This window comes from Cibotium barometz, chromosome 24 (assembly GCF_041138505.1).
Source record: "Cibotium barometz isolate CiBa-2024 chromosome 24, ASM4113850v1, whole genome shotgun sequence".
NCBI lineage: Eukaryota > Viridiplantae > Streptophyta > Polypodiopsida > Cyatheales > Cibotiaceae > Cibotium > Cibotium barometz.
In genome coordinates this window covers 591,873-663,961 of record NC_141069.1, presented here as the reverse complement: position 1 = coordinate 663,961, position 72,089 = coordinate 591,873, and positions in this window count along the sequence as shown.

Below are 72,089 nucleotides of genomic sequence, written 5' to 3'. Positions count from 1 at the left end.
TAACTGGTGCCGACATTAAAGCTTGCAAACTCCCTATGTCTCGTTCCTGATGAGGTGGTCGTGTCATTGATGGTACTCGCATGATTTGGCTATGTCCTTCGTACAGTCCTAAATATGAGGGCAGTGACTTGCAAGTGAGCTTGTTGCTCCGAGCTGAGACAACAGTCTGAGCATCATCTGGTAGAGATAAAGCATCTAATTCTAGAACCCTTTGATTCGAGAATTCTACTATAGAAAACGGTGGTGACTTGTCAGAAGATGCTAGATCCTCAACTTGTTTTTGCACCGCTTTCCACATCTCCCTTGCTACTGCTTCTTCTATTTCAGGAATTTCATCTCCAAAATCCGTGGGGTAGTCAATGGTTTTGACTCGTCTCTGCATTGGTATGAGGTAAATCATCTCCTTCAGGCATTTCTGGGAAATATAGAGATACAACTTCACTTCCCTTTTCCATGCTTGGCGTGGCTTCTGGTATCGTCTCTAAGTTAGGCTTTAGAGAAGCAGGTACTCTTGCGTACATAGGTGGTGGGCCGTCTATTAGAGTCTGAGTATCCCTAATCAACTGCTTATGGATAGCCAAGTTGATTGTCTCTTCACGAGGGTTGGGATATTCTTGCAGTCGGACAGAGCTGTGATCCTACTATTATACGCTTGAAGCGCTGCATCTAAAGCTCGTACACCTTGTCCACAAGGACTGATCCTCCTAAGCTTTCCTCAGACTCGGATGCCTTTCCCTTTTGCTCATTTTGAGTTTTCTCTCCAATTTGTTTCGTTTTCAACATTCCTTCTAGCTCTTTTGGGATAGAGTTTCCTCCATCAGAGCTCTTCTGCTCCTTCGACTTCTTCCTCCCCTTGCTGCGTGGTTTACATCGAGTTGATTTCTTTCTCTCTTTTCCATCTTTGGATAGAACCTTAATCTCATAGGGTTTCTCAACAACCTCTTTTACATTCTTTTGCGCTTGGGCTCTAGTCACTACTCTTAGTGACACTAGTTCGTTCTCGTCCTCAAATGTCGTGGGTGATGGAATCACTTCAACATAGTTGAGGGGCGCTTTAGCTTTTTGTGCTGCCGGATCCGCAGGCTTCAACAAGCAATCCTTTGGTAGATGGTCAATGCTACACCCTTGGCAAAACCTCTCTATAGGTGGAAACGTAGATGTTGTGCCTATGTTAGCTAAGAGGGGTCGTTTCTTGTTTGGACATTCTCTCGCCCAATGTGGCCCACCACAATAGTAGCATGGTCCTGTTTGTTGCGTGGGGGACTTAATTATCCTACTCCTAGTATTGTTTAGATTGTAATGGCTGCCAAGGGTCCTCAACCAACCGTAGGTCGTTTCCCTGCGGCAGCAGCGCCAATGGAAAGACGGTCGTCTCCCTACGTATGTAATATGGGCAAGTAGACTACGCTCCTAGCTCACCAATGGAATGATAAACACTCCTTTCATCGTGCTAGGGGATTCAACCCGGTTAGGTGCATGGAAGCTTATCCCTTTTTGGGAGAGAATGCTATGAACACCACTACCTTGACATAGACTTTACACACACAAGCTCAATCTTGCCATAGCTCATTCACTCATCATCCCACTCATTCATGCATCCAATACAAGAAGAAAGCTAAGTTAATGCACTCACAAGCTCACTCATCATAAGCACACAAGCTCAAAGCACACTTCTCAAGCACTTACTTCCCTAGCATGCACACAAACCTTGAAGCTTAATGGAACTTGAAATAAACATGCATTCTCATTCACTACTCAAGCAATGCCTTGCCCATGGATAAACTACAAGCTATGGAGAAGCTTAAGCTTGAATCCACTACCACACAAAGCCTAATAGAGAATCCACAAGCATCAACAAAGAAGCATGCACACTAGAGAATAGAAATGAGAAGAGAGAAAAACATCATCTCATTGCATTGAATTAGAAGAGCATTGCTCATACAATAGTGTAGATGGGGAGAGAGAAGAGCTTGCACCTCTATGAACAAGAGGGAGAGCTAGTCTCAAGAGAGCTCAAGCATGAGTTCAGCCCAAAGTGTGTGAGCTCTCAAATGAGCCACTATTTATACTAAAACTCCTAAAACTCCCAAAACTTCCCATGTGGGATTATTCTCAAGCCCACTCCCACACTCACCCACAACTTGGAACTCTCTACAAGAGCCCTAAATAAGAATGTCAAGTCTCTTGTTTTCCTGCTTCCATCTTTGTGTTGCATCCTTGCATTGATCACCACTCGTCACACGCATTGATCACCACTCGTCACGCAACACTTGCTGAGGACGTGAGGCAAGGGCAGTGTCTAATCCCTAAGAAGAGAGATCTTTGTAGTTTGATATTTTCAAGAGGAGATAATAAAAAAAATTTAGAACTAAGATTTTTAATTTTCAAGAGATAGAAAGTAGACTAAAAATACTTCTTAGTTGGAGTATGCCTTGACCTGCTGCTGCTGTAGAGGTTGCTGGAGTAGAAGATGGAGACATAGAAGCGGCTAGAGTCGAAGATGGAGACGTGGAAGTTGGAGTGGAGGCTGGAGGAGAAGATGATGGGGGCTTCGTAGGCAACAGATGAAACGGCAGCTTTAGGCGAGCTTGCTGGATGTCGTGGCTCCATGAACAGGCCGGTAAGCTCAAGTAGAGAGGTGGCAGCACCATGATGAACCCCCGTAGTAGCAGCAAGAAGGAGAAGACAGGCAGTTATTAGCATAGATCTGGAGTTGCAAGCTGCAGCAGAATCAATAGGCCGAGCAGAGGCAAACGGGGCAGGTTGGTATGGCGAGCAGAAAAAAACACAGCTATGGCTGCACAGCAGACTAAGGATAGGGACAGCACAGGCAGCAGCAGCTGGAGAGGTAGGCTGAGGGGAGAAGTGGGCAGATCCAACAGAAAATGGCGAGGCAGATGCAGGAGAAGATGGCACAGAGAATGGCAAGGCAAAGGTAGAGGTGCGGCCAGATCTAGAGGGGGCAGCTGCTAGAGCATGGCTCTGATACCATGTTAGAAATCTAGCATGGTATCACACTAAGCTAGAACATGGAGAAGAGTGCAAGAGGAATGAAGCAAAACTGAGAGATATTTCCATTGATGTGCCTGAATAAAGAGGGCCAAGTACAAGACATTGAGCAAGAGTGCTTATGGGATAAATGTAGAGGTGCCACATGGCACACACTCAAGACTCAAGACAAAAACTGAGACTAGACAAATGTAGACTAGAGAGATAGTACACCTTATTTCCAACATAGCCAATGCAGATTTCTCGCTGTATGTGAGACACAGTGATAGAGGGGTTGTGCTTGTTGTCATCTATGTACATTTATCCCATAAGCAAGAGTGCTTATGGGATAAATGTAGAGGTGCCACATGGCACACACTCAAGACTCAAGACAAAAACTGAGACTAGACAAATGTAGACTAGAGAAATAGTACACCTTATTTCCAACATAGCCAATGCAGATTTCTCGCTGTATGTGAGACACAGTGATAGAGGGGTTGTGCTTGTTGTCATCTATGTAGATGACCTGATCATTACGGGAGACCATGATGCAGCGATCTTTGATGTAAAGATCTTGCTTAGACAGAAGTTTGAGATGAAGGATCTGGGGGAGCTCAGATATTTCTTGGGAATTGAGGTGATTAGGTCACCACATGGTATTGGATTACTGAGCCGAGATAGTATGGCTTGGATATGTTATCCAAGTATGGTATGACAGGCTGTAAGCCTATCTCAGTGCCATTGGATCAGAATGGCAAGTTGAGTGCAGATTCAAGAGAGATTTTGGAGGATCCTACTATGTATAGGCGCATAGTAGGAAGCTTGATCTACATGACGATCACCAGGCCAGATTTGAGCTATGCTGTTGGGTTGGTGAGTCAATTTATGTAGGTTCCTCGAAAGCCACATTTGGATGCATTGAGATGCATACTCAGGTATGTGAGGTCTACTTTGCATTGTGGACTATTTTATGAAACTGGGACAGAGACATGTGTACATGGGTACACAGATGCTGATTGGGCTGGTAGTATCTCATCTAGAAGATCTACTAGTGGCTTCATGTTTTCTTTGGGGAGTGCTGCTGTGACTTGGAGCAACAAGAAGCAGCCTATGGTTGCTCTATCCAGTACTATACAGAGGCCGAGTATAGAGGTCCTGCTATGGCAGCATGTGAGGTAGCTTGGTTGAGAAAGCTACTTGCAGATTTGGGTCTATCAGTGGATAGACAAGCTGTCATTTTTTGTTACAACATTAGCAGTATACAGTTGGCCAGGAACCCAGTTTCTCATGCTCGCATGAAGCATATAGAGGTCCACTACCATTTTGTCAGAGAGAAGGTTTTGGCAAGAGACGTTGACCTTGTTTATGTCAGCACACAGGATCAGGTCATTGACATCTTCACCAAAGCATTGGGTACAAAGAAGCTCCGCAGATTCAGGGCTTCGTTTGGTGTACATGAGATGGAGTTGAGCTCGAGGGAGAGTGTTGATATATCGAGCTCATCTAGTGAGGCGGTGGACATTGATGACCTGCCTGGGGGATAGGCCCCACACTTACACCACTGGCATGGTCGGTGAGGTCATGGGTGATATGCGGCCAGTGGGATGACAGGTTGTGTGACAGCCATTCTAGAGACTGGCATAGTTATAGCGCCAGCTCATTTAGTTGGGTTCACACTATACAGAACCCTAATATGTATTTGGTTGAGTAACTTTTCATATTGTGTGTACTCTTATCTTTGTATATGGGTGTTGAGTGTTATGTGAAGAAGAAGAAGATTTTCAGCCTCTCACCTTATGTGTTCTCTTTTAGGGGTATTGTAAATCACCCTTGCAATGGGTTGTTATGCCATTTGATCCACATTGGCTTGAGAGGTTGCTGTAGGAATTATGGCTCATGGTTGTGATGGAGCCGATAAAGCGAATTGCTGAGGCCTATAAGCATTAGCAAGGGTTTTCAAACATGTACAACACTATGAAACGTCATGACTAACATCCACAAAAGGTACACTTACCATTATAGCATGCTCTTAGGATTGGACACTCACTGGTCGAATGTCCTTGTTGTTGGCAAATTGAGCACCATTGAAGCTCTCACCTTGGGTACATATGTACATTTTCAGGGGCTTGATTGGCTTTTATTCCCTCTTGGAGTGCTTTCATGAAATCCGTGAAATTCATCTCTGCTAAAGTGTCACCTTTAGCAAGGGGTTTAATTTTAGAAGTGCTCTGTCCCGTGACTCCGGAGGCAATAGATTTAGAATTTGATGCTTTAGCTCCTTTAACCATAAGATTATATGGAATTTTTTGTGACTTCATCCCATGTAGTGTCCTCTAATGACTAAGCCATTATAGATCGCTTCATGGTTAATTCCGTGGATGAACCTATCCAACAATTGATTATTCGAATAGCGTTCATGCGGAAGGCAACGAGAGTTCAAATGCTTGAGATGGCTAATAAAATCTCTAACCGACTCCTCTTTCTCTCTCTTGGCTTTGTTTAGCTGCTCTCGGAAGCTACACCCTATAAGACTCCTTCATGCATAAATTTCTTCAAGAATAATCTCCTAAGAGCGATGAAGTTCAAGCGTTCCTCGAACCCTGAGAGCTCTATACCAATGCCTAGCCTTCTCGTCTAATGTTAGACTAAAGGCATTGGTCTTGGAAACCTCATTTAGTTCTCCTAGGACCTCACACACGATTAAAAACTTCCAAATGTCTCCTAGGAGGATCACCATCACCAATGAACTTGTGGGTTAGCTTGGCCATCTAAGCAGCCTTCCCATAGCTCTGTTGACCACCATCTCTCACAAAATAGGTGTTATGCTTTTCCGCTACCGCTCTTCCTAGGGCCTATGCAAAAGTAACTGGGTTTATGGCTAGATCTGGGTGTTGGCATATCTGGAGCAATGATAGGAGCAGGTGAGGTGCAACATGTGGCACTGCATGAGGATGCATTGATCTAAACCCTAGATGGGGTATATGTGCGACATAAGGCATCTGCCCTACTGGTGCCCCAATAGGTTCTCTAGCCATGTGGGCATTAGGTGCAGCCACAGGAGTTGGTAGCACACTCACTCCAGAAAGGGGATGTTTCATGGGTGCACTAGAATAAGATGTGACCCCTCTAGGAATGGTCATACTAGATATGCCATGCACGCAGAGGGCTCCATATGTGGTGGTGTTGGCTACAGTAGTAACCGTGGGCATGTGGCTCTGAGGCAATTCTGTATATCAGTCCTAGGTGCCATAGTTGATGCAATGCCATCCACTGAAGGAGGTAGTGTACCAGTTTTATCTTGGGCGGGGACAGCTCTAGGATCTAAGAAAGTGAAGCTCATTCTAGTCTGCCCTTTGAGTCCCTATAGCATGGCCTTGTGGGTTAGAGGATGTGGTTTGGTCCATGGCATAGCCAGGTGATACTACAAAAGTAGGATTACAAAAGTAGGATACACTTGGGCTCATAGGATGTGTTACCATTTCTCTCATTGTGGGCATTCTTGCTTTGGACTTCCCAACTTGTGCCATGGGTCTTTGGATCCTTTCATGTTCAATGACCCTATATATATAATCACAAATACCCCTGTAATAATTCCTCATCTGTTGTGGCCTCAAACATGGATTGGAAAATCCCTTCCCAACTAACACACCATATGCTTGGCCTGTGGCAAAATCCACAAGAGTCTCTACGGCGGATGCATCATACTCCCAATCATTTGTGAGAAGACGTTGATCCATGATTTGCAAGCCTAGATCTTTTCCAGAGGTAGATGCAAGGTTCTTACGTGTATCAAGACTATCGGGCACTACTTGCGCAATCTTGGCATGGGACTCATCTTGGGTGTATTGGGTTGTTTGGACTGCTCGTTTTGTTGAGCTAATTGCAAGGTCTCTTCTTTCTTTTCTCTAGCAGCTTCGATCAATGCCTCAGCCGCCTGTACTTCTTCTAATGTCCTACCATCGAGGGCATAAGCAATTGTGCAGGGGGTTGTTTAATGGTCACAGCTGCAGTAGGTGCAACATGAGTTGTATGGACAAGGATATCAACATGAATGCTCCCTGCTTGCAACATTGAGAGTACACCAGGTGTCTCTCTAGAGTTAACCTTAACTTCTTCATCATATGGCCTATAGGTCCTAAGGTTTGGCTGGTAGCGGTTGTTTGAGGCCGGACCTTTGAGGTAGCTAGCTACATGGCCAAAAATACTGGTAGCTAGCTTGGTTGTTGAGACCTAGTTAGGGTTCTCACTTCTTGGGGCTGGGGATCCTAGTACACGTCCTTGTAAAATGCTAAAGTGGGTTTTGACTGAAGGTTCTGAGCCCAGTGTATGCTAGTATACGTACCTAGTTCGATAGATGCACTATCATCCTTTTTTGTATCTAATACATGCCCAGATCATAGGTGCATGTGATTATAGGGTGCAAGAAGGTCCTATAGATGCACTCAACAAGTTTGGGAATTTTTAATTTTTATTTTGTTAAACAAAATATTTTTAAATTTTTGGATTGGCCAAAGTTTTTTCGAAACACGTGTTTTGTATTTCTTAACCCATTTGGCACAAGAAATAGTGTACTTTTACCAGGTGAGTCAAGCATTACAAGCGCTAGCTCCCATAGTTAAGCTCCTTAACTATGTATTTTTTTTGGGTGTCACACAAGTTGCGTCAATGTGATTCACACTATCCTAAAACATTTAATAGGTAAGTTTGTGCGAACACTTTCGAAAAAATTTCTATACTCTTTTTTCCCCCGACCTTTTACCTTTTCACTTTCACTTTTTATTTTTATTTTTTATTTTCTACATTTTACTTTTTTTGTTTACGGTTTACAGTTTCACTTTTCAATTTCACTTTCGATTTCACCAAAAAGGGGATTTTCCTAGAATCTTTGACTTGGGGCTTGCATGCATTAAATATGTCCACAACCACACAAAACAGACTTTCGAAAATTTGTGGCTAGTGGCCTAAAAGCTTGTATGCATTAAATGTAGCCAGCCAATCAAGATGCCCCAAATTAAGGAGAGGATTAATTGTATTTAATCCGTGTTAGATATGCTAATCCAAAATTGCAAAAAATGCAAAAAAACACAAAAATTCTTGTGTGTGCCAAATCCTCCCCTAATTTCTGTTAGCATCCCAATTTCTCTGCATCATAAGGAGTCAAAATGGGATAAACCCTATGCTAAGAAACCGGTTCTGTCTCTTTTACCCAATTCTTTCAATTTTATGCCCAAATGACTATTTTTAGATTTTGAAATTGAAAAAACATGTAAAAACTAGAAAATGCAGAAATAAAAAATTGGACTTGCAATTGATATGTGAAAGAGGAATTAATCTAAATGAACTAATTCAACACTCACAAGAAATGAAAAACAAGCAAAATTTGAACAATACACAGGAAATTGTAAAAAATGTAAAAAACAACTAGAATGCAAACATCCCTTCTTCAAGTAAATTTACCATGGGGAATGCTTTCTCTTCCATTTGGACCTCCATTCATATAATAGAAATACTACCTTGGTAGATATTTCCTCCCTAAAAATAGGAGAAGTGTACATATAAAATATAGGTGGACTCAACATGGTCCAAGACTTACAAATATTTGGAATGGAATTCATCATTTTGGATCCAAGTAAGTGATGGAGGTACTTGTTGTAAATGAAGAATAATAATTGACAAAATCCAAAACAACCATGAATAACATTATCATTTTGGATATCACAATAAGTGATGGAGATTTCTACAAATGAAGAATAATTGCTAAAATCCAAAGATCCCATAAAAAATAATATCCAAAATATTAATGAATAACTCTAAACTATAAACAAATCACCTCAAAGAATTAGGCGGATCAACTTGCTTCATGGGAGGAGTAGCAAACTATCATTTGAAAATAAAGTATCTCAACATCACATAGCCACACAAAACGAAGATCACTAACTCGAAGAATCTTGGATCCTATTCACTTGCTTTTGATTTTGCATGATCTTTGCCATCCCTTTCTTCTTTTGGCATGGAATTCAGCAATTTTAGACACATATTATCAAAGTCTTCTTTATAACTCCCCTAATATAAGACCCAAAAAACAATAAACTTTCATATATTTTAAATTAAAATGAAAGTTTACATAATGGATAATCTAAGTACTCACAGATTCGACCATTCATTTCAATAATTGTTGTCAATGGGGTACCAAACCCTCTTTCCTTGGATTACCTCTCATGTATGCTCTTCTTCTCCTCTTTAGTGAAGCTATCTACAAAGGATTGAGCATCACATGCACACAATGTGCTAGTGTGATAAAGAAATTCTCTGAGATCAGTTACCACAATACCATTCTCATTGAGCTTGCATAGTACGAGCTTGAAAAGAACCAACTCATAAGCATCTTTAGAATAGTATAGTTTCAATCCATGTGACATAAGCATTGAGTTAACTTACAAGTTGAATCTCTGCAATTTTGCAAAATAAGTATTGAGTTAACTTACAAGTTGAATCTCTACAATGTTACAATAAGTTAACTTACAAGTTGAATCTCTACAATGTTGCAATAAGTTTCATCCCATCCTTGGGAAGAGGATGATGAACTAGGTTGGAACCCTCATATGGCATGACTTATTTGTTGAAAAGAACTCATTAATACTTTCCATCCAAGAGGGCATTCTATGGTCTCTTTCCCATACAAAAACCATCTTGTTAGTTAGAAGGGCCCAATCCACTTCTTTCTTTATCTCATTTTCAAACTCCTTCATAGCATGCCAATTATTATCCCACTTTTCCTTCACATCCTCATCCACCTCTTTGGTGCTTCCATTTGGTAAATTAATTGAGAAAATGAAGGACCCCTTTGTAGTAACATAGCCCTCAATATCAAAGGCCCTTTTTAATGTAGAAAAATTTGCCCCATGTTTCCAAGATGTTTCCCTTATGTAGTTGATAACCCACCTATGTAAGGAACCCTAGGGTAATAGCTTCTTAAAGTGGATAGTCATGTCATCCAAGATATTTCCAGTGGACTCTTAATGGAATATTGTGTTATCTCTTTCAACTCTTTATCTTCCTAGTTATTCTCACTTGTTTCCTTCTCTCCATCCTTGTTCTCTGTCGTCATGAAGGTTACTGTAGGCCCTTCCTTGTTTAGATCACCTTGCTCATTTTGAGGATCCTCATTCCCAAGCTCTTTGCTCTCAAAAAAATTCTTATTAACCCTATGATTTCCTCTAGTATTAGCTTCTGTCAATATTCTCCTTTTTAAAACTTCATATAGTGAAAGGAAAAAGCATCTACTAATAACACCAACATAAACTAAGGCATGATATTTTGAAGGCATTAAATTACAAGAGGCACTCTCAACACTTGCATTTTAACTCTCCAATACATCTAGCATTGATGAAAAAACATGCAACATTAGATGATGTCAATCCTTATAATCATATGCAAGGCTAAGCTTGGCATTTTTTAATAGCATGGCTACTAATATTTCTATTGGCATAATATAGAGATGCTTATTACTTGATAATTTAAAATGGCATGGCCATTGAGATCAATACATTGAACTCTAAGCCAAATCTTGCATTGATGAAAAAGACATGCACATTAGAAGTTAGTCCTTATAATCATATGCAGGGCCAAGCTTGGCATTTCTTAATGTATTGCCATTAAAATTTCTAATATCACAATTTAAAATGGCATGGCCATTGAGATCAATACATTGAGGAGCAATTTGAACTCTCCTTAAGGTTAGGAGATAAATTAAAATGGTAACTTTTAGGGACCCCTCATCTGTATCTTCTTCTTTTCTTGCACTCACATTTGGGCAATTACATGCAGTCCATATGGTCAAAGGGCTAGGATATTTTTGATGGAAACCCAAGATTCATAAGAACAATAATTGCAAAACCATAGAACTTCAAAAACCTTATTGGGTGGCAAGAAACTACATATGACAAGAGAAGCACGTAGGCATCAAGGTCATGGCCATGAAGGCTACACAAGGAGGATATCAAAGGCAAGATATAGAGAAGTCCATTGGTCAAGTCCCCATTGGCTTCACTATCAAGTCCCCCCACATGGTCATCCTCTAGCCAATTGTCCCTATTTCTGAAGTTCTAGGCCTTAACTAGCTTTAAATTATTTATCAAAATCTTATTCTAACATTAAACCTTAGTCTAATCTCCAAGAAACTTAAAAATCATATTTTCTTTGATATTTGAGTACTTAGGGGTGCAAGGTGTTACCCATTCAAGCTTTCAACCCCATAAAGCTCATACACATCCCTAATGAACTCTAAAGTCTCTTAATTATTATTTTTTCCTAATCTCTTCTAAAACTAAATCATAATTCATTGAATAAAACTAGGATTGAAGTCTACTTCAAAACTATGGGTCAATCAAAGATGTTCATCATAACTGCATGGTCAATTTGGGATTGGCCCTGAATTAGGCCATGAAAATATGCAGGGGAGAAAAGAGCTTGAGCTTTCTTGCATTGAAATGGAAATCAAGAGCTATCAGAGTACATTGACACTTCTTGGAGCTAGGTTGATGGACCTCGCTGCCACCATTTTTAATAGGTTTCTTACTAAAATCTCTGGTTTTTTCCATGGCTAGGTTGGAGAATTATCAGATGCATAAACTATTTGCATATGTTCTATAGGGCTTGAAGGACTCCTTGCAAAAAGAGTGTTGATATATAGGCTAGACCTCTTGAATTTAGCAAGGAAGCTCTTCATCAACAATTGGAGAGAAACTCCAATTTCTCTCTCTCACCATCATGCATGCATGCCCCCTGTCTGTGTATACAATGCCTATCATTATAGGCAAAGAGTTTTGTGCATGTAGTCTCAGCTTTGAGACCAATATAGTTGGTGTTTGCATGCTCCCATGTAGACTACGTTTTGTAGCCCTAACCGTCAGACATGCATCCATAGTGGGCTGTGAGTAAGACATTCTAGAAGGAGCATATGCAATGGGGTGATAGGCTACCCATGTTCACATATTACAAAGAGATTATCACTTTGTAAGTATTTGTTTTTATTATCGTACAATAAGCTTTCACTTAGTAGACTTGCATAAAGCCAACAAAGGAGATGCTACTATGAAGCACCTAGTAGCAGCTTTCACTTACTGGACTTATTCTTTGAAGCAATCTTTGGGTGCTTTAAATCACCTAAAGGAAGTGTATGGGTGCTTACAAGCCCCTAATAGCAATTTTGAGCACCCATTAGCAATCTTTGTTGGGTGTATTAACAACATCTGGGTGCTTTTAAGCACCCATTAGCAGTGCTCTAAAGCACCCAATAGGAGTCTTTGGATGCTTTAAAGCACACTTTTCAATGGAGTAATCTTTGGGTGCTTTAATGCATCCATTATCAATCTCTGGGTGCTTTTAAGTCCCATTAGCAGTATTAGGTGCCATAAAGCAGCCATTAGCATTATGTGGGGTGCTTTCAAGCACCTGTTAATAGTCTTTGGGTGCTTTCAAGCACCTGTTAACAGTCTTTGGGTGCTTTCAAGCACCCATTAATAGTATTTGGGTGCTTTCAAGCACCCATTAATCGTGGGTGCCTTTAAGAACCAAATAGCTTAAAACCGAATGAAAGATGCTTTTTAGATGCTATAAGGCATGTAAGTAAGTACTTTTCTCACTAGAAAACATGCAAGTGGGTGCTTTAAAGCACACCTAAAGTAGTTTAGGGAGCTTCATGATAAACTCATTGACCAAGTCACATTTGACCTGAAGGCAATGGCCCAGAGTCCTTGTGCTAGCCAAAGTGTTAAGGTTAAGGTTAAGCTTAACACATGTATCATTGAAGGAATAAGCCTTGAGATAGTGACATGACTAGCAAAGATGAGTTCAGCCCACATATTATTGGTTTAACTGAAGAGTCTAGCCCTAGAAGATGATGTGACTCTTGAAGGGCTACGTAAATGTGTTGGCATGAAGAAGCACAAGGCTGCCTATATGGACAAGGATTTTGAAAATGGTATATATAGTCATCTTCATTACCACATATGTGTATATCTTTTTTTGTTCATTCATTGATATACCTTCATATGATGTGTGTAGTCCCATGGTCTAAGAAGTTGATGCTATAGAGAGTCATCCACAAGAGGAACTGAGAAGACTATGGAGCATAGGAGACTAATTCATCACTTGCACGCAAGAAAGGGAAGTAGGGTGATGCTAGAGAGAGTCATCCACAAGGAATTGAGAAGATTGAGCATCACCCACACATAAGAAAGGCAAGTTTATGGATACTTCTGGCATGCCTACAAAATCTAAGCCACATGCACGCATGAAGCTACAAACGAAGGCTTAAGGTTTAGGTTTGGCTATTCATGCACTAGGTGTATGTGTACTTTTCTCCAATGATATTGCGAGCAATATTTTGTACTCTATTTCAATTATAATGAAAAATATTTTCTTTCATCATTGACATTTTGAGTTCTTTGCATTTACTTTGCAATATGTGATGTCTATGGTAAACTGTGTTGCGTTATCGATGTATTGTTGGTGGCCCAACAAAGGGTCACAAGCCACATTTGAAGAGGAAATTGCTCCATAGTCCATATTATATTTCATCTCTTTATAAGAATGTAGCAACTAAGTAAAATGTCAAATTGTATACTAGACCGGTGATTATACTCCTTAATGGTGAATGGCATATATCAGAGTGCTTGAAAGCAGTGGGTAAAGTGCTTTAAAGCATTTCTTGAGTGCTTTAAAGAATTTTGTAGGAGCTTTAAAGTACTATGTTGGTGCATTTGTAGTTGTCCTTAAGTATTGCACAGGTGCCTTCCTCTTATTAAGTACTTTGAAGCACACTCTACTTGTGCCTTCAAGCTTGTATCATCAGAGTGCTTGAAAACAGTGTGCAAAGTACTTTCAAGCAGTTATTGAGTGCTTTAAAGCACTTTGTTTACTAGTTTAAAGCAGCTTGTAGGAGCTTTAAAGCACTCTATTATGGTGCATCTACAATTCTCCTCAAGTATTATACATGTGCTTTTAGGCTATTTTTGAGCATTCATGTGGTCACCCTAAGTGGTCACTTAAAGCTTGTATAGACTGCTTGAAAGAATTATGTAGACTGCTTTAAAACTCCTCCAAGCATCCTGGAGGAGCTTTAAAGCATTCTATAAGTTTCCCAAATGAATAGGTTTTGAAGTTAAAAAAGAGCACTCTCTTTCTCTCATACATAAAAAAAACATCATGCACTGAGATTGATTCAATAAAAGGGGCCATCAATACAAAACATTATCTCTTATAGTAGTAAGAGAAGTTACATCTAGATCAGACTTTAGGCTATTGCACCTCTTCTTGAGTATACAACTTGAGTTATAGATCAAATGGCCTGCTATTATAAATTCTCATAGACTTCTAATGAAAGGGTGTATATATTGTGGGCACCCTCATAGGGAATTTGATAGCTCTCGCCAGATGTGAGTAAATAAAAATAGCAGGCTATATGTCAAGGAGAGTGAGCCTCCAGCAATAGTGTTTCCCCATTTATCAAGCATTGGTCTTCTATGGAAATCTCCTTAGCCATTGTGCATTTAAGCATATAAAAGTCTACATCATCTTGATTTTCCACTTTGGAATTGACTACAAAGTTGTCTCACATTAAGCGCATCACTCAACATCTCATGATGGCCTAAATAGGTGGGTACTTCATTGTCCTCTTCACTGCAACTAAATCATAAGTATAGGGACTACAAGGTGATAGTCCCAACTCCTGACATGTCTGTGGTTAATGTCTGTGGTTGATACATCTTCTCCAGCTTCCTTGCATACATCAAGTAAAGTAGCATGAAAACCTCCTGGACCGAAGTGCTTGGCTTCGAGTTTGTTCACCTAAATGAACATTCACCTTGCATGAGGGGATAAGGAGAGAAGAGAAGATGCAAGGGTTAGTTCAGGAGCATGCACTTAGTCAACCCCATGAGGGTTAACTCCTTGATCTAGTAGGGGGTCACTCCACCACCACTTGTGTCACCCAAGTGGAGCTTCCATGTGCTAGGTAGAGAGCAATGAGAGAAGGAGCTATCGAAAGCTCAACTCCTATCTCAATTCCTTCATGTGTGTAAGGAGAGAGAGATAGAGAAGAAGACAATGGAGAGAAGATAGAGAGCATCACCTATAAGCACACACTCACAATCAAGCAAGAAAGCATGCATCAACACACAAGCTCGCCACCATAACCACACAAGAGATCAGGAGGGAAGAAGAAGATAATGGGATTATATCCTTTTCATATTTCTTTAAGTCACTCATATATAAAAGCTCATTTTTTATAATGGCCTACTGTCCATTAACAATTGGGGGCCCAAAACTGGTTCTCTAGCTCTATGTACACCTAGGCCTTCTAGCACATGGATAGAGATGTTGGCGCTGCATATAATCAGTCATAGATGTGAGGAGTTCCCTAGCTAGATTGGAGAAGCCTACAAACAAAATTCGAGTTTGTGTCTTTGAAAGTACAGATGACTTCAAAGAAAGCCTATTGTGCCTGAAAACACTCAGCTTGCACCCAACATAGTGTGTCCTTGGTATGATGGTTAGTTTTGCAGAGGGTGAGGTGGAGGGGCCTTTGTCGGACGATCAGGAGAACACAAGGGGAGTTTCTTAGCCACCATGGTGTTCTAGGTGAGGAGTGCAGCAAGGATTCCTCTAGGAATCGGGAGGTCTTTCAAAGCTCCTCCTCTGCTCTACAGATTGGTACCTTGCATCTTCTTCCTATGTCTCAAGATGTTGGCGCTTGGAGGGGGAGTGGTGGGAGAAGGTTGAGGCTCAGGGATTGGGTGAGATTTGGTGGTATCCCCCTATAAGACATCTCTGTCATCTCCACCAGATCCTAGATAAAATTTTAGTCTGGTGGGCCTTCAAATGGTATGCTTTCAATCAATCTTCAATATTAGGTGAAATATGGCTTATTTTTGCCCCTTAAGGATTTCCTAGAAAAGTTGGCGGAGATTGCACATTTGGAATCTACTCATTGAGACCTTTCCAATGATATACAGCATGATGGAAAATTTTGGTGATGATGTGGCATGTAACACTTCTTGAATAATGTGGCATGTAACACTTTTTGAATAATCAAAATTTCCCATCATGCTGTATATCATTGGAAAGGTCTCAAACAGTAGATTCCAAATAAGCAATCTCCGCCAACTTTTGATTTGATTTGCAAAAATTCCACTATGAGCCCATTTTTCTAGAGAGAGGAGGTGTGGAAATCCTTAAGGGAAAAAAATGAGAGTCCATATTCCGCCTAATGGCAATAGCAAGTGTGGTGGGCCTTCACATCTTATGAAATGAATTTCATGCAAGTATACGCTACTATAATGTGTTTTGTTTCTAATCTTCTTTATAACATGGCATCTTATTTTATATGCCTCCAAAGTGATCATAGCAATCTCATTAAGATCAATGCTTAATCTAATGTCTTCATGTCATGTCGAGATCTGGTGTGAGCTTGCATGTTATGTAGTAAGAGGTGGCATGTAATGAAAATGCCATGTCTTAAGAGGTGGCATGAACTTGCATGTCATATGTTAAGAGGTGGCATGAGCTTCATGTAATGAAAATGCCAATGGGAGAAGTACTCTAGAATTAAATCTATTGTTTAAGTGGAGGAGATATAACAAATTTCAAATGCCTCCACTTATCACGATGGTGGTTGTACATACCTTTAATCAACTCTCATCCAGCTCTACAAAGATTGATTTTGGGAGTGTGCAATGATACTAGTAAGGAGCCAATCTGCAATTGCCAACCACCTCCAATCTTTTCTCCAAAGAGATTTCATTCTATTTGTGGGCAAAGTTAGCATTTTGTTGGGCTACAACAAGCTTGTTTATGGTTTTGGTGGTGCTTCGATAATTCTAGTTTTTTAATTCTTTTTTCGATAATCATGACTGTACTAATGGTTTAACACTAGTCTTGTAGTAAGAAAATCCACTTTTGTGGCTTTTAGATGACTTTTTCCTTTCCTTTTCAATACATTGTTCCAAAAAAAAATCATACTAGGGAAATACTCTTAGCACAAGATATCATTTGAAAAAATATTTATTTAATTAAAAAAACATAGGGTTCCATGGCCTTAATCTAGGAACTTTTTGTTTTAAAAAATCTAAAATTTAAAATTTATATCAAAAATACCTTAACTATTTTTTAAAGCACGGTACCAATGCAACACAAAATTCCTATAATGTATTTATGCCATTTGCATAGATCTTTTACTAAAGACACACTTTTGTTTATACATGTTTGCTTGAAGATAAGGAGATTACAACATTTATATGATTTTTTAGTAATTAAAAAATACATAAATTTACTAGTAGGTACATGACTTTTTTCCAAAAATTTACCGTAGGTATGCTATCCAAGCATTCTCAAGTAATTTCATGGAATTTGAAGCTGATTCACCTTTTCGATTATTCAAAATTCATAAATCAACATTGAGCCACTTTTGTCAACTCTATAAGTGAAAATTTTGCTATGGTATAAGAGGTCCCCCAAGACTATAAAGTCGTGAGCAAGAAAGTACTTGGATGGAAAGCTTTGGAAGTCTATTTTTCTTTGAAGTCTCCTCCTATATCGATCTAAAAGTATATTTTGAATCGAAATTCTCTACAGTTGGCATCCTTAGACTTGGGTTTACATTGTGTTTAGGGTTGTTTTTCCTTTGAAGTCTCAACATGTTGTATTTCCTTTTGGTGGCAATTATGTATTTTTTATTGGTTGAAATTGAGAAATCCTGGTTGAAATATGTCCTTGTCTTTATTTCGGATAGTTTTTAAGATACCACAGTTATAATCTAAGCAAATAGTAGCTTTCTGGTTATTTTTTAAGTATACATTGAAGGAAAAAACAAGTTGCCTCACCATTTTATGAATATCTAGACTGATCACATAACGGTTGCCCTTTTTTTTATGTACAAAGAAAGGGTGACCTAGCATTAACGAGAATTTTTTAGGGTGGGATAAAAGGGTAGCCCTCCGTGGAAAAAAGGGTTGATCCAAAAGGGTGATAATGAGATTTTCTTTAAAGTAGGTCAAAAATGTGATTTCTAGCCACCCTTATTGTACCTTTTTCTTGTGGTGAAATGTACTATAGCAAGGTATTTATAGAGATGTTGATTAGCCACCCTTATTGTACCTTTTTCTTGTAGTGAAATGTACTATAGCAAGGTATTTATAGAGATGTTGATCATGTCGTTTTCTATAGCAAGGCAGCTATAAAAGGGATGTGCCTATAATAGCAAGGCAGGTATAAAGGTAGAGGATTGAATCAAATCTATTATAGAAACGCATCATCAATAGAGACGATGACTGTGGCAATTACTATAGAAAGGCAACTTGTAGAGATCTTGATCACGGCACTTACTGTAGAAAGGTGATGGACATACTATACCAAGATAGCCTTAGAGAAGAAAGTGGGCAACCATAGAGACTTACTATGGGACAAGGCATATCCATAGAAGTTCGGCCTACTATCCATCCAAAGTGTATATGGACTTGTTTCAATTGAGGATGGCTTTTTTAAGAATGTCGCGAGCTTAATCTCTTAATTGGAAGTTTGACTTGGTGTACAAGCTTTAGATTTTCCTTGACATTTGTCTATGCATTCATACTCTCCGCGTATTTTGACTGAATAGAGAATAATGACCTATGCACATGAAACTATTTTTTGGTGTGGACATTACCTAGATTATTCCTTGTTAAATGTCCACAAGGCTTCATTGAAAGTGCATTGGATTTCCGAGGATTCTATACATGCTTGATCGTGTTTGGGACTAACATGATGTTTCACATGGTGTTTGCAAGTGGTGAGTGTTAGCCCAAACCTTTATATTTACTAGTGGGCAGACCCCTGCTTCACATGTCTTTTTTGAGACCTCCAAATTAAAAACCTCCTTCCTTCCTTTCCCGTACCTCTAAATTCTTTCCAGATGGCAGTTTTGTTTGTGTGGCATGTCAGCAAAAGAGAGAGAGAGAGAGAGAGAGAGAGAGGACATCTGTTTTCTAGCTCTAGAGAAACGCAAGACGCCAAGGGGTAATCCAAACTCATGGTAGTGACAGGGGTCAGGTATTTTAATGGCCTGGCAGCGTGGAGCTCCCCTTTTACACAAAGATTCATTGCACGGCATTGACACAGTGGTGGCATGGTCAACGACATTGTCAAAGATTCTCTGCTGGCATTGAAGAATATACGAGCAACACAGTGTCCTTGGATGCGCCACAGTACACATCATGGTGAACCATGGGAAGTTGAAAAGAATCTTTGTTGGGTGCTTTCAAGCACTACTTATTAACAACGTCTGCGTGCTTTCAAGCACACATTAGCAGTGCTCTGAAGCACCCAATAGGAGTCTTTGGATGGAGTAATCTTTGGGTGCTTTAATGCATCCATTATCAATCGCGGCGTGCTTTTAAGTCCCATTTGCAGTATTAGGTGCTGTAAAACACCCATTAGCAGTATTTGGGGTGCTTTCAAGCACCCGTTTTAACAGTCTTTGGGTGCTTCCAAGCAACCATTAATAGTGGGTGCCTTTAGGACATTGCCAAAGATTCTCTGCTGGCATTGAAGAATACGGGCAACAGAGTGTCTTTGGATGCTCCACAGTATACATCATGGTGAGTTGAGGAGTTGAGGAGGAAATTAAAGTAACATGGAAATCAAAGGGCGTGCTTGCAAGTAACACTAAAGAGGAGCAAACAACATGACTTTTTCACTAGTAAACATACAAATGTTGGAAATTGGTTCCTATCTGAAGTAAGTACGCATTGAGCATGGCACATGCCAAGTAGGTGATATTTTTGTCCGGAAGCCATCTTCCCGGGATAGGAAGCAAGGACGAAACGGCGTTTTTGTCCGCCAGGAGGGAGAGAGGGGATGTTGAGGCTGGCCAAAAAAAGGGGTTGAGGCCCGAGTTGACACAGTAAATCAGGCAGCCAAGATACACTTGCAGGCAAACTAGGGGTAGAGGATGCCTCCGCACTGTGGGACCCCTAAGGAAGTTGGGGGATCTTGTGTGGGAGGAAAGGGATTAGGGCTAGGGGTACACAACTCTTATTTCGTCAAGGCTCAATGAACAAGGCACCAAGACCAAATTAATGACCTGACACAAGCAATTTCGCTGCTTCTCTGAACAAACTGAAGGTCAAATCTCAAACTTTGTGCATTATAAGTCCATCACTGCTGCATTGTTAATTGCTAAACCCTGCTAGTGTGAGGACAAGCAACGCTGAGATTGACTAAACTTTACTCGTGCGAGAACAAGAAATGCCAGATGACCCATGGATTACACAATTCTAAGATTTACAGTTTCGATCAAAATGCTGGACAATCAAGACAAAAATCCGAACTATAAAACAAAAGCTGTCTTCTAAGCAAAATTACAGCAAAGACAAATAAATCATTTCCCAATCCAAAAGATCCAAGGCCATCTTCTAGCAGACATGATATGTTCAGCTATTTTCCCACCTTCGAAACAAAACTATCTACCTAGTAGCTTTCACATCACCATGACTTCACTTCACACAATAGCATTTCTTATCTGGTGACAGCAATCATGAGATGGTGTTTCCTTTCACATCACCATGACTTCACTTCACACAATAGCGTTTCTTATCTGGTGACAGCAATCATGAGATGGCGTTTCCTTTCACAAAACCAGTTTCTTAAGCATCAAAGTGTAAACACATCCTTATTAAGAACTCCTAGAACAAGATTAACTCCCTTGTAGAAGGTAACACTCATGCCCTAGAAGGCATACACATTCCACAGCGAGCTACATGTATAAAAAGTAACTCGCCTGAATTATCACTCTACTTGCTTCATTAATCCAGTTCCTGCTGGACAGCACAAATTATGAAAGTTGTATCAAAATGCTTAAGACAAACAGCTCTTGACATGCACTTCCTGCCCATCTTCTATGCGCAGTAGAGAACAAACTTGGCCGGGTACACAAGGTCTTATACTTCTGGGGGTAGAGCTAACACCCCATTCCTCCAAAACTTACATAAGAGGGTTGCCTTTCTGTGGCCTCCGCTTTACCTTGATGTGCAGTACACCAAAGTGAGATGAACAACATGAGCTACCACTTTGGAAGGAAAATTGATGGGAGAACTGGCAACAGACATACTCTCAACATGTAAGAGGTGATATCAAAAAAAGCTGACCTTGCCACCATTTGTCCCATCTCCAACAGTAGCTTGAGTATGAATGGAGTCCAGAGTGTTAGAAGGCATTCCATTGGCTGAAAAGTATGGTGTCATCCACAGCAGTAATGACCAACCCATAATGGAATTTAATGTTCCATGTTTATGTAGGTGCTTCAGATAAAGCAGTGGGCAGCACACTGATGCAGGAAAAATAAAAAGGGTATATGCAGCCCTTCCATTATGCCAGCAAAGCTCTCACAAGGGCGAAAAGGAACTACAACATGACAGAACGAGAAGTCCTTTCAATGATCTATGCTAATGAACAAGTTTTGGCACTATCTCTTGGGAAATAAATTTATTTTCAATGTGGACGATTAAGCTCTCATTTATCTAGTGAACAAAGCTTTTTTGGTGGGAAAAATGGCAAGATGGATGCTCCTACTGCAAGAATTTGAGTTCACCATCTGAAACACACCCGAAAAAGAAAATGTAGTGGCAGATTTTTTATCCAAACTAGATTTCGGAGAACCTGATTTGGGAGGTGTAGAAGATCAATTCCCAGACACCAACTTATTCACAGTAGTAGTAGATAAAGTGGAAGAGAACTAGTATTATGACATGATGCAGTTTCTGGAAGATGGGACATTTTCAGAAGGGTACACCACTAACAGGAAAAAGAGAATTGCCTTAAGGAGGAGAAATTTCATCATAATCACTAGGCAGCTCTATAAAAGAGGCATAGACTAGATCTCATGTAGATGTGTTCCGGATCATGAGCAGCAAGCCGTGTTAAGAGAAGCACACTATGGATCATTGGAGAACACATGGGCGAAGAAATAACAGCCTAGAAAATTTTGCAAGCAAGCTTGTGGTGGCCAACTGTCATAAAGGATGCCGACAATGAAGCAAAGAACTGTGATGTCTGTTATAGCGAATGGGTCAACCAAGAGATTCCAATAGATTGCCTCAACCTTGAGGAACCATTGGACAGCCAACCTGAGGCTAAGGTTGAGGCCCACACTCAACACCATGAACAAGATGTGGTGGGTTCTACCTTTGACCCCATACTTGGTCTCCTCGCTCCAGAATATGACTAAATCATCATGAGCGGGAATCCCCTACCTAAGTGTCATCAAATGCGTAAGCTCTCTTATAGATCACTCCATTCAACCCCACCACTCCAATCCATATGACACCAGCTACTACTGTACCATACCCTTTAGTGGGTGACATGCCAAACCAAGAGAGTTGGGAAAAATGGAACACCCAAAAATGTTGTGGTCCAATGTAGCAAAAGGATAAAGGCTTACTAACCCGTGGTGGTTGGTTGACTTGCTCAAGATACGAATAGTCACATTATGATTGCCCATGCCTATAAGCGATGGATAAGCAGCATTTGGTCGAGTCATGGTGGTGGGGAGGGTATGAAGAAATATTTGATGATATTGATGGCCAAGTTATAATCGACAACTTTGGTATCCAGTCTGGATATTGCCCTTCCTCACCATCAAAGAATATTTGCTGATATTGATGGCCAAGTTATAATCGACAACTTTGGTATTCAGCCGACGTGGGACAACTTTGGTATCCAGTCGCCCGTCCTCACCAAGAATATGCTGATATTTAAAGGGTATTAAAGGGCATCTCCAAAACACCTTTTTGTTGACCCATTGTTTTTTACGCCTATAACAAAGGTTCATTGCTAGAGAGTTCTCACTTAATTACTATTTTCCTTACTTCGAGCATAGCCTCTTCGATACTTTGAACCAAAACCGATTCCCACTGATCCTACCAATAGTAGCTACTGTCAGCTTCAAGCTAATCATTCTTTTGATTGATATTCAAGATGATTATATCCACAGCTACAATCAGGAAGGCATGTGCTTTGACCTCAACAAAGGGCCCTCTTATAGGGGAATCAAGTACTACTATCATCAGATGTGTTGCTAGCCATTGGAATGAAGTGAATCATAAAGCTCAGATTAGAGATAAATCATCATGGATTAATACAAGATTAAGGATAATCTCATACAATATGATGCCTAAGTAAGTTAACCTCCCACCAAGAGGATGCCATAGGCCTAGGTTGAAAGCCATGAGGCTCCAAGAGTCATGAGATGACCAATATCCAAAGATATCAAAAAGTATAATGATAAAAATGTACAATGTCCATCATCCCTATGCCTCATATAGGGTCCCCTAAAGGTACACATGTGAATTTCCCCAAGCCCAAGTTTCTAGGCCCCACTATCCCATGTGCATGTGCACCCGAACCTACTACTTCATTACAAACCATCCCCTCCTACAATGATTTTATCCTCCAAATCGAAGGGTGGTCGTGCCCAAAGAAAAACATATACAAGTGGCTATGTACAAAAGCAAAAAAAAATCACATCCATGATGACTGAATGTAGAGCGGAAGACCTGTGCATGAATCATATGACACCCCTTGGATCAAATGGAAAGGATAGAGGACTTCCGTCTCTCGATGATGAGGCTATATATGCAACCTCCTGGATCAAAAGCAAATCCAAGGCATGAAAAATCCGAGGCATGAAAAATCGAAGGCAGTGGCTCCATGATAATATGGTGCAAGTGGAGTAGGTAAGGAACCACTGTCGATGACGAATCTAGTTGAGTATTCTTCAAGATCAAAGGGATATGTATGGTATATACCCTGAACCATTGAAGCTGAAGTAATAGTAGCTCCTGGATCAAAAGTAGGGCTCGACTCCAAAGAGATAAAAGTACCAGGATCAAAAGGAAAACTCATAAGCTCCTCCTCATGACCACACTGTGAATCTGGCATGAAAGGTATCCACCGAAGAAGCTCAAAACTCCTGGCCAAAATGTTAAGTGGTCGTGGCACAAAAGAATCATCATGTCTGCCAAGACTAGAATATGCCGTAGATGCACCTGAATGTCGAGCCACATATCCACAAACTATGCTCCTCAAATGACAAAGAATGCATCCAAAGAAAAATGTCCTAACTCCAAAGAACACAAGATTGAGCCAACATCCGAATGAGCCAAATGAACATAAGTCAAGGTCGGCCTCAAGTAGAGTAAAATGCGAACTCATGCCTCCGTTATATGTAGCACCACTCAAGATGTCAAAAGCATGATCCACCATATCGATGTATGTATGAGTATGATTCGACCCATGCACAATATCTCCATGTGTATGACACTCTATATGTATGTGACCCTCTAAAACAAAAGCTGGATCATCATAAAGATCGTCATTACTAAACACTGACCAAGTGTCTACACAAGAGGTAAAAGTGGTATCAACCAACTCACTATCAATGGAATCTCCAAGGTCACTAAGGTCATCCTCAATATAGACCAACTCCATCACTGATGTCCCTATATGACCTAAATCCCATGATAGATCAATCTCCAATAGTACTGGATCTAAGGAAATACCTAGATCAACTGTAAAACTCTCAAAGTCAATGTCATAGGATATGCTAAAAATATGACCAATATGCATACTCCTACGATGTCTCACCTCTATGAAATCATCACTACTCTCATGCACTATCCCTAACTGCTCAATCACCACAACTCGATCCACTCGAATGCTGCCAGGAATGCTATGAAAACTAGAAGTAGTGGTCACATCTGAAATCTCTCCACATGTAACAAATCTAGAGGAGTAGCCCAACACATCTAATACTAGAACCTCGGGTCTATGCTCCTCATGGTCTATGATGTGCTCAACGACATGTGAAGTGTCAATCCCATATGTGACTAAAGATGTATGACTAGCCGAATGATCATTGACTAGTCAAATGCTCATCAAGATCATGGAATGAATCACTATGGTCATCTAATGTATCCCTATGATCACTAGGAATAGAGATAGGTAGCTCTATGATGCTCGTAATGCTCGATGTGCTCGCTGCCATCTCTCCCATCAAGATTATGCCCACATGATCTGACTCACACACATCACTCTCACTATCACTATCACATACATCATCATCATGTACATATGTGTCAATGGCATCATGTGCACGTGTATCACTATCATCATGTGTATGTGTGCATGTGCACGATACATCATCATAGGTATGTGGGTGTGATACATCAATGTCATCACATGTATGTGTATGACCATGTGTACAAGTATCAACATCAATATCATCATCACTATCCTCCTCATCATCCAGTGAATGCATGTCATAATGATACCCATCCTCAGGTATATAATCATCTCTGCTCACAACTGTAGGGAACTCAATCAAATCCCCATATACATCCTCCCATGCAATCAATGCTGAACCATCCATGTAAAGGTATCCACATAGATTCTCAACAAAATCACCATGTGTAGAATGTCTAGACCATCTAGCACAAACATCCTCATCATCAAATAAATGTCTACACTGGCTAGGCAATAACATCTGAAGCTCAAATATCCATATGTGACATGAATATGCTGTGTCATCATAGTATGATGTCGGTGAAGAAAGATCGAGAGGTCGAAGCCACGATGTACCAAATGCATGTATGAACTCAGCAAATGATATGTATCTCCTCACCTGAAGTGGCAAATCAAGATAACGGCTATGAAGTCGAGCTGCTGCAACAGTGTAATAAGCCACAGCAGCAGCGCCTTCGCAACAAGTAGTGTAATATTAAGCAGCAGCGCCTTCTGTGAGCTCTCGCCTGTTGTCACGCCTTCAGTTGGAGTCGAAGAGAACGCTCAGCCGCAGCAACGTGCCTTCAGTTGGAGTCGAAGAGAACGCTCAGCAGCGTTGTCTGTCTGTGCGCTCTCGGTTGCACTGTAGAGAACAAACGTCGTAGAGAACAAAAACACTCTGTAGCAAACAAAACGGTGTGCGCTTGTATTCAACGCCTGCTGCACCTGTAATTCAGCCGCAATGGTGTTGTCTAGTGCGCTGACTGATAATAAGGAGAGAGTATGCTAAGATTGATAAAGGACCATATAGAGCTAACCCCCACTGCCTGCCTGCCTGCCTGCCTGCAAAAGGTCATGTGCGAAAATGCAGCAGTGCAAGCCGGCCTACTTTGAAGTTTCCTCAGTCTTTACCTCAAGATCTTTGCCCGACTTGCCACCAAAGCCTGATAATTCACTCTTCACTGACTAAGAAATCTTCCCTGTAACAGACTGAATAAGACCCTTGCCTTGCTGCTGTGGTTTCCCAACAGGATCAGCATTCTCATGCACAAAAGCAGTAGGCACATCTACGTTCTTTACTTCCATCTTGATATTTTCTCAATGCATCAGATATGCCCTTTGCTTCTTTCTTTAAGAGTGGTTGCTAGTGCTAATTTTTTCATCAAATTTGCTCAACTCTTTCTTTCATTTCTGATGTCGCTCTTTGTTTTGCCAAGATTTGCTGCTTTTTTGCACCAGATTAGTACACTTATCAAACTTAAGCAAGATTAAAGACAGATTTTCTTGAAGCTTTCTTGAATAGACTTTGTAGAGTTCTGCACAACTTCCAAAATTTGTACTCTCTGTTGCTTTTTGTTGATGTCGGTCAATGATACACTAGCTTACATCCAATAGCTGGTTTGCAAACTGTCTGTGTAGATGCATTTCTCTGGTTTCTTCATGCATGCATTCAAACTGTCTGCAAATTTGTCAATCTTGGACTGATTCAGACCATTCTTGCGAAGCATTCATCAAGATTTGTTTGCAACTATCTTGATTGTAGAAAGATATATAACTGTTTGACTTGTTTGTTGGATATCTAGTAAGATTCGTCAATTCTTGTATAGTAGTAGAATCCTTTGGTGTAAATGGTAACACATTGGTTTGTCAATGATCTCAGTTCAATGTGCATGTGCACTAAAGCACACTTGGCCGGATTTAACTTCAGCCTTGTATCTCTGTACCTCTGCAAACATAGCCTTAAATGATAGATGTGCTTTGCTTTATCTCCAGACATGCTGAAATCATCCACAAAAGCTTTCATGAAGTCTGTTAGATACTCATAAAAAATCTCATGTACCATTCTCTGGAAGGTGGCAGGTGCATTTTTTAAACCAAACATCAAAATAGTTTCCACAAAGACACCCCATTCAGTGATGAATGCAGTATTTTCCATGTCTTTCGAAGCCATCTTCACTTGGTTGTACGTCTCCTTTCCATAGCTACCTCATCCATCTAAGAAGGAGTACGTCTCCTTTCCACAGCTACCTCATCCATCTAAGAAGGAGTATGTCTCCTTTCCACAGCTATCTCATCCAGCAAGGAGTCTATGAATGGGAGTGGAAAGGGATCTAAGTTAGTTGCAGCATTCAGCTTGCGGTAGTCTACATAGATTCTGATTTTCATATTCTTTTTGGGAACTACCATAATCGGGGATATCCAGGTAGGTTTTTCCATTGGCACTATGAAACCCACTCTCAATAATCTGTCAATATCTTCTTTGACTTGTTTTGTATAATTTGGGTTCATTCTATACCTCTGATGTCTGACAGGTATAGCTCCTTCTTTCAAGTTGATGCTGTGCTGGAAGAATTTAGGGTCAATGCCCTCCATGTCTTCGTATGACCAAGCGAAGACATCTTGGTATTCCTTTAGCAAGGATGCCAACTCCTGTTTGAATTCATCTTCTAGTTCGAGGCTGATCTTCACATGCTTTTCTTCTTTTCCATCCCCTAAATTTACCTCCTGTAATTTGTCCAAGCTTACTTTTGTGGCATTGTTTGTCCCGGATCTCCTGAATCTCTTCTTCTTGCTCCACATTCCGGGCCCATTTGATTTCTTCCAAGGCTTTTTCTTGCAAGGTTTTGCTGAATTTTGAGCCCTTTGGCTCTTCAGAATCTATAGCTTTCTTCATTTAATCATTCGATGCCTCCTTCTTTTCACCCTCTGCTTCTACATAATGCCTTATTTTTTCACCCACATTCAACATGTACAAGGGCACCAGGTCCGGGTGTTCACAAAGGATTATGTTCTCTTCGTCATTATCAAAGCCTTTTGGCATGTAAAATTTTTCAACATGGACTGGTCTCTGATTAGGCTTCACTGATCCCCTTGCATCCGAGGGATCAACATGCACTTTCTGCTTTCCTTTTCTAATGATGATTCTGTTCCTACCCCAATCCTACTTTGCCTTGACGTGTCTCAACCAAGGCCTTCCCAACAACACCTGGTAGGTGTGGTTTTCTGTGTTAATAACCGCTAAGTTGACCTTGAAGTCAACTTGTTTAATTTTCATTAGGACATTTTTGATGATTCCTTTAGGTACTATTACCATGTTATCTGCCATTCTTATGTTGAACGGAATGGGCTCCCACTTGAGACCCAATCCCAATGCAATTTCCTCAATGATGACATTCACTTTGGATCCTCCATCCAACACTGCATCATTGATGAGTACATTGCTCAGTTGGATTGTGACTTTGGCCACTTCATCATCTCTGGATACTGGGGGTTCTCCGGCTTACACATTATTGCATTCCAGGGTTTCTTCCTCTAGTGAGTTCTTCAATTCCTTGCTCAATCCTTCAATGCCTACCATCAAGATTGAGTTCTTCAATTCCTTGCTCAGTCCTTCAATGCCTACCATCAAGATTGAGTTCTTCAATTTCCACTCAGCATTCTTCTGGTTTTCTTCCAAGCATTTCTTATTGAGGTGCTCTGCATGCTTGCTTCCACTTGTTTTTGGTAATTCCATGATGATTTCGCGTGAGCTATCTTCCTTTTTCTTACCTTGCCTTTTCTCTATTTTCTTTTAGTGGTTTGAATTCTCACCTTTTCCTACTGATCCCAATCCACAACTGCCTTCTTATGGGCTTGGGGTGTGTTTTGATTATGCAGCGGGGTTATTACCATGCCAAATTCATTAGCTTTAGTCCTTGGTGACTGCCACGATGTCATTCACCTCCTTCTGTATGTCATCTTCCTACATCATGTTGGCGCTTGGTGGATTTTCTTTGAGCTACATCAATTCTGCTTGTCTTTCTTCATCATGCTTTTTCTTCATAGCACATTCTTCTTTGGTGTGTCCACGCTGTTGATAATAATAACACATGAAGGTTGTAGAACCACAAGCTCTTCCTTGGTTTCTTCTTCCTGAATTATTTTCGTGGCCTCTATTCCCATACCTTCCCATTCCTGGGGGTCTTCTTTCTACTCCTTCCAAGATATTCACCATGGGAGCTCTATTGTTCATGTTGTACCTGCAGTTCCAGGTACTATGATTATACATATTACAAATGGTGCAAGTTGGTGGCACAGTGCATTCCTCCTTGAGGTGACGAGTCCTGCTTGCATTAGGAACAAAACACATTCTTATAGAAATCTGACCCCTTTCTCTTTTTGATTTCTTGCATATCAGTTGCTTTACCTACAACATCAAATCTTTGGGCCTTCCTTGCGCCTTCTCGGTTTTCTTCTTTTTCACTGCCACCACTGGTGTGTCCTGCTGAAGAGTCGCTTTAATCATCCTCCGCAGTGGTGACACTCTTTCTGGGCTTTTTCTCTTTTTTTGACATTTTGGCCAGCTCCACCAGTTCCTTGAACTCTTCTTCAGTTTCTGCTTGTTTTGTGCTGAGTTCTGTGTGGATATCTAGCTTAAGCCCTTGGACAAACCAATCAGCAACAATTTGCATAGACGGTTGGGTTTGTTCCGCCACTCTTTGCCTCAAGCTTAGTAGCTTTGGTGCATAAGCTTCCACATCTATATCCTCTTGCGGAGCTCTCTCATTTGATCAGAGAGTTGAGTTGCCGACATTATTTTGCGAAATCTTTCTAGAAAAGCAGTCACGACCTCTTCATAGGTCTGAAAAGGGCTGTCTTGGTATCTTGACACCCCCTCCATGGCTCTGTCTTTGAAGGTATTCATGAAAGCATCTCTACGAATTTCACTTAGCTCTGGCTCTTCCACATCCCGAGGTCTGGCGCCACCTTCTAGTATTTCTCAAAGCTCCTCACATGCAGATCTGCATCTTCCCCTTTCTCGCTGAGTACATTAGGAAATTTTTAGTTGATGACGCCATGGCTTCCTTGAACCTTTTCCGAGGATTTTGTTGTGGTTATTCTTCTCAGTTTCGTTGCTCCACCCTTCTTGGGCTTTCTGAACCTAGACTGTGCCGCCTGACTTCTTGCTCTTGGCAGTCCTTTTCTTGGTCCAAGTCGTTGCCCGAACTCTAACACTACTTCTTGCTCGTACGGGGTTACAGAAGTTTTAGCACTACCTTCTTGATTGTGACAGTACGAGGTTACTTTTCATCATCCTTAGATCCCTGAACATGCGTGAAGCATGCTTGAAGGTGGTTTAATTTGTGTTAGGAAGCTCTTTGTATTGACTTCTCTAAAAAATTCCTTACATGCTATGGTTTCTCCTCAGACTTGTTCTAAGTGGTCCTACACTTTCCTTTGGCGGCTGATGGTGCGCTGATGGTGCGAGATGCTATTTAATGGCGGTTTTCCCTAGCAGCATGCTTATTGTTCTCCACCAGGATCACCAAGTGTTTCTCACTAATTTTCCTTTCAGCGGAATGCCAAGATAGCACTCTATGGTAATAGACCCATTAGGCAATGCCGTGGAAGACGTATAGTCACCCACCAGAGTTTTCGAGTACAAACACCAGCTCACATATGGTCACAAGGACACACAGGACATCAATCCACTGAGCAACCCATCACTCTCACTCTCTCAGTCATCACTCCTCAGCACTCCATTAACTATCTCACTCACTTACTCATACATGGACAACATATTCAGTAGAACAGAGACACTACAGACTTAATTGTGGAGAACAACTCAAAACAACAATGGAATAGCAAGCTTGATCTTAGTTATATTCCATGACAGACCAATACAGAGCAATTGTCCAATAACACTAATATTCCATGACAGATCAATACAGAGCAATTGTCCCGCCGATAACACTAATATTCCATGACAAACCAATACAGAGCAATTGTCCAATAACACTAATATTCCCTGAGTACGATTACTATGTCAAGCTTCATGACAACTGTCAACTAGCAGTTGAGAGCATACAACAATGGCACTCTCCATAGATTTCTTCTATCGGAGCATATATCTCTATCCTGCCTAATACTGTATTATCTCTTTCTCCATTACTATTTGTAGTGACTGGTTGCCCTTTTACACTGTCTTCTTGTTCTTGACAACGGCTCTTAGGTCGTTACAGTTCACCACCTCCACACATGTGATACCGAGGTGGTGCTCACGACGTGGGGAGTGGGTTGTCGATGCCTTCTGCCACGACTGAGCTACTGGGCGCAACAAAGGGACTTAGAGGAGGGGACAGAGGAGGGGTTAGAGGAAGAGCCAGAGGAGGGGAGTCAGAGGAGTGAGAGGAGGGGAGGAGTAGTTAGAGGGGTCAGAGAGGAGGAGTCAGAGGAGGGGAGGAGAAGTCAGAGCATGGTTTAAATGAGGGGACTAAGAGGATGGGATAGAGGAGGATTCAGTGGGGTAAGAGGAGTTAGAGGATGGGGTAGAGGGCTTAGAGGAGGGATAAGATGAGGGGAGGGCTTAGAGGAGGGATAAGATGAGGGGACTCAAAGGAGAAGAAGAAGAGAAGGGGAGTTAGAGGAGGGGAGGAGAAGTCCAAGGGGTGAGAGGAGGATTCATAGGAGGGGAGGAGCAGTCAAAGGAGGGTTCAGGGGTGAGAGGAGGATTCATAGGAGGAGACTAAGAGGAGGGGATAGAGGATGAGTTAGAGGAGAAGAAGAAGAGAAGGGGAGTTAGAGGAGGGGAGGAGAAGTCCAAGGGGTGAGAGGAGGGGAGGAGCAGTCAAAGGAGGGTTCAGGGGTGAGAGGAGGATTCATAGGAGGGGACTAAGAGGAGGGGATAGAGGATGAGTTAGAGGGGTCAGAGGAGGGGAGTACTCAGAGGATGGGGCAGAGGGGTCAGAGGAGGGGAGGAATCAGAGAAGGGGGGAGAGGAGGGGTCTAAGGAGGGGACTTAGAGGAGGGGGCAGAGGGGACTCAGTGGAGGGGTTAGGGGAAAAGACTTAGAAGGGGGGAGAGGAGGGGTCTAAGGAGGGGACTTAGAGGAGGGGGCAGAGGGGACTCAGTGGAGGGGTTAGGGGAAAAGACTTAGAGGGGGAAAGGGGGTGACAAGAGCAATCAGAGGAAAGGAGGGGTAAGATGAGAGGAGTTAGAGGAGTCAAAGGAGGGGTCAAAGGAGGGCTCAAAGGAGGGGACTCTGAGGGGGTAAAGGAGTCAGAGGAGGGGAGGAGTCAAAGGAGGGAAAGAGTCAAAGTCAAAGGAGGGGAAGAGTCAGAGTCAAAGGAGGGGAGGAGGAGGCAGAGTAGGGTTCAAAGGAGGGGAGGACTCAGAGGAGAGGTTAGAGGAGGAGGGGTCAGGGGAGGGGACTTGGAGGAGGGGACATAGAAGGAGGTAAGAGGAGGTAAGAGGACTCATAGGGGTCAGAGGCGGGGACTCACAGCAGGGAGCAGAGTGGTCAGAGGAGGGGACTTAGAGGAAGGGTCAAAGAGAAGGAGTCAGAGGAGGGGACTTAGAGGAAGGGTCAGAGGAGGAGTCCCGAGCTCACAGCCCGCAGGGAGCAGAGTGGTCAGAGGAGGGGACTAAGAGGAAGGGTCAGAGGAGGAGTCCCGAGCTCACAAAGGATCCTATGCGCATAGAATGAACCTCTGTGGCATCACTAGTAGCACCCCGTAGGAAAGAGGAGGAGTCAGAGGAGGGGTCAGAGGAGGGGAGAAGCAGTAAGAGGGGAGAAGCGTAAGAGGGGTCAAAAGAGGAGGTAGAGTGTAAGATTTCTCCTTCCAGCTTTTGAGGTGTATAGGTGTAAGAACCTCCCCTTCTGATCTTGTAATTATTCCCCCCTCTGAAATAAAAGAAAGATCCTGTTTTACCCTGTTTTGACCTAGAGAAAGAAAATGTCTAGAGGGAGGTAGTCCAAAATTGAGATATTTTTGGATATAAAAATCCTCCTAGTGTCTAAAATGGTTTCCCCTGAAATAGAAATTCAAAAAGAACTTTCCAATGTGCAATTGGAATTAATTTAAAATAGGTAAAAAGGACCTTAGCCTAAGGGTCTAGATTTTCAAAAATTTTTGGATTATGCTCCAATTAAGGTTCCTATGGACCAATAAGATTAATCCAAATGTATGGAGGAGATAAATTGAAGAATAAAAGAAAAATCCCCAAAAATGAGTAAATGCTCACACTGTTGCCATATATATATAGGCAATGATGTGTGTGAACACACTTAGGACCGCTGGAGCACTTTTTCCCTCTTTAGGAGGTTTTTCCCCCAGTTTGTATATACGCCCATCCTTCTAGGGCTAACTTATCTTTTGTACATTGACACAATCTAATACACTTTGTGTTGTGTGCATTCTTGCTTCTTCTTCTCCAAGCTTTGTGTGCTTTCCTGCAACCCTAATTCCAACAATTGGTATCAGAGCAGGCATCGGCTCCCAAGGCTACGCCGCCAGCACCCTCCGACTAACATTCTCCGATTTAGGTGAGTTTTCACGAGCGCTTGTGCAGGTCCCTATACTCTGCAAATTAGCCCGTAGGGCTTTGCGTTCTCAGAATTTGCATCTGAGGTCGTTTCGGGCTCCGTTTTTGCATTTCAAGTTCTGCACATGTGTTTTCGTCATTTTCTGCAAAAATTTCAACAGTGCAATTTTTTGCAAAACAAGCATACGTATTCTATTGTGGACCGTGCTACATAGCACGAGTTGTTTTCTGTTTAGTCTTTGCTTCATTACAGGTAACTTTTACATCAGTTTCAGTCAGTGGCCATGGCTAATAACAGCAATGATGTATTTCGCATGTTGTCTGCTGAAGACAAACTGGATGGAGACAGCAACTACCCACTTTGGGCATACATGATGCAGCATGTTTTGGTTGCAAAAGGAGTGTGAAACATTGTGCAGGGTATGGATGTACGTCCAGGCTCTGTGGATGTATGATCTGTTGAGGATGTTGCAGGTTCTAGCAGCTCTACTATTGCTACTGTTTTACCTGCTGAACAAGCTCGTTGTTGGGATGGTAAAGATGAGCAGGCTCATGCCTTGATTGCACTTTCTGTCAAACGTAACATCACCCCACATATTCGTTCAGCTAAAATAGCAAAACAGGCTTGGGATATTCTAGCTGGTTTGTATGTAGGTCGTTAAAACGAGGCAAAAATCGCTTACCTGCGTAAAGAGAGCTAGAATTGAAGATTATGCAGGAAGATGATGACATGAATGTCTTTCTTGCTGAGATTAAAGATCTCAAAGAACAGTTGATTTCTGCAGGTGAGATTATTCCTGATCATTCTCTTGTGCAGACTGTTCTTGATGCTTTACCTGAGACATATCAGACTTTTGCTTCCACGTGGAGACTTCTTAATGAGGACAGACCTGATGCTGTCAAGTATCATACTTTAGTCAACAAGCTCTTGCAAGAAGCGCAGTTCAGGCAAAACAGGGCCAGGCAGCGTGCAGTTTATCAAGCATTTATTGCTGCCCAACAGCAGAGAAGAAGTGGTAAGGCAGCCCCTTCCACTGTTTCTTCTCCTATTAGTAGGTCTACAACTTCTTCTCCTTCCACAGGTAGCAACAATAAGTCTAAGAAGGCTCTTGAGGAAGGCAAGAAAAAGACCAGGTGCAACTATTGTAAGGCAAATGATCATGTCATTAAGAATTGCCCTAAGCTAAAGGCTAAAGAGGCAAAGAAGAAAGAGTCAAATGCAGCCACAATAGCGGATGCTTCTACAAATGCAGATTCTGCAAATGTTGTGCAGGATACAGAATGGGCGTTTAGTGTGTATTGCCAGTATGACCCATCTATACATGATGTATGTTTGGCAGTTTCTGTTGACTCTCATGTATGGTATTTTGACAGTGGTGCTACAAAGCACATTACCTCGCATCGTGACATGTTCACTTGTCTTGAGGCTGTTCCTAATGGGAATACTGTCACATGTGCCAATAATGCTTCTGGACCCAGTGAAGGGCGTTGGTAAAATTATGCTTACGGCTGCAAATGGCAGCGCTTTCACACTTTCAGATGCTTTGTATGTGCCAGGATAAAGAAGAATCTATTGTCTGTCTCTGTGCTTGCTAGACTTGGACTTGTAGTCAAATTTGTGGATGACAGATGTACTGTTCATGATTTGACTTCTGGTGATACGATTATTGTATCTGGCATCTTGTTTCATGGGCTATATAGGCTCAATTCTTATGACAAGTGTGTGGAAGATTCAGCAAATGCAGTTTCTGATGAAAAGGCAGTTTCAGATGCAAAACTATGGCATACTCGTTTTGATCATCTGAACTTTGCTAGTTTGCTGCGTTTGCAGAAATTTGATATGGTTGCTTCATTGCCCCCTCTTGAGGCACCACTGAAACATGTTTGTGAAGGCTATATTTTGGGCAAAATGCAGCGTTCTGCGTTTCCAAAGGATGGTTCTGTGCGGGCCAATCGCAAATTGCAACTTGTACATAGTGATGTATGTGGGCCTATGCATACTCCATCATTTGGTAAACACTTGTACTTCGTGACTTTCATTGATGATTACTCAAGGCATGCATGGGTATATCCACTGAAGGTAAAGTCCGAAGTGTTTTTGTGCTTCAAACAGTTTTTTCTTATGGTTGAAAATGTATCCAATTGTAATGTGGGCACCCTCCGTTCTGATCGAGGGGGGGAGTACATGTCTAAAGAGTTTGATGCATTTCTGGCTAGTCGTGGGATAAAACACCAATGTACAGTGCCATATACCCCTTAACAAAATGGTGTTGCTGAGAGGAAAAACAGGTCACTTATGGAGATGGCACGATGTATGGTCAAGAGCCAAGCTTTGCCACATGCGTTTTGGCTTAAGGCTGTCATGTGTGCTGCATATGTACTCAACAGGTGTCCCACTAAGGCCTTGCAGTCTATTACTCCATACGAAGCTTGGCATGGCAGGAAGCCTTCTATTGGTCACTTGCGTGTCTTTGGTTGCTTGGCCTATGCTTTAGTACCTGTGCAACAACGCAGAAAATTGGATGATAAGGCTGTCAAATGCATTTTTGTTGGCTACAGTGCTGAGAGCAAGGGTTACAGATTGTATCATCCGCAGTCAAAGCGTATCTTGATTAGTCGAGATGTTGTTTTTGTGGAAGATGTTGTGCAGCCTTTGTTATCATGCACCAAAGAGACAGGTGTGAGCTCACGGGATGTGTTTGATACATTGTTGCCTCTGTTTAGAGGTGGGAATTCAAATGTAAGTCCTAATGAGGCAAATATTCAGCCTATGCAGATTTCAAACGACATCATAGATCAGCCTATTTTTGATGCAGATTTACAGGATGTAATTCATGAGGATAGGGCTGAAAATGAGCAGGCTAGAGGTATGCCTAAATGGCTGGTGCAAACCTTGCATGATAGTAAGATTGATGCACCTATGACTAGTCGTACTCGTTCAGGTTTTCAGCATGCCTCTTGTATATCAGATTGTTATGCTTTGGCTGTGTCTAGTATGTGTGAAGAGGAAGAACCTCTTTCATTTGATGAGGCACAAAATTCAGAAAATTGGTTGGCTGCAATGCAAAGTGAATATGATGCTATAATGAAGAATGGTACATGGTCTTTGTGTGATTTGCCTATTGGTAAAAAGGCCATTGGATGTAAGTGGGTTTTTAAGTTGAAACGAAAGCCAGATGGCAGTGTTGATCGCTATAAGGCTAGACTTGTTGCAAAGGGTTATGCTCAAGAAAAGGACATTGATTTTGATGAGACCTTTTCTCCCACTTGTCGTATGACTACCATTCATAGCATTTGTGCATTGGCAGCTCATAATGGTTGGAATGTACATCAGTTGGACATAAAGACTGCATTCTTGAATGGAGATTTGCATGAGGAGGTGTATGTATCGCAGCCTCGTGGTTTTGTTCAAAGAGGGCAGGAAAACAAAGTGTGCAGGTTGAAAAAGACTTTATATGGTTTAAAGCAAGCTCCACGAGCTTGGTATGAAAAGATACATGCATATTTGACTGCACATGGTTTTCAGAATAGTCCAACAGAAAGCACTTTGTATGTTAAACGTGTGGATGATGTACATCTAATCATTGCTCTCTATGTCGATGACATGCTGCTCACAGGACCAAATGAGAGTCATATTGCTGATTTTAAGGCTGACTTGAATGCCTCTTTTGAGATGTCAGATTTGGGACATTTGCATCATTATTTGGGGATACAATTTAAGCAGTGTGATGGAGGTATTGCTTTGTGTCAGACAAAGTATATTGAGACATTGTTACGGAGATTTGGCCTTGAAGACTGCAAGCCTATTGCTACTCCAATGGAGACAGGTTTGAAGTTGAGTCTTCATGATGCTGGAGATCACTTTGATGTCACACTCTATCAGACAGCTGTTGGTTGCCTCATTTATGTATGCATTACGAGGCCAGACATTCAGTTTGCAGTCTCACAGGTGAGCAGGTTTATGCATAGCCCAGGGTCTCAACATTGGAAGGCAGTTAAACGCATCTTTCGCTACTTGAGTAGCACCATACATCTTGGGTTGTTTTATCCCAAGGGGGGATCGTTGCCGCCAGATTTACATGTTTTTTCGGACTCAGATTGGGCTGGTTGCTATGACACAAGAGTGTCCACAAGTGGTTTTTGTTTCATGCTCGATAGCTCATGCATATCTTGGTTGAGCAAGAAGCAACCTACTGTGGCCACTTCTAGTTGTGAAGCTGAGTACAGGGCAGCTTTCACAGCTACTACGGTTGAGTGTGTGTGGCTCAGACGGCTTATGGCTGACTTGGGTGTTGGACAGGAGTCTGCCACCTCTATCTTCATTGACAGTGAGAGTGCATTGGCAGTTGCGAGAAACCCAATTTTTCATGCTCGCACAAAGCACATTGAGGTGCATTATCACTATGTCAGGGAGAGACTCTTAGCAGGAGAGATCAGCTTGGCCTATGTGCCAACACAGGACAACCTTGCCGATCTTTTAACAAAGGCGCTTCCTCGTGAGAAGTTCGAAGCTTTCTGCAAAGCTTTGGGCTTGCTTCCCTTTGTGGACTGATCTACTTTGGGCATGGCACTCCCCTATACATGAGTGCCAGCTCTCGTTCACACCATCACTCCCAGGGGGGATTTGTTGCCATATATATATAGGCAGTGACGTGTGTGAACACACTTAGGACCGTCGGGGCACTTTTTCCCTCTTTAGGAGGTTTTTTCCCCCAGCTTGTATATACGCCCATCCTTCTAGGGCTAACTTATCTTTTGTACATTGACACAATCTAATACACTTTGTGTTGTGTGCATTCTTGCTTCTTCTTCTCCAAGCTTTGTGTGCTTTCCTGCAACCCTAATTCCAACACACACAAGATGAAGAGTTGACTAAGGACAAGGTTTATTAGTAAAAAACTGTGAATATTACTAAAAAATGAGATATTTTGGATATAATGATTCAATTTTGACACCTTGGTAAGGAGAAGGGGGCTCTTCAAGGAGGCACCTATTTCACATGTGTAGTGGAGTTTTAAACTCAAAAATATTGTGATATTTTTATCTCTCCTCTCTCCTAGATCAAACCAAATCAAAAGGGAGCCAAACTAGGTCCAAATCTTGTCCAAATTCAACCAACTTGGAAAATTCTAGAAACTAGTTGGACTTGGTTGGAGGCCTCCCTCACCTATAAATAGATCCTTAGCCCTTTGTAAAAAAAATATGAGAACTATACCATGCCACTATTATACTGAAATAATGATATTTTCTATTATCCTCTAAAAATCCTCTACAAATTGAAGAGATTAGAGCTTCTCTCTCTCTTCAATCTTCTCTCTCTCTTCAATCTTCTCTCTCTCTTCAATTCTCTACAAATTGAAGAGATTGGAGCTTCTCTCTCTCTTCAATCTTCCTTGGAGTCTTCATCAACATACCAAACCAATTGATTGATTGGGGGCTACTTTGATCAAAGAATCAAGCAATCTAGGAGGTAAAATGTGGTTTATGGTCTTTTTTCTTTAATCTCCAAATGTTTCTCTCTTCTCAACCCCTCTCAAGCTTAAGAAGCATTCAATTGAATGGCTTTTTAAATGCAATTGAAGTTCTTTAATGAATTTTATGATAAAACACATAAATTTTTATTTATGCTTAAATTATAATATTTTTTAAGCATTTCTCTCTCTCCCCCAAAGAATGGTCATTCCTATGACCTATTCTATACTCAAATGAAGCTTCTCATGAAGCAATTCTCTAATCTAAAAGTAATTTCTATGCTTGTCAAATAAAAGGCCAAATAAGTGGCTTTTTAATGCTTTTATGCTATTTAATTTATGGAAAAATTAAGAATCAAGTCCATAATTAGATATTGATCTAATTAATGGTTATTCTAATCATATAATATTACTAAACTTTATACTTTTAAAATTATTGAGAATTATCAGTAATAGTAGCAGAGCTATGGTAAAATTTTCAGAAAAATTAACACAAATCATTTTCATTCATAATATGAAAAGAGGACTTCCTATCATATTCTAAGATTAATCATCCTAGGTTAATTGATTAATTCTCATTACAACCATGCATAAATTGATTTTAATGTTTATGCACAAATAGTTGCTAGCAAAAAGAGAAATTTCTAGTAATATATTTAAATGTTAAAAGAGGAATTTCTATGACATTTCGAATTCCATCATTTAGATGGAAAAAGAGAAATTCCTAGAATATTAGAATTAATGAGTATTTTATTTAAATTCAAAGATAAATTTAAGATAAATTTATTTTATCTATGAGAAATATTTAAATGTTAAAAGAGGAATTCCTATGACATTTGGAATTCCATCATTTAGATGGGAAAAGAGAAATTCCTAGCATATTGGAATTAATGAGTATTTTATTTAAATTCAAAGATGAATTTAAGATAAATTTATTTTATCTATGAGAAATATTTAAATGTTAAAAGAGGAATTTCTATGATATTTGGATTTCCATCATTTAGATGGGAAAAGAGAAATTCATAGCATATTGAAATAATGGATATTTTATTCTAGATGTGTATGGGATGTGATAGGATGTGATAAGATGAAAATGGGATGTGATAGAATGTGAATGGATGTGTATGTGGAAGAATGGATGTGGATGTGTATGTGGAAGAATGGATGCGGATGTGTATGCGGAAGAACGGATGCGGATGTGTATGTGGAAGAACGGATGCGGATGTGTATGTGTATGTGGAAGAACGAATGGGGATGTGTATGTGGAAGAATGAATGGGGATGTATATGTGGAAGAATGGATGTGGATGTGTATGTGGAAGAATGGATGCGGATGTGTATGTGGAAGAATGGATGTGGATGTGTATGTGAAAGGATGTGATGTCGATGTGAGTGAATGAATAAGATGTGATGTGATGTGAATCGGGAGGATAAGAATGAATGAGATGAGATGTGAAATGAATGAGATGAGATGTGTAAATTGAGATAGATGTGAAATGAATGAGGTGTGATAGGATGTGAATATGGGTTGATGCGAGTGGATGAGATGTGATGAGAATAAATGAGAAAAGATGTGATGAGATGGAAAATGATGTGATTGGATGAGAATGGGTATACATATGAATTGGATATGGATTAAGTAATGTGGACGGATGTGGAACAATGTGAAAGATAAGTGTACATTATAGGAACTATATTTATGACCAGTTTTTAAATGACTGTTTTATGTCAAAAATGCTAGGGAAGCCATTTTGACCATCTTGTGAATGAGGTCGTGGTGACCTAACTGATAAAGTTGCAACAGCTGACGGAGAGTCAATGGAGGACGTCTCGCGTAGCAAGGTCGGCCGAGGTCTTGACCAGCCTCGGTTCGATTTAAATGGTGAGCTTTCGGTACAGTGGATGAGGGACCAAGGAAGCGGCCTATGAGTGAAGCGCTAGGTCACCTGCGCGAAGGATCCTAGAGGGTGCTGACCATACCGTGCTCGGGCTCTCGGTCACCAAAGATACCCACACGTGCATCGTGGAAGATATTGGAACAAGGAGTAAGAGTTGTTTTCTGAAACTGGGCATGGATCTGGTTGATTGACCTTGATGGTCCTCAACGGATGAGTCCATGGCTCTTTTATATGGATCTGTTGGTTGATCTTGCTGATCTTCAACAGAGATTCCATCTTGATTTTTATAAGTGATTATATTGCCAATTACTATGAGCTAGGAACTATCGAAAAGGCCCCTAAGTGGATAGGTGGTGAGCGTTCTGGTTGCCAATGATGCCATAGAGACACCGATGAAGGAATGATTGGAAATAAGGATTCAATCGGATATTTTGGAGGATTATGATCAGCGACACTATGGTTTCATTAAATGATTGTTTTAAAGATAACTGAATCTGTGAAAAAGGCAATTTCATACTGGGTGTGTAAGTGGTGTGACTGGCATCAAATTTGCATGAATATCCAGCTAGGGGACCTGGGAACTCTTTTCCCTGGTACCCGGGACAAAACCTAACCAAACTCCTAATTGGATCCCATCACTACAGTGGTTGTCTAACCCATGGGACTGGGCTGGACTGATGGATCCGTAAAATGAGACTCAACTCTGTTATAGTATGATAGATGAAGTAAATCGTCGATAGTAATTGTTCTATGGAAAAAGAATCAACGGTTGTGCCTCTCGATGGGAAAAAAAGCATTGGTTTCTATGATCCTTGGAAGTGCTTCCTTGATCTGACCAAGTGACTCGCAAGTTCAGTCAGATCAGTTTGGTCAGTAATGACCCTGACTATGTTAGAGTACAAATATCCTGGAGGAATCGCCCGTGCTTTCCGGTAGGGGAAAGTTTTTCCAGGTTTGGTTTTTGAAGAACCAAGGAATTAGTCTCTTGTCCGGATATCCGTGGGCGAGGCCCCGAGTGAGGGATCCTACCCCGCACAAGAAGTCCTACTTCCGAATCTGTTGCGCCGCGGAGGGGGAAGGGATCTTTCATAGAGGAGGGGATTCAGAGGAGGGGAGAAGTAGTCAAAGGGGTCAAAAAAGGAGGGAGAGGAGGGGAGAAGCAGTCCAGGGGTGGAGGAGGGGAGGAGCAGTCATGAGGGGTCACAGGAGGGGAGGAGCAGTCATGAGGGGTCACAAGAGGGGAGGAGCCAGAGTCAAAGGGGTGGAGGAGGGGAGGAGCAGTCATGAGGGGTCACAGGAGGGGAGGAGTCAGAGGAGGACTCAAGGGGGGCAGGGGAGGAGTTAGAGTCAAAGTTAGAGGAGGGGAAGAGTCAGAGTCAGAGGAGGGGCTAGAGGAGGAGTTAGAGGGTGGGAGGACTTAGAGGATGGGGTAGAGGGAGGGGAGGAGTTAGAGGAGTTAGAGGAGGGGAGGATGGGGTAGGGGAGGGGAGGAGTTAGAGGAGGGGGCAGAGTGGTCAGAGTAGTGGGGGACTTAGAGGACGGGGCATAGATGGAGTCCCGAGCTCACAAATGATCCTGCATGAACGCATGAACCTATGTGGCATCACCAAGACCAACACCCCTAGAAAAGAGGGAGGGGGAAGAGGAAGAGGTAGAGGAGGGGAGAAGCAGTCATAGGGGTCAGATGAGGGGTGGAGCGGTTAGAGGAGGGGACTTAGAGAAGGAGACACGAGCGGTCAAAGGAGGAGTCAGAGGAGGGGAGTCACAGGAAGGGAGGAGCAGTGAGAGGGATGAGAGGAGGGGGTAGAGTGGTCAGAGGAGGGGACTCAAAGGATGGGCAGAGGAGGAGTCAAAGGAGGAGTCTTAAGCTCACAAAGGATCTTGCACATGTAGAGGAACCTCTGTGGCATCACCAAGAGCAACATCCCTTAGGAAAGAGAAGGAGTGAGAGAAGGGATTTGAGGAAGAGGCAAAGGAGGGGAGTCATAGAAGGACTCAGAGGAGGGGAGAAGTAGTGAGAGGGGTCAGAAGAGGAGGCAGAGGAGGGACGAAGCAGTGAGAGGGGAAAGAGGAGGGGAGGAGCAGTCAAGAGGGGTCATAGGAGGGGAGGAGTTAGAAGAGGGGGTTAGAGGAGGGCTTTTGGGGGGGGAGGGCAAAGAAGGAGCTAGAGGAGGGGAGGACTCAGAGGAGGGGAAGCTTTAGAGTCAGAGGAGGGGCACGAGGAGGAGTCAGAGGAGGGGAAGCTTTAGAGTCAGAGGAGGGGCACGAGGAGGAGTCAGAGGAGGGAAGGACCCAGAGGAGGGGAAGCGTCAAAGTCAAAGGAGGGGCAAGAGGAGGAGATAGAGGAGGGGAGGACCCATAGGAGGGGAGGAGTTAGAGGAGGGGACGGAGTGGTCATAGGAGGGGACTTAGAGGAAGGGGGGCAGAGGAGGAGTCCCGAGCTCACAAATGATCCTACTCACATGCAGGAACCTCTATGGTTTCACCAAGAGAAGCACCCCGTAGGAAAGAGGAGGACTGAAAGGAGGGGTTAGAGGAGGGGAGTCAGAGGAGAAGTCCAAGGAGGGGAGCAAAAGTCAAAGGGGTGAGAAGAGGAGGCAGAGAAGAGGAGAAGCAATCACAAGGTTCAAATGAGGGGAGAAGCAGTCTGAGGATAGGTCAGAGGAGGGGACTTAGAGGAGGGATAGAGGAGGAATTAGAGGACAAGACAAAGGAGGAATCAGAGGAGGGGACTGAGGAGGGGTTAGAGGAGGGGAATCAGAGGAGTCAGAGGAGGGGAGGAGTGGTGAGAGGGGCCAGAGGGGCCAGAGGAGGAGTCGCAGGAGGGGACTGAGGAGGGGTTAGAGGAGGGGAATCAGAGGAGTCAGAGGAGGGGAGGAGTGGTGAGAGGGACCAGAGGAGGAGTCACAGGTGGCAGAGGAGGTGGCAGAGGAGGGGAGGCCTCAGAGGATGGGGTAGAGGGGTTAGAGGAGGGGAGGAGCCAGAGGAGGGGCCAAAGGAGGAGACTAAGAGGAGGGGGCAGAGAAGGAGTCCTGATCTCACAAAGGATCTAGCGTGCATGCAAGAACCTCTATGGCATCACCAAGAGTGGCACCGCCAAGGAAAATGGGGCTTCCAGGTCATGGGTGGCTCACGAGATCAGAGGAGGAACTTTTGTGTGGCATCACTAAGAGCAGCACCACCAAAGCGATCACAAACAATCATGGGTGGCTCACAAGACCACAAACGACCCTGTATGAGCACAAAAACCTTTATGGCATCACCAAGAGCAATATTGCCAAAGAAAATGGGGCTTCCAGAGCAGGTGTTAGGGTTTTGTGAACACAATAAAACTATGGAATAGAGCTTACCTAAGGGGCGATAGTAGAGGGCTATGATGTCCAAGATCTCTGAGATCCCCACCCTATACTGTATATACACAATCATCTCTCTCTCTCTCTCTCTCTCTCTCTCTCTCTCTCTCTCTCTCTCTCTCTCTCTCTCTCACACACACACACACACACACACACACACACACACACACGGCATGCACACACACACACACAAAAAGCTCTAGGTTTACCATGGTCATAGGCAGCTCACAGGCGCACAAAGGATCCTGCATGCACGTAGGATCCTTTTTAGCATCACAAAGAGTAGCACCACCCAAGTATCTGGGGCTTCCATTAGACATTTCCTAGGTGCTAGGGTTTTGAACACAAAGAAGAAACAACGGGAATAGAGCTTTCTTGAGGAGCTTACTTGAGGGGCGATGTGGTGATTGTCAAGGGTTGCAATGGGGTTGAGCTATGTGAGGAATATGTGTTGAAGCAGAAGAGAAGCACATAGTGTTGGAGAACGTGAGGAAGAATGAGTAAAAGCTACCAACAAACTCTAGTGTAACTGAAGATTCACAATATCCAATGGTACTAATTAGTTGTTATGACATGCATGGAATAGTTTAAAATAATCAACAAACACTGGTGTAACTCAAGATTCGCAATATCCAATGGTACTAATTAGTTGTTATGACATGTATGGAATAGTTTAAAATAATTTAAAAATAGAATAATGTATTTTATAAATCCTATTCACAAAATATAATGGTAATAATAGCAATCGATTTATAAAATATAATACTAATAATGATAATTATTATTATTATCAATATGGAATATTTTACAGATAAAAAATCAAAGAATCTTCTAATAGAATAATTTATAATTATTATCATACTTCATAAGACATATGCATAAATTATAATAATTATAATAATAACTAGAATTTCTAAATTTCTAAATTAAAAATTATAATTACATGAAGGTACTAATAATAATTCATCATAATTATAATAACTTTGATTTCTTAATTATAACTTTCATCATAATTATAAATTTGAGACATTATAGTATTTTCATTCCTTATTACCTCAACTGCCATTTCTGCGAGAAACTCGTATTAATAGAGTGCTTGCATTTTAACTACATTTAAAAGATAATTTTTTGTAGGTTTTTTTATTTTAGAAAAATGACATAATGGTATTAATTTCTAAGACTCGATCTCCACTACAACCTTTTCAATATCTCCACCTTCTCGCTCTATTGTTTACTACACCCTTTTCTACATCACCATTCACCCTTTTCTGCATCCCCACCTTGTTGGCCATGGGGTCCTCTACAAGATTAAGGTGGTTACATGATTTAGAAATACCACTAGACTTAGGGAAACTTTTGGTCACTCAAGAGTTCCTTGAACAACAGGTTTCCCCATAGTTACACTGCTTCTAGAATTTGCAAGCAGTGATACAATGTGGTGTTGACACATTGTTAGAGCCAATGACTGGGCATATGATGTCAGAGGAAAATGTATTACATGCTTGACAAATTTTTTTCCTTGGAATATGTAGTCTTGGTTAGATAGAAAACATTGAGTAGCCTTCGAACTCAGTGACAACACTAGTGTGGATATGGAAGCCAATAGGATTGGGACTTCTTCTCTATAAAACACTATTATTAGTGATAAAGTTCTGAGGATATCATTGACCTCACACTACCTTTGGACTCACTCGAAGATATGTGTGACAAAGGCAAGAAAACTCTCAGCGAGATGGCTGTTGAGAAGAGCATTACAGAAGCCATCTTGCCAGTTAAGCAAATATATAACAAGTTTTCCTAATAGAGAGAGACTGAGAGAGAGAGAGAGAGAGAGAGAGATTATAGCTAGTTGCCAAGGTATTATGATGAAAACCTCATTATGGAGTTTCCACCTCTTGAAGAAGGAAGTGACGATGGAGAACATGAAGCACAAGTACGATGGTCATGTGTGGACAAAACCTCATATAACAAACATGGCTCTGCCAAACATTACAGTCAGATTGAGTCATTGCATAGGATACCTAGAGTAGTCACCTACCCTTATTACCTAACTACTGGTCACTTTAACTCAACTTACTTTAAGGTATTTCTGACTAAGAGGGTGCAAGAGAACCTACAAGATCACCTACAAGGAGAGAGTGTAGTAGTAGCATGGACACGTGATTGTTTCATGTAATATTATGTGATGCCTGACGATAGACACTATAGGAGGCTGATGGTACATGTTGGAGAGCACAAGAATCCTCTTCAACTAGGTCTTAGAAATTCTTCTTTGGATGAGACAGGGGAATGGGTCAATGATGTGGTGAAGATGGATAAACAATAAGGTCCAAGGAAAATCTAGATGACTATCACAAAGGAAAGGTTGCTGCTACAGGCATTCTTCAGGGATGAGGATGTTAACGACTTGGACATGGTGGGAGAGAAAGAGTTGGCTACATTCTTTTATGCTATGGCTCCACTTGTCCAAGAAAAAAGGTACAATAACACTAGCATATTCATTCGCATTTTACTTTTATTGCTATTCATTGTTTGGTGATAGTGAGACCTACACCACCACAGTCCCCTTTATTTGGTCAGTGCAAACAAGAACAAAATTGACAACAACATATGAGATTTGTAAATTGAAGTGTAAAAATTTTAGATTGGAGAAATCTACCCACACCCACAGCATGCCACAACCAGGGGGTCATGGAAGCAATGGAAAATGGACTCACATAGAATAGAGAGCCTCAAGTCAACAAAAAGTTAAGTGGAGACATGGAATATCAAAGGCAACGATACAAAAAATTCAAGATGCTACTACATAGTAGTTTGGGGTCATAGGGGAGACAAAGGTTGGGGTGGCACATTCCACATTTATAGTAATGTCTTTTGCAAGTGACAAACATGGGAGGGAGTACAAGGTGCACATCAAGATAGACCTTGAATGCAACTGCTTGGATTTTCAACGTAAAGAGTTCATGGAAAGAAGTTGTATCTTTCTTGCAAGCACATCTATGATGTGTTCTTGCAAGGGCTAGGTCTACACCAAAATGAGAACACGTTTTTCCATCAACCTATTATCCAGAGACAGACATCATTACTGCTTTATGCAAGACTCACATATTCTAGGAAGATGGCATGACACCTTTTGTTACATTAGGGCATTATGTAGTTCTTAGGATTTTCTTTCTTATGTTCTATTTAGGGCTTTATTTTTAATGTGGAGTTAGCTAGCTATATGAAACAGTATGTTACAATTGAAAAACATATAACCATGCTTACCTAACTATAATTTAGGAGAGAGGAGGTAGCCTACTAATATTTAGGTGTCTTGTCATAATAAAAAGAGTGATTGTTACATTAATATGCCTCTCACTCCTCTATTCTGCCTCTTGTGAATCCTTTATTCTTCCTCCTCTGACCCCTCTAACTCCTCTGACTCCTCCCCTCCTCCTTTGACTTCTCCCCTCCTCCTTTGACCCCTCCTTAGACTCCTCCTCCTCGGACTCCTCCCTTGACCCCTCCTCCTCTACGACCCCTCCTCCTATGACCCCTCCTTTGAGTCCTCCTCCCTTGACCCCTCCTCCTCTACGACCCCTCCTCCTTTGAGTCCTCCTCCTCTAACCCCTCATTTGACCCTTCCTCCTTTGACTCCTCCTCTGATTCCTCCTCAGTTAGTGTCATATGAGTGTCGAGAGAAGTTAACTAAAGGTGTAGGAGAAGTTAACTAAAGGTGTAGGAGAATAGAAATAATACTTTTGGGTTGAGAGGAAGCCAATTAGGGTCGAATCTAATAGAGCCAAAAGTCTGTTAGTGTTACCAACAAATTTTTTTGAGCTAGAGGATGTCAAACTGGGTCAATTGGAGGTTAGGTGATGCTAAATAAGGGGCTGTAGTGCTGAATCATTGGGGAAGGTGTTTGAGCGTTTTTAAGTGTCAGAGGAGACAAAGTGGGAAGGTCTAAAGTCAATTGAGTTAGAGCTAAATCTCAGACATCAATTGAGTTAGAGCTAAATCTCAGACATCAGCTGAGTTAGGGCTGAATCAGGAAGGACTCAGCACACTGTCAATAGAGGGGTGTTGACATGATCAACAGGGTTTTGGAGCAAGGGATTTTAGGGTTGTTGGTTTTGGAGGAAAATTTAAGAGTCTAGAGGACCTCTAACTCCTCCTTTGACTCCTCTATTATGCCTCCTTTGACCCCTTCTCTGACCCCTCCTTTGACCCCTCCTTTGACTCCTCTATTATGCCTCCTTTGACCCCTTCTCTGACCCCTCCTTTGACTCCTCTATTATGCCTCTTTTGACCCCTTCTTTGACCCCTCCTTTGAGTCCTCCTTTGAGTCCTCCTTTTGACCCCTCCTTTGACTCCTCTATTATGCCTCTTTTTGACCCCTTCTTTGACCCCTCCTTTGAGTCCTCCAACCCTCTGACCCCTCCTCTGATCCTCCAATCCTCTGACTCCTCCTCTAAATCCTCCTTTGACCCCTCCTCTTAGTCCTTCTTTGACTCCCTCCTCTAAGTCCTCCCTGCCTATGACCCCTCCTCTGAATCCCTCCTCTAAGTCCTCCCTGCCTACGACCCCTCCTCTAAATCCCTCCTCTAAGTCCTCCCTGCCTATGACCCCTCCTCTGAATCCCTCCTCTGAGTTCTCCAATCCTCTAACTCCTCCTCTGACCCCTCCTATGACTTCATCCACTGACTCCTCCTTAGTTAGTGTCAACTGAGTGTTAGGAGAAGTCAGACTTGAAGGTGTAGGAGGATAGAAATAAGACTTTTGGGCTGGGAGGAAGTGAGTTAGGGTCAAATCTATCAGCCAAAAGTTTGTCAAAATTAGAGATAGAGTTTTGTACCGCACCAAGTAAAGAAGAGCATAATGATCCACATGGAAGAAAAATCGTCGGCCCAAAAGATAGTGCCAGAACTTCCGCACAGAGTACACCATTCCAAGGCCTTCTCGCTCTGTAATGGAATAATTCTTTTCAGCAGAAGACAACCGGCAACGACTGGCATAATAAATTGGGCGAAACCATCCCGCAGTCTACTCCTGCATCAAAACAATGCCAATTGCCACATCCGAAGCATCTAAAAAAACATGAAAATCCACCCCCCAATCAGGAGGAATCATCACTGGTGCTTGAGAAAGTTGAATCTTGAGCCAACGGTGGTAAGCCAAATCACAGTCTTCAGTCCATCAAAAATCCTTGCAGTCAGAATGAGCGGCTGCATTTAAAGGTATTGCCAAATGCGCCAAAAACTGCAAATGGCAACTATGCCACCGAATTCAACCCAAAAATTGCATACAGCCTTTAGGATCCACAGGTGCAGGTGCTTGCATAATAGCCGCCACTTTGTCTAGATCGACCGCAATGCCATCCTGGGAAATGATGTGACCCAGCAATTTGCCACTTCACACCGCAAAAACACACTTGAGAGGATTAAGACCGAAGGACACCTCCCGGCAGCGCTGAAAACAGAGCCGCAAGTGTCCCAAATGCAATACCCTAGTGCCAAAGAAACTTAGATCATCCAAAAAAATGCACATGAAATCGATGAGAAAGGGCCCAAAGATTTCATACATGTTGCACTGGAAAGTGGAAGGTGCATTGCGCAATCGGAACCACATGATTGTGCACACAAACACCCCCCATGAGGTGATGAATGCGGTTTTGGCTTGATCCTCTGGTGCCATCCGGATTTGATTGTAGCCGCTGTATCCATCAAGAAACGAGTACATTTCATGCCCTACTACATCATCCAGAATGGAGTCCATGTAGGGCAAGGGAAAAGGGTACGGGACTGTGGCCGCATTAAGCTTTCTGTAATCCACACAGATGCGTAATTTCTTATTCTTCTTCAGGACAATGAGTATAGAAGAAATCCAGTCTGGGTTTTCAATAGGTGCTATGAATCCCACTCTCAGCACAAGCGGTCCAGCTCTTCCTTGACTTGCTTTTGGCGACATGTGGGTTTATGCGATAACGCTGCTGCCTGGAGGGTAATACATCTGGCTTCAAGTAAATGCGGTGTTGGTAAAACTTCAGGTCTAGACCTTTCATATCAGCATAATCCCAGGCAAACACATCCCGGAATTCCCGCAGAAGTTCCACTAGATCAATTTTGAATGCGAGTTCCAGCAAGGTACTAATTTTCACCAGCTTAGTCTCCTTGTCATCACCTAAGAAAATGGTCTCCAAGACATCTTCTTTGACATGAGTAATGCGGCTCATTTGTGCCTCAAAAGCACGCTCCTTTTCCAGAATGTCTTTCATGTTATCTTCAGGTGCATACTCCTCTCAGTACACAGCAATTTTTTCCCAAAGAGGTTCCCTTTGTTCATGGTGACTGAACACACCGCAAGTGCAGACTTGAGGTATTCCATAGCAATACATGCCACATTAACTGAGCAGAATGGAATCAAATCCTTATTTTCCTGCAAGAATTTGTCCTCTTCATCTTCATCCAAGCCATCTGCCATATTCACCGTTTTTGCAATGACAGGCCAAACTGAATTACTCAGTTGATGGCGTTCCCTCGGAGCGAATTCAACCTTCCTATGACCCTTGCGGATGGTCATCAGATTATGCTCTCAATTATGTTGGACCTTTGCCTGGTGCAACCAAGGATGACCCAACAGCAGATTGTACTCCTCAGCAGAATCCTCCATGCTCAGCACTACAAAGGACATGACGAAGGGTATGCCTGCCTTCTCAATCACCACACCTTTCAAGACGCCCAAGGGTCGGACTCTCCTCTGATCAACCATACATACCAGAAATGGTGCAGGATCCCATGCTTGCCAACCCATGTGCTTTATAGGTGGACTCCACTGCAATATTGACACCAGCTCCACCATCAGCACTTGATCAATCGTGAGGCCTCGAAAGCCTACAGAAATTTTTGGAATTCTTATACCAGCTACTACGGGAACTGCCGCCACACGGGCTCCAAGTATGCTGCTTGCACCGAGGACACCGCACAGTCGGTGTGATCGTCTGGCCCATCTTCTCCGGATGGAAGCAGTGCTTTATGAAAATTCGGAACCAATTTAAGAAGGTGACCCAATTTGATTTGAAGAGGGGCATCGAGCAATCCATCCCATCCTTCACTCTCGACCGAACGAGGCTGTTGGGATGGTTGTTTTGGAAGGTCCTTCTGGGCCTATGGCAAAGGCTGCCCCGACTGAGGTATGTCATCGATGAGAGTCACAGCATCTCAAAACTGCACTTTATTTGGTCCGGGCACTGGAACACATTTCAGAGCTTGGTTGTCCACCTAGTAACTTGCTGGTGGCAAACAACTTCCTGTGCGGGCCAATCCAAAAGTGGTTGCACTGTGCGCCTGCTAGGGGGCTTCAATTTGTGACCAGAGCGTGTGACCACGCACACCTTCGGATCCATAGTCACCTCCATGGACTCAATCTAAACCATGGCCCCACCGCCGGTTGTTTCCCTACAGCTTTTGCCTGTTTCTTAGCTCTCTTCCAATCATACTCCTGTGCTTCTGGGCAATCTTGTCCTTCCTCTATACAGAAAAGACAAATTTTTGGACGAGCCCAGCCTTCGCGAGATGACCACGACCACGACCGCCACCCCTACCGCCACTGTTGTTGTTTGTGATAGGGTTGCTCAGAATTTCTCCCAACCTTTACCCATGCGGCTGAGAGTTCTCGCGGTTCCGTATCTTTCCCAATGTTAATGACTTGGTTGTCGGGGTGCACATTCCGTTGCTAGATGGCTAGGATTACGGCAACGAGAACACCAAACTTCCTTCGTGGACTTAGCTGCCGAAGACTCCCCTACGGGCCCCGTGCTGACCTTCCCACTTTTGTGAGATTTCCTGGTCTCCCGCACTAGTGCCTCATCAGAATCTGTACTACTACTGTCCTCCGATTCACTGTCCGAGCTCCGTGTGTCAGAATCCTCCTCTGAGTTGTGTCGACGGCATCCTCGTGACATGCTACTGTTAGATTTCTTCTTGGACCACTTCATGGTGGTGGAATCGTTATCCTCCAACGACTCCCTGGCGCGAATAGACTGAGCAATAACCTCTGTCAACGACGTATTCACTTTGTCCATAGTGGCCAGGGCCGTGTGTAAGTCCTTTGCTAAGCCTTTCAAGAAATAGTCATTCAAGATCTCCTGGGCTAGCCGTCGCGTGAAACCCGCCTGCAAACAGCACTTGAAATTTCACAGCATAATCCTCCGCTATGCGCTTGCCTTGCTTGAGGACCCATAGCCGCTCCAGCGTTTGGGCTACTGTCTTCTCCACACACGAAACCTGCGTAGAAATGACAGACGCACCACATCATAATCCTGAAAATGCCCAACGGGGTATTCTGCCAGCCATCTGGATGCTTTGCCAACTAAGGGTAGACTCGAAAACTGATTTCTTGTGGAGAGGATCAAAGGGTGGAGGCACATTCAAGCCATAAGAGTTGTCAAATTGCTGCACATGTGCATCCGGTTCTTCTCCTTATTTTCCTCGAAACTTAGAATACTTGATGTTGTGGGCTGGCGTGGCCATCATGACAGGGAGCGAGTGTGGAACCACCGGTGGTGAAGGAAACAGCCGTCGTGCCGCCGTTCGAGGAGAGGTTTGGGGTGTCAAAGGACGCCCACCCACCTTTGGAGTGTGGATAGGAGGACAAGAATGGCTCCGTCAAACCGCCGCCACTCGGCCTCCAGCCTTGCCCCCGCGGAAAGAGGCGGGCTACTCGTCGAGCCATGGCGAGCTTCGTCAAAGAGACGGTGGCTCCGCCGCTGCTGGGACCACCAACTCAAGAGGCCCCTGAGAATGCATATGCATTTGCAAACATCATGGTCGCCAAGTGTAATCACATTAACGTCTTGCACAGGCAGTAAGCGGTTACGGGACTGGTTACCTTCATTCACAGCATACTTATCTTGCAGATAAAAGATTAAGTTAACAGCACCACGGATTGAAGACAAGTATGGAAAAATTACACAGAACATTGCAACAGATTTTCATTGATTGAAGAATTCCATTGATTTGTACATACAGTTACATCCATATATAGGAATAGTATCTGTAATCCTTATAGATACATCTACTAATGACATCCCTTGGAATCCCTACTGACTATTGTGCATAATAGTTTATCCAGTGCGGTTACAAGAATGCGGTTGCGGTGTGCAGTATATGCCGCAACAATGTTGACATGATCAGTAGGATTTTGGAGTAAGAGATTTGAGGGTTTTTTGTTTATGGAGGAAAATCTAGGAGTCTAGAGGACCTCTAACTCCTCAAGTCACTTCTCTATTCTGCCTCCTCTAATCCCTCCTTAGTATCCTCCAATCCTCTGACTCCTCTAAGTCCCCTCCTCTGACTCCTCCTATGAACCCTCCTCTGAGTCCTCCCCTAACTCCCTTCTCTAAGTCCTCCCCTCCTCTGAGCCCTCCTTTGAGTCCCTCCTCTATGAACCCTCCTCTGACTCCTCCTATGAACCCTCCTCTGAGTCCTCTAACTCCCTTCTCTAAGTCCTCCCCTCCTCTGAGCCCTCCTTTGAGTCCCTTCTCTAAGTCCTCTCCTCTTCTAACTCCTCCTCTAAGTCCCCTCCTTTGACCCCTCCTCTGAGTCCTCCTCTTTGGAGTGTGGTTGTGCAGCGGCAACATCGTCTCCTATGAGAATCCGAGCATAAGAGTTCACAAGGTGAGTGAAACACCTTGCCCATGTAATTGTGAGCTAGGTTATAAAAATTCATTATTCTGGTTAAGGAGCAATATTTTGTTGAAATATACAAGTGAAGAGGATGTGTGCGAGAACAAGCCCTTAGTAAGAGGTTGTAAATGAGAGAGGAGCTGTGAAAAGGTGAGAAGTATCTACTGGGAGAGAATAAAGGGTAGCATGAGAAGATTTAGGATGTGTGGAGATATTCTGGGAGGAAGAGGTGGAGAGAATCAAGCAAAAGAGGTGGAGTGAATCAAGGAGAGATCAGTGGGATTAGATGCTTGGATGTAAACTCTATAAATTGAGGCATTGGCCTAATGAGAATTTGCTAGTTTTTGATTATCTATGCCTACATTAAGCTATCAGTTAATTGCTCATGCTCACTAATAATCACATCTTAATTATCATGTCTAATCTCTTTGCTAATAATGTTGATTCTTGCATTTGATCCACCATAGCTCATCACATTGCTGCAAATTTAACATGGTATCAGAGCCTAGCTTAGAATCCATCAAATTTATGAGCCCATTATCTTGCTAATCACCTAGTTAATTAGGATTAGAAAAAAATCAAATTTTTAGCTCTTTTTCAATTAACCTCTGTACCCCCAGTTGGTGGAGGAGCTCTCTCTCCCTTCACACATAACATTGGCCCAAACCCTTTTAGCCAAACATAGCTACACTCCCTGTGCTTCAGCCCATCTACTCAATTCGTCAAACCGCCGCGGCGGCTGATGCTGTTGCAAATCGCAATTTCTTAGGAGCCTTTTTTCTCAAGAAAAATTGAGATCTTCTCTTCCACAGATGTCTAATTCCTCTTGGCCCTAAGGGGTTTCAAGGGTGCTCTACAAGCTGGTGAAGAGAGTTTTTGATTTCATCAAGTCTACAGTGAGATCCAAGCTCTCCATCAAATCTGCAAGTGACTTTTGTAAAACAGAGATTAAGCATTCAATGTTTGGTCAAATCTTATGTTTCTTGGCTTAATCCTCTACTAGACTAACTGCTATTGATGGCTTTGAAAGGAGTTGAGCTCATTTGAACTCTAAGGCCCCAGATCTGGACTCCCCGCATACTCTTTTTTTTGCACACAAAATAGAGAATTATTTTGCTAATCAGTGATTAATCAGTACTAATCATTGTATTTTGGTGTAATTGAGGGTTCAAATTAACCATTGGGTATCTGATACCAGATCCCTATAACTCCAAATTACAATTCGAAGATGGTTTGATACTCCAACCATTCAGATTTGTTACCCTTGGTTTTATGTAATTTTTGGTGAATTTATGTTGATAAATCTGTTGTAATCATCACCTAAACACCAGATTGAGTTATAAAAGGGTAGACACTATCCTTGAATCTTGAAATTAGATCAAGAGGTAAGACCCCTTCACATCATCATGAGCACGGCACAAGAGATAGCCAAATTTAATGCGGAGCAGTTTTATACATGGCAAACAAAAACCATGTATTTGCTCATGAGAAAAAATCTGTGGGGACTAGTTGAGGGAAGAGATGAATGCCCAAAGGTGAGTGGGGAAAATGAGTGGAAGAGCAGGAATGAGAAAGCATTAGGACTCATCACACTCAGTTTAAATGATGAAATCATTCACCACATCATAGGGATACAATGGGCAAAAGATGCATGGGATGAACTTAATAAATTATTTGGCACTCAAGCAAAAAATTCAAAGATAAATGTGTTAATTCAATTCTACAAACTGGATATGAAGGAGACCAAGGTCAAAGAGAAGAAATGGCTGGACTCAACAGCTAGAGAGGAAAAAGCATTCTTCACCCGAGGAGGATTCTCATCCTCACGAGAGGACGAGGAAGAGGAAGAGGAAGAGTAGGAGGAAGGACTTTCACTTACCGCAACTGTGGGAAGCCAGGACACATGGCAAGAGACTGCTACAGCAAACCTAGTGGAGAAGGAACGACATCGAAAAACTTCATGGAGGCTCCTAAGGAAGTGGAGTCAGATCATCTTTTTTGAGAGAGAGAGAGAGAGAGAGAGAGAGAAACCCCACAACCCAATGTAATCTGCCCCAACAGAGTAAAACCACCTCTGAGCCATTGATGATGTAGGCCATGTGGTAGATGTATGTGTGAGCACTTTAGTCAAGGTCACGGGCACTTATAGTAGCCTTGGACACATAGAGAGAGAGAGAGAGTGTCAAGGCACTGGTCGCGGACTACCAAGTAAGAGGGAAACTTGGTAGGGGATGGTCAAAAAGCGAGCCAAGAGCAGCGAGCACAAAGTAATGAGTAGAGCTCATGTTCTTGTGAAAGTGAGCAGGTAGGGGCATGGTATGATGTTAAGTGAGCATGAAATGTTAAAGAGAAGAGTGGAACCACAGTGCAATTCTGTAGCAATCAAACAAAGAAGACATGAAATGTTCTAAAATGACCATTGCAATAAATTTTTTTTCAAACCAATGGTGCAGATACAAAAAATCACTATTAAACCCATATTGCTTGGCTCGCTAAAAAGATGTTGAATCTATAGTATTCACAATGTTGGAGAGCACTCAACTCGATTCACTGTTGGTATCCTCCGCAAGGCCCACTTTGTATCATGCACATCACTTTCAAGGCTCTCTAAAACTTTGCATTGCTCATCGACCTCTATTGCAGGCTCTAACCTCTCTCTTGTCACATAGTTAAACTCAGGCCTATGGCTAGAGTTGCCAAAGTTTTCTTCTGTCGAGTCGTGTAGTGGCCTTTTGGCTCGAATAGTTTTATTCTCACCCTTGAATTTTACCCTATTTGAAGTGCCCACCATGCTCGTATCCTGCGAAATTGCTGAAGGGCACTTTCTTTGTTTGGGGCAGTCCTCCACTTCTCACACATCTCCCTGTGCTTTTCTTGATGTGGGCTATAGATGTACCTCTACGTGTGGACACGAAGGTTGTCTTCCCAATGCCATAAACATGACCTTTCCCTTTCAATCATCTCCTTTCCGTTGTTGAAGACACGTCTCACTGCATTCCAGTTAGCGCCAGCCTCATTCGCCATAAACCCAAAAAAATTTGCTACCTTTCCTGTGTGCTCCACCATTACCAAATTCATGTTTTCCCAAAACATGACTTGAGCATCCTCATCCTCTTCTCTAAATTCACAAGTTGCTATTGTCAATAGCTCACCAATCCTGCATGCCACAAATGGAAACAGAGTTATATTAAAGACACAAATTAAGCAATGCTCTCTACCGCTTGTAACTTACATGTGGTCATAAACATGTGCTCCCATTGTATGCCATCCAGTATCGATGCACATGATCAAAGCAGACCCATGCTTGATGAAGATCCCCATTACCATCCTTGTCCATTCGCCGAACAATGTCAATCCCAGAACCAGGTTCAGTAGTAGACATCTTAAAGATAAAGCAACGCTCAGTAGTAGTGGTGGCTTGCAATGGAAATCGAGAACCATGGAAGAACTCAAAATGGCATGTTCTTTTTAGATTAAGAATGGCTTCATATCCTTCACCCAGAGGCCGTGTTGTTTTTCGTGTTTGCATTACCATCTGCTTCACCCTGCATTCATAAAGCATACTTAGTGTATTAAAGATGATAATTGCATACTATTCTTTACTAAATTGCACTTCCTACGTACTTTTTGACATTTATCAAACTTTGCAACTCTTGCGACATCTCCTGTAGCTCCCTCTCTGTCATGAATTCTCCCTGTGCCTTGTCATCATCAGTGAATGCTCTTAGAACCACCTCCCTTGCCACAATCATTTGTACCTTTCTAGGCCCAGCATTGTGGTCGATGCCCACTGCACGTGCTACAAAGGCCTTGATATTTCATATCGATGCTCGGCACATTCCCTTGGAAACCATGTGTGTATGTTTGCCATAATGAATAAATAGTCTGCTGTGCATTGATTCTTTTGGCATAAAATAATAGACACAAGCAGGACATTCTTTAAGACACATTGGCACATGCTTGCAGAAAAAACACTCAAGCTTCCCGAAGCTCCCAATTGCTAAATTCCCATATTTTGGAGATTTTATCAGCTGCCTGTTCCAATGGAGTTTGTTTGGTTGATTCATACGTGTCCTAAAGGAGTAGTGCTCATTCATGCACTGGAAGGTTCCCCCGCAGAAGCTCTTCCTAAGAACAAAAGTTTTATTGGCCCTAGTTTGCGTTTGTGGCTTTGTCCAAATGTTGCCCTCGTATTTTTGCTCCATCCCTTCCATACCTTTCCCACCTTCAAGCTCATATGTACTGAACTCTGGGTACACCTTGGGAAGCTCTTTTACCTTGCCTTTGTAATCACAATCATGGATTAAAGTGTGCAAGACATCAGTAGGAGGTAACATGCGGATTATTTGAAAGCAAGAGACCGCAGTATCAAACTGAACATCTTCCTCTTCCAAATGTTGAAAGAACTTTTCCACAGGAGAGACCTCTTCCTCCTCTTGCAATGACCCATGTGCCTGGACATTGATTTCTTCTATCTCTTCAGTGTCCAAGTCACTGCAAAGCACAATGCTCTCTAATTCAATGCACAATGCAAAACAGAAAATGTCAAAGTCAAAGTTAATGCCACTTACATTGGAGTACTCTTTCGAGAACCGGGAGGAAATATAGTTGAGGGGCCTTGTTCTGGGGTCTCAAAATAATTCTCTGATTTGGCAATATATACAGAGGACAATGAATGCTCTAGGATAAAATATGCCTCGTCTCCAATCCCTGCATACAAGTGTAAAGGACAAATGGGCTCATACTCTCCTCCAATTTCAAGTAAGGCCTCCACATTTATCCCACCAATAGTTCCAAGCTTCCCCCCGATCATGTTGATTGACACAAGATATTTGCCATTCGAGAAGGGGACTCGGATGCATGCACCCATTGTAGAATGGAGGAAAACACGAGCCTCCCTACATAATGCAATCACAACAACAATTAAGGAATTTACATTGAATATTAGCCAAAAATATTTTAATACTAGATGTTCTTGCTCTAATCAATAGCATATACTAGCCATAATACAATTTTACCAGGCTCATTTTAAGACTATGGGTAGAAGCAAATAAAAATATTTATTACAAAAACAGTCATAATGAAGGGTATCAAAAAGAGTACATGTATATATGTATATATGTTTGTGTGTGTGTGTGTGTGTATGTATACACACACACACACACATATTTGCTTTGTGTTAGTTCTTGCGCTTTTTTATAATCTCCTGTTAGATTTCAAAAACTCTACCAGTTGGATGCCATAGCATAACTGTGCTAGCTAGATTTAAAAAAATCGAAAAAATATTGACCAAACCCTTAAACTTTAGTGTTGAAATTCATTAGTGTTAGGATAAAAAAATTTGTCCAGTGCCTAACTTAGGGTTTTTAGTAGTCGGCTACTTCTTATGAAGCTATTACTTAAGGCTTTTAGTCGTCCTCCGCACAGAAGCATCTTCCCTCGAACACACATGTAGAGAAGCGATCATGAAGCATCATACATCTCCCCAACAAAGAAACGCTGATCTCATGCGCAAGGCCCTCTCCCCACTCCAATCTTTCTCCCCAACAAAGAGACACAGAAAGGTATCATCATCCATGAATTTGTGCTATTTTGCCTGAATGAATTTGTGTGCTCAGCGCACAAAATAATAGGATGTTTTGCTGCCGCCACACTCCACACACAGTAGTATGAGATGGGCAGCGTTACTTCTTGCTATTTTTCTTGAATGAATTTGTGTGCTCAGCGCACAAAATAATAGGATGTTTTGCTGCCGCCACACTCCAGACACAGTATGAGATGTGCGGCGTTACTTCTTGTTTGCTATTTTTCTTGAATTAATTTGTGCGCTCAGCGCACAAAATAATAGGATGTTTTGCTGCCGAGCATTGAAAAAATCATCATAATTTTGAGTTCGTTTCAAGCTTCGGGGGCGCTGCCCCCGAGCTCCCCCGCCAAGGAGGGCCTAAATGGCTGCCGCCGGCCCCCCTTGGATCCCCCCTGCAGTAGAAATTTAGAGAGAGTAGTGTAAGAACATGCTATCTATATGGTGCTGTCTCAAACACATTGCATAGACTGTCTCTCTTACTACTGTCTATATTATGCATAGACTTTATGTATACAAGAAGCTCAAAAAACTCACATTTGATGTCTTCTTGGTTGAGAAACGGCTCACACAGTCGAGAGAGGAGACCAGCAAACGTGTGCATCTACAGAACAATAGCACAAAAAGAAAAAAGTTTGTCCTTAAAAAAGTGCTGGATTACGAAATATCACTTCTAAAGTTTATTAGTACTCAATATTGAATGCCTTCATATTTGGCCTACCGAATCTTTATATATTTTCCAATAAATTTGAATGCCTTGAATTGAACACCTGAAAAGGGCTCCGTAAATATTTTCCAATGAAGATTTTTTTAAAATATTCAATACAGCATTGAATGCCTTGGAATTTGGGCCAAAGCACTCCATATGATAATCTCAAAGATATTCTGTTCGTTAATGAGTTGGCCGTTTTGTTGGATAGTGAATGTGCCACCTTTGTTTGATGATTGTGTTGCAGTACTGAATTTAATCTCTTTAGTGAATGTGCCACCTTTTTTTTTAAGTTTGTGTCGTAGTACTGAATTTGCTGTTAAAATAATCAATTAATTATACAATACGAGTAGAATACTATTTGAAGATTTGTTCTTGTATTTTTGCATGGCTATCTGGTTTTCAAATGAGTTCGAGTCATTTCACTAGAGCATCTTGCTTGAAAGGTTCTTGTTGTGCAAAAATGGATGAGTTACCTCTTGCTAAGCGGAAAAAGAGTGTGCAGGTTGGCCCAGGTGAGAGCTCATCGAGACACACAAGGAGGCAAGCTGATTTTTCCAGCACTTTGGAGCAAGCCACCTCCTCAAACCCTACTACGGAGCATGCGGTACATATCATAGATGACACTAACTTGGAGGTGGATATGGATAGGCAGCATCTGCATAGTGATGAAAGAAATGAGGAGGATGGACAAAATGTAGTGGGGGCAATTGAGGAAAATAAAGGTGATCAAAATGAGGGTGAAAATACTCAAGGTGGTGATAATGAGGATGAAGGTGAGAATACTGAGGATACTAGGAGAGAGATAGAGGGGGAAGAGAACACACATCCACTAGAGGATCAAGAAGAAACAGTTGTCACAACCCAAACTGAAGGAAGCAAGCAGAAAAAAAATAAGGTTGATATTTTTGGGAAGATTCTTGAGACATCTACTCCACAAGCCTTTTTAGATAGGATAGGAGTCAAATTTAGGTCTCCACCTCCACGTGTTCCTCTCTGTAGGATGATCCAGAGACGGAGGCAATCCGAAAGGTTTCTCCCTCAACAGATAAGTCTCTTACTCGAAGCTTCAAAAAACTAGGTGGGTACATTGAGAGCATGGGAGCTTTCACAGTATCAATTATGGACTTAGAAGGGGAGGAGACATTGAGAGCATGGGAGCTTTCACAGTATCAATTATGGACTTGGAAGGGGAGGAGACACCATTGACACAAGAGAGGGAGGAATCTTGGGATGAGCATTGGAGGACTGTGAATCAACAATTTGAGGAAACTCTTGCACTTGACCCCGATTGGGGTCCGTACTTGAGCCAAAAAATGGTGCATATTCTTGATGGTAATAATCGACACAATGCTTGGATGGACTGCATTTCTACAGGTGAGTTCTCATTGGGATGTTATAGTTTCTTATGCTTCTTTGTCCTTCCTAATTTTGTGTTTTATTACAGGGTTTCAAGGGGATTTGTCCATGCATTGTTGTGTTCTCTGTAAATTTTATGTGTTCGAGCGGAGGGATGTGGGTGAGCTTTTGTTTTCATTGTCCAGGTTGAACAAGTAAGTTAATTTGTTATCAGAGTCTCCTTCTATGTCAAGTAAGTTGTTTGTACTCAAGAATATTAACATATTTTTTCTTTGTTTTGTAGGACCCATGATTATGCATTTGTGCCAACCACATTTGGTGATCGTCTATTTCAACTAAGAAGATTGGGAGAGTCCGACCTAACAACTCTCATGGCACATTTGGACAATGAGGACAAGCTATGGGTTGAGAGAGAGATGCAGAGTGCATCTGCCAGAGGAAGGCCCAGTTGGCTTCATTTGCCAATCCAGATTATGACTTGGCTCTTGTTCAAGGACGAGATGGAGCAAAAATTTGATGAGGCATCAAATGGACCACTTGCCGAGTCTACTAGGGAGAATGTGACTCGAAAGGTAGAAGTTCTCTACAGAGGAAAAACATCAAAATATGCAAGGATTGCTGATCCCTCCAACGGTGAGGCCTTTTGGTGTGCGGTGCTCTCCCTCCCATGGCACGCGTCAACCAATCATGTGGCCACAGAGGAAAAGCTCAATATGATAGGTTCTGCATGCATCAGAGACACAGATAAGGCTCACATTGTCAAGCTATTGGACAACTCTCAGGCTGCAGTGCGATCACTTGAGGGTATGCCAAATGATAAGACAAAGGTTAGGGAATGGCTGCACATGTACTCCTACTGGCTTCAGATCACGGAGCTCGGTTTGAGAATCCAAAATGATATTAAAAATGCCGATCGAGTCGGGTTTCCAGGTGAGAGCCGATTCACCTCTTTTGTTGTTCTATGCAGAAGAAAGTACTTCAAAAGGGCTTTCAAAGTGCACGAAGGAGGCATAAAATTTAGCCATGATATTGACCATCAACTAGGCCTACAAAGTGCTGCACGGTGAGTCGTTTATAGGTTTTCCTACAACATAACCCAGATATTCCTTGTTAAAAAACATGCATGCTTCTTTCTGTGTGTTGTTTTATCATTTGGGCTTTGGCTTGCAGATGGTTGCTTTCTGAAATTGAGGAGCACCAATTGGATATTTTACCCCCTCTCGCTAGTGTGTGGCTTTGTGGTGACAATCAATCTTATATGTATGCCGATTTGAAGCTTGGAAGAGTAAGTGATTGAATTTGTCATTTTGAATCCATGATTGAGAAACATGTTCATATTGAGGGTGAGTTGTGTTTACCCATGTTTGCCATTGAACAGGCCATGTCAAGCATAGAGTCTCGTTTCTGCCCGTGGTGGTTGGACCTTGAAAGAAACCATGTGCCTGAGGAGGAGCTTGATCTGTATCGCCAACATAAGTCTATATTGGAGCTTCGTAGCCAGCAAATTGATCATAATGAGGCCACATCCACATCACATGCAACATCGATTGCATCAGCTTCTTTTTGTAAGTCATTGCCAGTGAATTTAGGGAGGGAAATAGTGAATCGTGCATTGGAGGTGAATCGAGCAATGGAAGCAAATAGGGAGCAGAGTCAACAACACAGACATCCAATAGTAGTGCAGGCGGGATACAACCAACTGACATCATAACCAAGACATTGCAAGCTCCAGGTATGTGAGCTTCCTACCTCATCTCTATCGTGATCCGATTGTTTTAACTTAAGACTATGTGTGTTAAATGTCAAAAACCTGTCTATAGGAACCATTTATGCCTTCAATGTCAGTATTGAGGACCTTGCAGCTACTTTTGTGAACATGGAGGATGCATCCTCATTGGGAAAGCAAGTGCTTTTGATGCCATGAATGTTATTTGCATAGTAGGGAATGTCAAGAGTAGAGGGTCCGATTACTGTGTGGAGTTGATATTTGCAGACTTCCCCTCAAATATCATCATTGGAGGTTGTGTTGCAAACAAGGTTCCATATTGGAATAAGATTGGGGATGGCATGTATGACTCTACTTTTAAAGTTGTTGATTCTTGCCTCTCGGATCGAGGCTTCTTTACATGCCTTTACACTATGGAAGAAGGAGTGACCATTAAGCAGGTTGCACAGAGCGTTGGGTTTGGCATTTATCATAGACAAGTTGTGAGGTGTACTCCACCTATTGGGAAGAAGATGGGGCAAATGATTACTACCCAAGTATTAGTGTTGTTCTCTTTGGGGCTGTCATTTGTGCAAATCTTCTTTGTCCCATTTAAGGTGAAAATGCACGAATAACCAATGTGTCTTTGCTTGTAGGTCACTTGTCTAATATTGGCTGTTTTTGTTCGCTCAACATCTCCTGCTACAAGCTTTGTGATGCATGGGGATCAACTAAGGGATTTGGCACTAGGTGATGATCTTGATGTAGGGCAAGATCTTATCTTTGACATGTATGTATGCATTCAAATCAAGATAGAATTTAAAATGATTTTCGGTGATCTTTATGGCATATGGTTAATGGTTTGTGTGCGTTTTCAAGAGTGCCATCGGAGGATGTGGTGAAGAGAAAGGGTAGACCATGGCGGGGCAGTTGTCAGAGAGGTCAGCGGCTTAGCAAATACATCGTCTCCGTCTTCAGTCATCCTGGGGACACGATTTTGGATTTGTTTGCTGGCACTGGAACTCTTGGGCTAGTGGCAGCATTTATGGATCGCAATGTCATAATGTTAGACAAGGATGAGCGGATCTATGATCACCTGTTAGAACCATACTCAGCAAAGGTATGCATGTTGAAAAGATAAATATGTTAGTAGAGAATAATTTTGTATTGATAAAGCTTATTTTCTTTTCTTTGTGTCTCTTGCAGTTATGAGGATCACATGTCTACATCAGAATGCCATTAGAGATAGTCTTTTTTTTAAATTGAGACAATCATTTTTTTGGGACTATTGGAAGTAATGTTTTGATGGATGTTATGCTTCTGAATGTTTTTTACAATAGCATGTAGCTGATTGTTGGATAATTTTTATTTGGATTATAAAATTTTTAAATCCTATGGTTATGGTTTCTAAAGAGTATTATATTGTTGTGTCAGTGGTGGTATGGCTATTAAAATTGGTGTGCATCTTAATGGTTTGATTTCTATGCTCTCTCATCGCTGTGGTTTCCATGTGGTTGCAACAATAGTTTGTTTCTATTAGTAGCTCAATGACCAATTCAACGTCTTTTTAGCGAGCCAAGTAGTATGAGTTTTGTAGTGATTTTTATATCCGCACCATTCATTTGAAAATGCTTTATTTGCAATAGTCATTTTTAAACTTTTTTAGTCTTCTTTGTTCTGTTCATTATAGAGTTGCACTATGGTTTCACTCTTCTCTTTAACATTACATGCTCGCTTAACATCATACCATGCCCCTACTTGCTCACTTTCACAAGGACTTTATTTCTACTCACTGCTCTGTGCTCACTGCTTTTAGCTTGCTAAATAGATGCACCCAACTTGGTATAGGGTCCAGCTATGCTAGGAGTATTCACTTAAGGGGAGGTGTTGAAATATACAAGTGAATAGGGTGTGTGCAGGAACAAGCCCTTATAGCAAGAGGCTATAAAAGAGAATCTGTAAATGAGAGAGGAGCTGTGAAAAGGTGAGAAGTATCTAGTGGGAGAGAATAAAGGGTAGCATGAGAAGATTTAGGATGTGTGGAAATATTCTGGAAGAGGTGGAGAGAATCAAGCAAAAGAGGTGGAGTGAATCAAGGAGAGATCAATGGGATTCTAAGATGCTTGGATGTAAACTCTATAAATTGAGGCTTTGGCCTAATGAGAATTTGCTGGTTTTTTATTATCCATGCCCACATTAAGCTATCAGTTAATTTCTCACTAATCACATCTTAATTATCATCTAATCTCTTTGCTAATAATGTTGATTCTTGCATTTGATCCGCCATAGCTCATCACATTGCTGCAAATTTAACATCTTACAGAGTCAATTTGGCCCCCACGACCTCAAATAGTGTTCTCCAAAATGAACCCATGAACTTGGCATCTTGATCACTTAAAATTTGTTGAAGCATACTGTGTAATTGAACACAAACTCCACAAATTTGTTGAAGCATACTGTGTAATTGAACACAAACTCCACAAATTATCTTGCAACCATAGATGTTGTATAAGTGTGCCAATTTTTGTCAAGCTGTCCCAACCCTTCTTTGTGCAAGGAAGTCTTGTGACAAAATCCATAGATATAGGTGTCCACTTTCCATCAGAAATTTTCCTCAGGAATAGGTAAGGGCTAAAACAAAACTCCTGGCTTATGTGGTGAATCTTTGTTCAATTTACACAGTATGAAAGCTTTACTTCAATCCCCTGTAATCATTCCCTATTTCTGAAAACAAGAAAATATGATTTTTCTTTGTTTTTGTCTAGAGATAAGAAAAATTCAAGAGAGAGATAATTCAATATTAAGATATTTTTGGATAAACAAATATCAAAAATATATTTCCCTGAAATAGCAGTTCAAAATAAATTCTCCAAAGTGCATTAGGAATCAATTAAAAATGATTTAAAAGACCTTAGCCCAAGGGTCGAGATTTTTTGAAATTTTTGGATTATGGGCCAATAAGATTAATACAAGTGTTGGGATGAGATAAATCCAATGAATAAAAGAAAATACCCAAAAATGAGTAAATGCTCACATAAGATGAAGAGTTGATTGAGTACAAGGTTTATTAGTTAAAAATTATGAGATATTACTTTAAAAAAAAGATATTTTGGAGGAATGATGAATTTTTGACACCTTGGTAAGGAAGGGGAGACCTTTGAGGTAGGCGCCTCCTTCACATGTGTGGGGGGGTTTTTAATTCAAAAATATTAAGATATTTTTATCTCTCCTCTCTCCTGAATTAAACTAGATCAAAATGGGAGCTAAACTGGTCCAAATCTTGTCCAAATTCAGCCAAACTGAAGACGGAAAATTCTAGAACTTAGTTGGACTCAGTTAGTGGCCTCCCTCACCTATAAAAAGACTCTCATTATTTTGTATTCTCATCTGTGAGAGCTAGACCATGCCAGTATTACATTAAAATAAGCATATTTTCTATTATCCCTTAAAAATCCTCTACTTAAGAGGTAAGATGTAATTCCATGGTTTTCTTTAATATTCTCAGTGATTTCACTTCTCAACCCCTCTCAAGCTTGAGAAGTTTCAAATGAATTGTTTTTCAATGCAAATTAAGCTTTCTACAAGAATTCTAATGATTAATCACAAAAAGTTTATATTTATGCTTAATTAGGATGTTTTTTATGTATATCTCTCTCTCCCCAAAAGAATGGTCATTCCTATGACTAATTCTTATTCAAATGGATGCTTCTCATTAATAATTTCTCAATTCAAAAATCAAACTCTATGCTAGTTAAGCTAGAGGTTAGAAAATGGCTTTTTTATGCTTTTATGCTAATAAAATTATAGTAAACTTATGATTTAATTCCATAAATTGGATTTAGGTCCAATGATAGTTTATCTATCATAATTATATTATAAAGTCTTATTCTTTCAAAAAATATTAAAAATTATCAGTATTAGCAGAGCCGAGCTATGGCAAAATTTTTAGAAATTAATACATAACTCATTTTTATGCATAATGTGAAAAGAGGACTTCCTACCATATTCTAGGATTAGTCATCCTATGCTAAAAGAATAATTTTCATTACATTCAGGGAAAACTAATTTTTAGTATTTATGCATAAATAATTAATTAGAGAAATGAAGAATTTTTGGTATTTCTATTTTTATGCAAAAAGAGGAATTCCCATGATAATGGAGATCCATGTAATTAAATAGAAAAAGAGAAAATTTGATATATTAAAATAATAAATATTTTTAGATAAATTTATTTTTATGTATGAGAAAATTTAAATGATAAAAGAGGAATTCCCATGACATTTGGAATTCAAACATTTAAATGGTAAAAGTGGAATTCTTGGCATATTTAAATTAATGGATATTTTTATTTAATTTAAAAAGAAATTTTAGATAAATTTATTTTATGATAAAAGAGGAATTCCCATGACAATTGGAATCCAATCATTAAATGAGAAAAAAAAAACTTTAAGCTTATTCAAAAAAAATAGATATTGGTATTTAGTTAAAAGAAGAATTTTTATGGTATTTAAGTAGAGAACAAATTGAATTAATTTTTGGTGACAAAAGAGGAATTTTCACCAAAATTCCACCTAGAGAATCAGGGTTGATAAATTAAGTGGTAGAAAGAATATCTTTAGATATTTTTTGTGGTTAAATCACTAAATTGGTATTTACCCAAAATTCGATTAAATGGAAGAAGAGCATTTTCATTAAAAGCTGATATTCTCATATAAAACCATTTCTTAATCTATTATGGTTAAGAAGGAATAAAATTCACAAAGTTGAAATTTCCTTATGGTTAGAAGTTCAGTAGATGTTTATCTGAAGAAAATCTTTGGAATCAAAGGTAGAACTAAACCGAATGATTTTGGTTAGACCACGACTAGGAGAGGGACGATCAGCAAACTACTTGTCCATCTCTCAATTTGAATCAAGCAATTCTAGTTAATACGAAGAATAGACTACCGTTGAATTAACTAGTTTTCCCTTGACCAAAATCACCAAGAAATCTAGTTGGACAGTCAGTCAAATGATGGGTAGATTACCTTGATGAGAGATCAAGGATTCTCATTTTGAAATTGGAGATTAAGGAAAAAGGGTTTTGTGGAACCAATCTCAAATTGGGAATTTTACTTGCATAGAACCTCTGTTTTCTTTTAAAGGATTGTTTTACACCAAAATACTGGAGGAAGCATTTGGTATGTGTTTAATCTAAGAAGAGGCAGCCTCGCGCAAGAGGCTGACGTTGCTTCCACTACCTGTGCCCTCGGAGGGGTCACCGCGAAGGGGGCGGGGGTCTCAAAAACTCCTAGCATTGCTTATCACCCAAAAATGGATGGGCAAACGGAGACAGTCAATAAATGAGTGGAGACATATTTGAGGCACTTTTGTCACCTCACAACACTCAACATGCATGGGATGATTGGTTACCTTTGGAAAAATTTGCTTACAACAATAGCACAAATCATGTAAGCATTGGCATGTCACCTTTTGGTGCCACTTATGGATACAAGTTGAAAGTACCAATGGTGATCAACAAAGAAGAGATTGTAAATAAAAATCCATAAGAGGAGGTTGAGAGAATGCAAACTCTCCTACAACAATGCAAGGATAATTTGAAGAATAATCAAAGAAGTATGAAGCAATATGTCGATGCCCATAGGAGATTTGTGGATTTCAATGTGGGTGATTGGGTGCTTTTACGCATACCAAAGTCAAGATATGCATCTCTTAAGGACAATGCAAACACCAAATTGGCACATAGGCTCTATGCTCTATACAAGATTGAGAGAAGAGTTGGGCAAGTGGCTTACAATCTAATGCTACCAATAACTACATGCATACATGATGTGTTCCATGTCTCTCAATTGAAGGCATATGTGGGGCCAATAGTAGAAGTGCAAGATGAGTTACCTCCCATGGTAGAATATGTTCTAGAAAAAGTGTTGGGCACTAGAGAAAGGTACTACGTAACCATTCTTTGGTAGAATACCTTATCAAATGAAGGGATTTACCCAACGAAGAGGCTTCATGGAAACCTACCTTGATCTTGGAAGGATATAAGGAACTTTTGGGTGCATTTGGTGGGGCAAATGACGAGTAATAATAGTGATTTTGCTTGCTACAATGTTTTGGAAATCACTGTTAGAGAGCTTCATGTTGAGATTCAAGCTCGATGTCAGTGCGCGCCAGCTATGCTATGTGCTAGCATGTTAGGTAGGAACATGTGTGAGACATAAATGATCGCGTCCAGCTGGTCATAGTGTGTGGACATTAGCTAGGGTTAGATGTGTGTGGACACAACTCATAGTGTGTTGTGTGTATTATGGATTATGGCTTTATGCATTGAGTGAGAAGGGAGATGGCTTCCTCTTGGTTAGGGTTTGCAATATACATTAGGTTTTTCTCCTGTGTGTGTGTCTCCTCTCCCTCTACCTATTTTTCAACATGCTATCAGAGCCTTGTGATATCTATTAGGGTTTATGAGTGAGTGAGAGAAGAGGGAGAAGAAGCTATGAACCTTGCCATTGATGCTGTGAAGCTTGGAGCACACCGATTACTATCAGATCTCAGAGCTTGGCCTATCGGGTAAGGTATTCTAAACATCCTTGAGCGGATTGCAGGTGATTCAGGCAAAAACAAAGCAAATTAGGGCAACTCAAAGCAAAGAAAAATTCTGGTTTTTTGGAAGCTTTCCATTAAAGCTTGGAAGCGGTGATGTATGGTGGAAATAGATGTAAATCTGGCAAAGACACGTGTATCTGACAAGGAGGAATGCATTGGCAACTCATATGCAAGCCCTAAACTGATTTTGGAGCAATTTGGATGCATTTGAATGTGTGAAATTGACTGGTTTTTGAGCTCTCACAAAACAGAGAAAAGGAACTCAAATTTTGATGCATTTGGAGAATGTTTTTGGCAAAAATCAAAGCATTGATGGATTGCACACATACCTAGGTGTGTTGGGTACTTGTATACATCATCAATTAGTACTTTAAACACTCCCAAAGCCCTTAGGAGTAGACGGCGCAGCCCATATAGAGAAACAGGGTAGAATTTTCAGTTTTTTGATACGAGGAGGTCAAATTCCACTTGGGTGCTTGATTAATTCCACAATTGACTTAGCAATGCATTTGTGAGACCAAATCGTATAACTCTATAAGAAAAACAACCCCAAGGGGTAAACGTGGTCTTCCTTTGGTCCTCCTCTATTATTTTGATTTGGAAATATCCTAAGTATCCATCGCACAAACAATATATCGTTCGTGGACAGCCACCTCATTCAAAATTTTATCCTAGAATGGTAAAGGGAAATGATCTCTTTTTATGGCTGCATTGAGGGGCTTGTAGTTAACACAAACCAGCCACTTTCCATTCTTTTGGGGAATCACCACCATAGGAGATACCCATTTAGAGTTCTCCAGTAGATAAATGAATCCAACCTTCAACATGTTATTCACTTCTATTAATAACGCATCTCTTTGCACCACACCTAACCTTCTTAACTTTGAACCACATGCTTTGCTTCTACCTTTAACTCAATATGATGCTCAATATCCCTTACTCCTATGATTTCTAAATAACCAGTGATATGAAAAGAGTGGGATAGCTTTTAAGCAAGGTTATGTAGGCCTCTTGCTCTTTTGGTGATAGGTCTAATGCCAACATTTGTTTCAATTTCTCTTTAGCTCCTACATCTATCGATTGTAGTGTTTCTAGCTCTTGTTTAGCTTCCCTATTTTGAAAATTAAGGCCCATAACATCAAATTAACTATCTTTGTTAGTGTTAAATGTTTCTTTCTTAGCCTTAGTGGTTAAGTATTCACTACTCTCTTCATCTACTATGGTCTCATATCTCAAATCCACTTATTTACCATTGCACATATCATATGGTAATTTTCATACTAGAAGACCCCTTAGATCTATATGGATTTAGCACTAACATTCATGTTCCCCACCTTTGATCTACATTCACATGGCTAGATCCAAGGCCTTTCTAGTATAATCGGGTAGCCCTCCCCTTTGCTAGAAATGACATACATGCCAACTTCTACCTCCTCTACACAAGCAGTGACTCTCACATCCTTAATGCACCCAAACACTTTATGCTAGAGTTGTTGGCCAAATTTACCTTGAATGTGGATGGGGAATTGACCTGTAGACCTAACCTGTGCATAGTCCTCTTTGACATTACACACATTTCCATCTACATATACCCTAGAATCTTATGACCCTTGACCCAAGCATACGAAATTGGGATATCTTTGTGGGGATTGGATTTGAGTTGATAGACCTAACATGTTTTTCCTAGGGATCCTAGTGCTAGATACTTTTGCCCATTGCTTCCTCAAAAGAGGTGAGTTGTGGATAAGTAATATTAGGATTTTGTGAAATTAAATCAACAGAAAGATTATAAGAATTGACACCCTTACCCAAAGGAAAGTCTTTTATAGTAATCTTTCTCTTTGTCTTCTTGGTTTTCTTGACTCTCTTGCTACTCTCGTCTTCCTCCTTGTCTTAGCTTTTCTTCTCTCTCATGGTCTCCTCCGAATCTTCTACTTTGTCTTCCATATGTTGAGCTCTAGTCTTCTTGACTACTAGCATGGCCTCCAGTTCTTCTATGGGTTCTTTTTCAAGTGTGTCAAGGCCTAACACATTGACCACTCAATTTTTTGCTACTAGTGGTGGTTGTGTTAATGGTGGTACTGGTGGAATCATAGCTAGATATGGGTAGTTATACATCCCATGTCCTAATTTA